Genomic DNA, 72089 nt, shown 5'->3' with positions numbered 1-72089 from the left:
CAACAAACTGAAACAGCCAACTCGGGAAATAAAGAGAACATCAATATAATGGAACGTAAAGTTGCTACCAGTATTACTTTCCTGAAAATGTATCGAGCAATTCATGGGGAGGCAAAGTAAGCTGCTTAGAAGAAAAATGGGGCTGCATAAAATGCAACTTAATAGCTAGATATCAGCTAGATATCAAAATGGGTGAAACCACACTCACAGGGAAAATAAACATGACGGTGTCCAAAAACGTTACACAGAAAGAAGATAAGCGTTTTCTGATAATCCACAAGGACCACATTTTCCCAGGTGAGAAGGCATATAAAAAGAGTCAACACTTTGCTGACAATAGGAGAACATCATCTCCAGGTGGACAATCAACAGGAGGTCTTCTCCTCAAAAGCCATCTTGGATGCATGTGTCAATAATAATAATAATAATAATAATAATAATAATAATAATAATAATAATAATAACAACAACAACAACAACAACAACAACAACAACAACAACAACAACAATACAAAGACCTACAAATGGAAATAGAAAGACTGTGGCAAAGGCAAGCAAGGGTAGTACCAATAGGAATAGGTGCCTTGGGTGCAATCCCAAAACAACTGGAGCACCACTTGAACACCATCATCGGCATTGACAAATTTGCCATTAGTCAATTGCAAAAGGCGGCCTTACTAGGAACTGCTTCCATCCTGCGACGATATCTGTAATACCATCAAACATCCACATCTGCCTATCCCAGGTCCTTGGTAAGGACTCGATAGGTGGACAAAAATGCCAAATCCAGTCTGAACATCTGGCTGACTGTGTGATGATGATGATGATGATGATGATGATAATGATTATTATTATTATTATTATTAATAATAATAATAATAATAATAATAATAATAATAATAATAATAATAATAATAATAATAATAATAATAAAGTTGGAAAGGGCCTTGGAGGTCATCTAGTCCAACCCCCTGCTAAGGCAGGAAACCCTATACCATTTCAGACAAATGGCTGTCCAGTCTCTTCTTAAAAACTTCCAGTGTTGGGGCATTCACCACTTCTGGAGGCAGGTTGTTCCACTGGTTAATTGTTCTAACTGTCAGGAAGTTTCTCCTGAGTTCTAGGTTGCTTCTCTCCTTGATTAGTTGCCCTCCGTTGCTTCTTGTCCTGCCTTCAGGTACTTTGGAGAATAGCTTGACTCTATGAAAATGTGAGCATATAATGTCAATAACATTTTAAGTATGAAATTCAGCTTGCAGCCATAATTATGAGCTGATAACATTCATCAAATAACCTGTACAGAATAGTCCTTGACTTATAACGATTCTTTTAGTGCCATTTGAAGTTACACAGCACTGAAAAAGGTGACTTAGGCCTCTTTTTCACAATTATGACTGTTGCAGCATCCCCCTGGTCACATGATCAAAATCCAGATGCTTAGCAACTGACTCCTATTTATGACGGTTGCAGTGTCCTTCGGTCACGTGTTCCCCGTTTGCGACCTTCCGACGAGCAAAGTCAATGGGGAAGCCAGATTCCCTTAACAACCATGCTGCTAACTTAACAACTACAGCGATTCATTTAACAGCTGTGGAAAGAAAGGTTGTAAAGCGGGGCAAAACTCACGTGACAGCTGTCTTTTCCAGCAATGGAAATTTTGGGCTCCACTGTGGCTGTAAGTCGAGGACAACCTGCATATTTAAAGAAAGTCATCTTTTATACAATTTTCTATCTAACTTGTAACCATAATAAGCCACCATGTTGCATCGAATTTGCTATAACATTTGGCTCATCCCACTTTTTTTTTTTTTTGCATTTGCCTTGTGGATCCCACAATTCAAATTGACCTGTCTACACTTTGTAGAAGGGATTCTGGTTTCAGCAAAGTTGTGGATCCTTTCCAGACAAGCACCCGCCCTGCCATTTTCTGCCTCACAGTCCTTAGGTTACACATAAGAGTTGTTTAAGATGGGCGGCCGTATTAATATTTTAAATATTTTATTTTATTTCATATTTTAAATGCACAAATAAGGATTCTACTAGTCAGTTAGCAGAAGACTTTCTATGCGTCTCTGTCTGCAAGAGAATCAGATATCTGCTGGACGCATATTTTATCCCAAAGACTCTTAATTTCCCAGATAATAGAAGAATCCCTTTGAAAGATATTTGACACCATTCATCCTGGTCTCCATTCCACTCACAGCTCCTGGCTGAGCCGTGGTTCTCAAACTGTTTCAGCATTTTGGAATGAAATTGTCACTTGGATGAGAATCTATCCAATTGTTTTTATTGCCCCTGTGGATATGTGATCTGAAAGGACAGGCAGCAGAAAATCAAATCCTCAAACCAAATGTGTAGACTTACTGCATTTTTGGAACTAATCTTCAAACTTGCCATTAACTAGGAGGTAAAGACAATGTTAATGTTTTAAATCAGAGTGTCCAAGCTTGGCAACTTTAAGACTTGTGGACTTCAACTCCCAGAATTCCCCAGCCAGTTATGCTGCTATGCCTACTGGAGAATTCTGGGAATTGAAGTCCACAAGTCTTAAAATTGCCAAGGTTGAACACCCCTGTATTAGATGATAATCCTTCCTTCCTTCCTTCCTTCCTTCCTTCCTTCCTTCCTTCCTTCCTTCCTTCCTTCCTTCCTTCCTTCCTTCCTTCCTTCCTTCCTTCCTTCCTTCCCAAGCTCAGACTGTTTTTTGAAACTAATAAAAGCACAATAAGAATTGTAAAAGCAATAACTGTCGAAAAATAACTAAACTTCTAAGATATTAAGAAAACACACATCTATCAAATTATAAAACTGTTATCTGTTTAGTAAGATCATAGTTCTGGGATAATATTTATCCAACTTGATGGCCTCGCAGTTGGCCTTGTTAACTCCACATTTTGGAATTGTACTTGAAATGTAACTCGAAAATTCACCTTGGGAAGTTTAGTACTTATGAGATCAGCATAATGTGAACTGTGTTCATTTAATGAATGTAAATAGTTCTTTTTGTTTGTTTTAATGATAGGATTTCAGTGGGGGCTCTTTGCTGTTCTGCCAATTGTTACAGCAGCACACAAACAAGCATTTCTGTTATTTCCCCTCCAACCCCACCTCCCTCAATCCTCTTCTGGTTCATTGCCACGTAGCTGGTGTCTTTTCAATCTAATTGTGCTGTTTTAGACAGCCATTATTGGAGCCGATAAACATCAATTCTTCATAAATAACAGCATAGCAGAGGCCATAATGTTGAAATCCAAAACTGGCTACCTACCAGCTTTAGAATAATCCCTAGATGTTCCCATCATTTCAAATATGGCAAAGTTTCCGAAATGAAAATCCCAAAAACATGAAAGAGGATAACGGGTGGAAAATGAACTACCAGCACAGTTGAGTTGCAATGGGCCTCTTCATTCTAAGCTTATCTCCGGAAGTTGTAGGTGCTCCTTCACTGGAAGTTTTTAAGAGATTCCATCTGCCCGGAATGGTATAGGGCAGTGGTGGCGAACCTTTTAGAGACCGAGTGCCCAAACTGCAACCCAAAACCCACTTATTTATCGCTGGGCGCCAGGTGGGTGTGGCCTACTGGGTGGGTGTGGCTGTGGTGGTCATGGAAGATTGGGTGGGTGTGGCCAAGGTGGGTGCGGTCACCTCAATGTTGCCCGTGGGGAGGGACACCTGGGGGGGCAGGTTTGGGGGAGATCCAGGAGGGTCTCTGGTAGGTGTGGCGGTAGGCAGGAGGCTCATCCTGTGAGATAAGGCGAGGCAGGATGGGGATGCCATTGCCATGGGGCAAGGCAAGGGCTGGGGTGGCTGCTGCCTGACACCATCGGCCCCCGCACACAGAAGCCAGCGAGCGGATGGGGGCCGACGGTGTCCATCAGTAGCCACAGCCTGCTGGCCCCTCGACCGGTGCACTCTGGGGCTCCGCAGCCCATCGCCAGCAGTTCAAAGAAGCCACCTCCGAGATGGATGGTTGGCCGACAGCTGAGGAGGCGATGCAGTGGGTCGTGCCTGGGAAAAGGAGAGCATGCGAGGCCAGGAGGGATGGGAGGGGAGGGAAACCAGCCATGCTGGGATGCATCCGGCCATGTGGGGCTTCTGCAAGTTAGCAGGCGGCTGGTTGAAGAGGGACAGTTGCCACTTCCGAGGCATGGTGCGGGTGCCCACAGACAGGGCTCTGAGTGCCGCCTCTGGCACCTGTGCCATAGGTTCGCCACCACTGGAATAGGGTGTCAACGCTGCTAATATTGGATGTTCTTGCTTTGACAACATATGGAGATGCAGCCTTTTCCTTTAAATTGCTTTACTCTTAGAATTAGATGATACTGGGGGGAGGAGGAGGAGGAATGTGATGGGAGTTAGTTAGACATAACAATATTATAATCAGTGCTTTTTTTGGAAAAAAAAAAGGTGCTGGAACTCACACACATCATACAACCTGCCTTGCCAGCCCTACAAGGTTCCATCCAAAAAAAGTGCCGAAACTCCGTTCTGGGCGTTCTATGACCAAAAAAAAAAAAAAAGCCCTGATTATAATAGTGTGTGTACTCAGGGCTTGAAATAAGAGATGATAAGAAATAGCAGGTTGGAGAACTGGAGAGAAAGCCTGCATTTCAAACTAATTGGGGAATGTGATTTATGACAGTTAATTAGAGGAGGGAATTGTGCTTGGTACTATGTGCAAAGGGGAGGGGAATTCAGATTTTGGCTTCGACTATGTTAGTGCCGATGCTATGCTACTCGAATAAAGATTCTTTAAGGCAGACAATGCCTCGAAGTTCTTTGAAGAGTTTCATCTGTCGGAACCATGACATAGGATCACCTTGCTTGAATAGGGAGTTAGACTAGAAGACCCCCCCCCCATCCCTTCTAAACCCTATTATCTATGTTCTATGCTTCTTTGCTCAAACCGGGTTAGATGCTAGTAAAAATGCTGGGCTTAGAGAGAGACAATCACTGCATTCATATTACGTGCTAAGCCATGGCTTGCTTAATTCTGAGGTTTTGGATTTATACATGTGAACGATAACATGGGCAGGCACAAGAAGGTTAACTAGGGAATTACTCCACCCATGGAGTTATTTGTCATTTGCAAACCATGATGGAAGTCAGTATTTATCGGTGAATACATTTATATTAAAGTTACAGTCTACAACAGCAATCTTCCAAGGCTTGGAGACCCGAGAACTGTAAATTGGTGTGTGGTTTTTTTCTGCTTTCGTTTTCTGTATATTTTTTTCTAATGGGAAGGAAGGCTCTTTCCCTTTTCTTTCCTTTGATCTCTTGGGTTCGGGTGCTTATCTGAACAGGATGACATGGATAGCATAAAAATATGAGCTTCACCATGTTGCTTGCTTTCATATGATGACAATGTTATCCATTCAGTCGAGTCCGACTCGTGGCGAATCTATGGGTCCGGTGTCTCTACATCTTCTGATCTTGCACTATTTCTTTGAGTTGTTCTATGCCAGTGGTGGCAAACCTATGGCACACATGCCAGAGGCAGCAGTCAGAGCCCTCTCTGTCGGCACGCGTGCCACCGCCATCAGCAGCAGGTCCAAGAGGCTGCCACTGCTGCCCAGAGCAGGAGCCCCATCCAGCACAAAGGAGGCGAAGCAGCCGATTAGCAAGCTTGAGTAGAGGTGGTAGAGCAGAGGTCACCAACCATTGTCGATTGGTGGACTGGAAGAAAAGGGAGGGGCTGCAAATGGGGCGGGGCTAGTGCCTGCGTGATACTAACTAGCGCTGTCCTGTTCTTGCATGTTGCAGCGCCTTGTATCTGCACCCCGTGGTGTGGCGGCGGCCATTTTTGCACCTTGCAGCAGGGTGGCCCATTTTCGCACCCCTGGTTTTTGCGTGCCAAAGTGGCACTCAGAGATGCTTCCCTGTCCCCCCCCCCGAGGGCACCACAATGCTGATGTGGCCCTGGCACTTTGTGATAAATAAGTGGGTTTTGGGTTGCGGTTTTGGCACTCGGTCTCTAAAAGGTTTGCCATCACTGTTCTATGCTCTGGCTGGTATCAGCTTTGATGGTTTCCATCCACCATGTTCTTTGGTGGCCTGGTTTCCTTTTACCGCTAACTCTGGTGTTGATTTTTCTCCTGTATTGCTTTTTTAAGGTCTAACTCAACAAATTTGCAGACGACACCAAGCTAGCCAACACTCCAGAAGATAGGCTTAAGATACAGGAGGATCTTGACAGACTTGAACACTGGGCGCTATCTAACAAAATGAAATTCAATGGTGAAAAAAGTAAGGTTCTACATTTAGGCAAAAAACCCCAAATGTACAGGTATAGTATAGGGGGTACCTTGCTCAATAGTAGTAACTGTGAGAGGGATCTCAGAGTCCTGGTGGACAATCACTTAAATATGAGCCAGCAGTGTGCTGCAGCTGCCAAAAAAGCCAACACAGTGCTAGGCTGCATTAACAGAGGGATAGAATCAAGATCACGTGAAGTACTAATACCGCTTTACAATGCCTTGGTAAGGCCACACCTGGAATACTGCATCCAGTTTTGCTCACCATGATGTAAAAAAGATGTTGAGACTCTAGAAGGAGTGCAGAGAAGAGCAACAAAGATGATCAGGGGACTGGAGGCTAAAACATATCAGGAACGGCTGCTGGAATTGGGTATGTCTAGTTTAATGAAGAGAAGGACGAGGGGGGATGTGATAGCAGTGTCCCAATATCTCAGGGGCTGCCACAAAGAAGAGGGAGTCAAGCTATTCTCCAAAGCACCTGAAGGCAGGACAAGAAGCAACGGATGGAAACTAATCAAGGAGAGAAGCAACCTAGAACTAAGGAGAAACTTCCTGACAGTTAGAATAATTAACCAGTAGAACAACCTGCCTCCAGAAGCGGTGAATGCTCCAACACTGGAAGTTTTTAAGAAGAGATTGGACAGCCATTTATCTGAAATGGTATAGGGTTTCCTGCCTGAGCAGGGGGTTGGACTAGATGACCTTCAAGGTCCCTTCCTCCTCCTCCTCCTCCTCCTCCTTCTTCTTCTTCTTCTTCTTCTTCTTCTTCTTCTTCTTCTTCTTCTTCTTCTTCTTCTTCTTCTTCTTCTTCTTCTTCTTCTTCTTCTTCTTCTTCTTCTTCATCATCATCATTATTATTATTATTAATATTATTATTAATATTATTATTATTATTTCTTTCATATATTCAGCAGCTATCTGGGCAGATTTAAAAAGAAAAAGAAACAAAAGCCCAAATCTACCACAAGATTTAAAATGATGAGGCCACCACAGAAAAGGCCCTATTGTTGCTGTTGTTGCTATTGTTGCTCAGCGATTGACCAAAGCACACTTCTTTGATTTACAAGGTTTATTTTTGTGTACAGAAAGGGTGGGGGGAAACCCTGATCTAAAGATAATTAAGTACCTGTCTAATAGATCATACAACACTGGGTGGTTTAAAAACACATTGATGGGGAACCAATTAGATAAAAGCTGTTAAAATATACATTTCTGCTGTGACATGTCACAGTTCGTACTAGCATTCAGTATTCTTTGTGACTTGCTCTTAAAATGAACATTGGCTTTAAAGCATTGTTGTTGTTAGCTGCGAAGTCGTGTCCAACCCATCGCGACCCTATGGACAACGTTCCTCCAGGCCTTCCTGTCCTCTACCATCTTCTGGAGTCCATTTAAGCTCACGCCTACTGCTTCAGTGACTCCATCCAGCCACCTCATTCTCTGTCGTCCCCTTCTTCTCTTGCCCTCAACCTTTCCCAGCATTAGGCTCTTCTCCAGTGAGTCCTTCCTTCTCATTAGGTGGCCAAAGTATTTGAGTTTCAACTTCAGGATCTGGCCTTCTAAAGAGCAGTCAGGGTTGATCTCCTCTAGGACTGACCCGTTTGATCGCCTTGCAGTCCAAGGGACTCGCAGGAGTCTTCTCCAGCACCATAATTCAAAGACCTTAATTCTTTGGCGCTCGCCTTTCTTATGGTCCAACTTTCACTGCCATACATTGCAACTGGGAAGACCATAGCCTTGACTATACGCACTTTTGTTGGCAGGGTGATGTCTCTGCTTTTTAGTGTGCTGTCTAGATGGCTTTCCTCCACAGGAGCAAGCGTCTTTTAATTTCTTGGCTACAGTCTTCATCTGCGGTGATCTTGGAGCCTAGGAAAATAAAATCTGTCACTACCTCCACTTCTTCCCCATCTATTTGCCAGGAATTGAGAGGGCCGGATGCCATGATCTTGGTTTTCTTAATGTTTAGTTTCAACCCAACTTTTGCACTCTCCTTCTTCACCCGCAACAAGAGGCTCTTTAGTTCTTCTTCACTTTCTGCCATTAGAGTGGTATCATCTGCATTTCTTAGGTTGTTGATATTTCTTCCAGCAATCTTAATTCCTTTTAAAGCATATCTCCCATTGAAAGCCCTCAGGAAGGAAAGAATAAATAAGTAATAGTAATAATAGTAATAATAAAAAGCCCAGGGCAATGAGATGCCTAGACAAAATCTGGTACAGCTCTCTAAAAGTCAAGAATAAAAAAAGATAAAAGAGGCAGGGGGCAAAGCTGACCAAGAAATCACATATCAGAAGCAATTAAGGTTTTGACTTCTCCCTTTCAAAATGAAAAGAAGAAAATTAAAAGGAAGTAAACCTGGAATAAATTGAACAAACGAAGCTCCAGCTGCTCGTGGAGCTCAGGACTGCCCCCGAACTCCGTTCATTCCGCCGGGACCTGAAGACTTGGCTCTTTGAGCTCTCTGACCCAGGCTGAGAATTTTAACTGGGGTTTTATTTTCAGGGATAATTTAATCTTTTAATTCTCTTTTAACTTTGATATTTTATATTGATGTGATTTTAAAATGCCCTGTAAACCGCCCTGAGTCCTTCGGGAAAGGGCGGTATATAAATCTAATAAAATCTAAAATCTAAAAAGCTTTTCTACTGTAAAGCGTTTCTAATTTAATCAGCTGGAAGCTACTGTCATTCTTGCTGTAATACGGGCTGCGTACTGGAAAAAATTGTGACATGCAGTGTTAATCTGTTTTTTAAAAAAAATTACTGATATTTTTTTTTATATGCAGCTAAATTCTCTTTGTAGGTCTTGAAAGCTTTCTAAGGGTGTCAACTGGTTGCCATGGTAAGTATCGCCCCACCCCCAAGTTTTATTACTGAGTTATATCAGAATTTCCTAACTTGGCTCCTCTCTCACCACAATTGTGGATATTGCCATCTAACGTTTTTAGAAGGAAATTGCTTATAAATCAGTCTTCCAAACCCAGGACCTTCTAGATGATCCGGGGCTCCAATTTCCAGCATTCTGATAATATGAACTCTGATGAATCCTTAGTTCTTCAAGATCGGGCCAAAGTCCAACAGGTGATGCATTCCAGGGTGCCAGCTGAATGTCGCAGTGTCGCTGCGGTCGCTCGTAAGGGTGAACGACTGCTGTGGTGCGGCAACATTCGTAATTTCGGGACTCGCTCGTAAGCACCGGGGGGGGGGAACATTAAGGGAACATTCGCAACACGGGGATTACCTATTTTTAGGATGAATTTAGGGACCTTCTTTAAGTCCTTTACAAGCTGGAGCCAGTTTGTTTCACCATATTCTCATTTGCCACAATACTGTGGCTTTCTGGCTTGTATATGAGTTTCAGATAAGGACAGTGAGATGTTCTAGGATTCTATTTTTCTAAGCACGTTTTGCAGCTTGACATGATTGACAAAACTGAAGCCTTTCTGTAGATCCATGAAGCACATCTTGATTTCTCTTTGGCATTCTTTGAGCTTTTTCGGTTATCAAGCCTTCTTGAACATCTGGCGTCTCTTTTTTCTATGCAGACCTCTAATCTGCATTGGACAATCCTAAGCATTAGTTTGCTGGTGTGTAAAATTAAGGATATTGTACAATGGCAATAGCACGTAGACTTATATACCACTTCACAGTGCTCTACAGCCCCCTCTAAGCAGTTTACAGACTCAGCATCTTGCCCCCAACAATCTGGGTCCTCATTTTACCAACCTCGAAAGAATGGAAGGCTGAATCAACCTTGAGCTTGTCAGGACTGAACTTCTGGCAGTGGGCAAAGTTAGCCTGCAATACTGCAATCTAACCACTATGCCTCCATAGCTCCTTCCTTCCTTCCTTCCTTCCTTCCTTCCTTCCTTCCTTCCTTCCTTCCTTCCTTCCTTCCTTCCTTCCTTCCTTCCTTCCTTCCTTCCTTCCTTCCTTCCTTCCTTCTTAGCAATAGCATTTAGACTTACATGCCACTTCACAGTGTTTTACAGCCCTCTCTAAGCGGTTTATAGACTCATCATATTTGCCCCCCCCAACAATCTGGGTCCTCATTTTACCGACCTCGCAAGGATTGAAGGATGGGAATTGAACTGCCAAATTGTTGGCAGTTGGCAGTCAGCAGAATTAGCCTGCAATACTGCATTCTAAGGGACGCGGTGGCTCAGTGGGTTAGGACGCTGAGCTTGTCGATCAGAAGGTCAGCAGTTTGGCGGGTCGTATCCCGAGTGCCGCGTAACAGAGTGAGCGCCTGTTACTCGTCCCAGCTTCTGCCAACCTAGCAGTTCGAAAGCACGTAAAAAATGCAAGTAGAAAAATAGGGACCACTACAGTGGGAAGGTAACAGCGTTCTGTGCACCTTTGGCTTCTAGTCATGCCGGCCACATGACCATGGAGGTGTCCTCAGAGAAGCGCTGGCTCTTCGGCTTTGAAATGGAGATGAGCACCAGCCCCTAGAGTTGGAAACGACTAGCACGCATGTGCAGGGGAACCTTTACCTTTACCTTTTACTGCATTCTAACCAGCAGGGCTCATTATTTAACCATACAATCCAAATAAGAAGAGACAGGCAGAGCTTTGATTGCACCATTGTAGCTGCCATTTTGATTTTTTTTCTACCACAACTTGTGGAAACTTCTGAGAGCTGGCAACTGTTTGATGCGGCCAGTTTTACTAATCGTCAATTGCTAAGCAGCTTCAAATCTTACTAGAATTCCCTTCCCCTAAGGACATACGTCTGGGGGGAGCCAGAAGAAGGATTTCCTCCCTCTGGATCATCATCCTTATGGAAATTAGGCTGGCACTCTGACACTCCTTTGGAAGGCCCTGAAGACATGGGTCTTCCAGCAGGCCTGGGGAACCCAGAGCGGAATGGAGCCCATTAAATGGCTGATATGAGTGTGTGATGTCGCCGAGGATGGAGTGGGGGGTGGTGGGGGTTTATTATTTTATTATTTTTATTTCTTTTATATTGTATTTTTCTATTTCCTGACTGACAGTGCATGCAGGATGCCCTACCTGGTTGATAGGGAGGGATGGGTGGATGTGCAGATAGTCCTTGACTTACAACCATTTGTCTAGTGTCCGTTCGAAGTTGCCATGGCACTGAAAGAGGGATTTATGACTGTTTTTCACACTTTTGACCATTGCAGCATCCCCACGGTCATGTGATCAAAATTCAGAACCTTGGCAACTGGCACGTATTTATGACGGTTGCCGTGTCCTGGGGTCGTGTGATCACCTTTTGCAAACTTCTGACCGTGGGGAAGCCAGATTCACTTAACAACCGTGCGACTAACTTAACAGTGGCAGTGACTCACTTAACACCAGGGGGCAAGAAAGGTCGTAAAGTGGGGCAAAAATTCACTTAATAAATCTCTCGCTTAGCAACAGAAATGTTGGACTCAGTTGTGGTCACACGACAAGGACTACCTGTATCAAGTTGGGGAAATGAAACATCTGCAAGAAAACAGCCAAGAAGCACCAAGGACTGCCTCAGAACTCAGAATTGCATTTGAAAAGACGCTGGAGTTCTGAAAATTCAGGAAAAAGGTTTCCCCCCCTCCCCCCTGGCCTCCATCTTTCTGTCTAGGTTAAAAGCAACCCCAGCTGTGAAAGTAATGAAAGTTGCTACCTGATGCTGGGAGCCCATGAAAGTCGAGATAACAATAGTGATTTGTGCTGATCAGAAAATCAGAAGGAGTCCAGGAGCAGCAATTCAGCTAAGAGGTTTTTAAAAGGTGTAACAAGCTTTGGCGAACGGTCGCTCTGCTCCTCAGATGCACCGTCTTCCAAAACAAAGCATACCTTTTCATTAAAAAAAACCCACCCATTTTTAGTAATAAAAGATGTTTCCAGACTACAGAGTGTCCTCGACTTACGACCACAATTGAGCCCAAAATCTTTGCTGCTGAGCCCCATTTTATTAACTTTCTTATCAGGGTTGTGAAGTGAATCCCTGCAGTTGTTCAAGTAGTAGCAGGGTTGCTAAGGAAATCTGGCTTCGCCTTTGACCGCTTATGACAGGGGTGTCAAACTCAATTTCATTGAGGGCCGCATCAGCATTGCGGTTGCCCTCAGGGGGCCGGGTGGGTATGGCCAGGGTGGGCGTGGCCTACTGGGTGGGCGTGGCTAGAATGCGTATGGCCTACTGGGTGGGCATGGCCAGCTCTACATCGTTCGCATCAAGGGTGCCTATGGGGGCCTGGGCAGGAGTGGGACAGATCTGAGGGTCTCTGGGCCAGGGCCAAGGCAATGGGGGCCGTTCCCTCACTGTTTCCAGGATGGCTTTGCGGGCCACATGAAACCACTTTGCGGGCCAGATCCGGCCCCCGGGCCTTGTGTTTGACATGTCTGGCTTATGAGAAGATGCCAAAAGGGGATTGTTACAGTAGTGGCCAAAATTGTGGAAGCTTTTTGGGAAAAAGTGTATTTTTGAGGTTTGATGGCTAATAACACCACTTTTTTGGGGGAGTAGTACCATAAAATTATATATCGATGGAAAGATAATTTAATCAAGAATGTAATGCAACACAGCTTGTTCAATTATCTGTACCGTATTCTATGAAAAGTTATCGCCAAATAACCAGAAAAAGGAAGCACAACTTGCTTAGGTTGATCTCAGGTAGCTTTCCTTCGCCTGATTGTAGCCAAGGAGCACGAGTGTTTAGAGAGCCAATCGGGTGTCATCTTGTTTTGGCAATGAGCCAATCAGATCACAGTAGGATTCATTTATTGATGTTGTGTATTGAAGCCGAGAGGAGGATATTTGTCAGTGTGTGTTATGTGATCGCTATCAAGTTGGTTGGGTTGTTTTGGGTTCTTTCATTGAATGAGCTTGTAAAACGTAATAAAATTAAAGTAATGTCGCAAAGAGTTGACTGGTCGCCCAGAAAGCGATGTAAAATAGTATTATTAAGTGAACGAGGTTACGGTTATAAAGAAATTAGAAGAAAAAATGGTGGAAACTTAACCAAAGGTGGCATTTCTACTGTGCACTTTTCCCAAAAAGGTTTCCACAATTTTGGCCACTACTGTATGACCCAGGTGGTCAAGGCAAGGGGGGGCCCTCTAGAGAGTCCTTTACTGGTCTCCATAAATGTTCCAGCAAATGGCCCTCCATCGACTGGTAAGGCTTCTGCTCAGTGGTGGGATTCAGATAGGTGAACAACCGGTTCTCTGTGTGGATGCCGCTTCCGGAAGTCCATTCTGGGCCTGGGCAACAAAAAATTAGCTACTGGTTCTGCCGAAGTGGTGCAAACTGGCTGAATCCCACCACTGCTCCAACCCCACGTTACCCTGAAGGCAGCCACCCTCAGCCCCCCCCCCAAACAACATCCCCTATAGTGCAAGAAAAAGCCCACAGAGTAGGAGCACACTCACAGGGCAAAGTCCAGGGTTCGATGTCCAGTCCACAAGGCAGAGCCCAGGCACAAGACAATGGCAGGACAAAGAAAAGGTTCAAGGCAAGAAGCAGTCCCAAAGGCACGGCGAAGCAAAGGTCCAAAAGCAGTCCACAAGACAAGGCCGAGACTCATCACAGCCGGGCACTCCACAAGCAATTCCATCAATGGACACAGTGACCTACAATCAGGCTACGAACCCCTCAGGAACCAACCCAACCCACAGCCAAGCAGTGACAGCACCGGCCCTCAACCAACCCCTCTCCCACCAGCAGTTCACTCCCCAGTGACCCTGACCGGATGTAACCTCCCTGTCACAAGACCCATCACAAGCCCCTCACTGATGACTCACACCTGACCCCATCACAAGACCCTCGCTTGACCCACTCACACCTGAAGCACTTATAAACAGAAGAACACGGACACTGAACATCCCCTAAGCTCTGCTGAAGATGTTAGCTAGCCTGGTAATGAAACGTTCGGAAACCAACCCACAAGCTCGGAGGACGAACCTTCACCCTGATTCCTACACCCGAGCTACAGATATTCAGCAGACATTGCAAACAAGGGCAAGGTCCAAGACAAAAGGCCAAGTGCAATCTTCCAAACAAGACCAATGACAACAGGTATGAGTCAAACATGGGGGAGGGTAAACCAAAGTAAGCAATTGCTCCTGGCATAGACTGACTCCCCTTCTCCTTAAGTTCCTCACCTCCAGGTGTTCCTTTGTGAGGAGGAGTGGGATGACCTTCTCCTGAGTAGCCTTGCAGCTCTTCTCTCAGCTTGCCTACACTCCACTCTCCGTGCCCTTGGATCAAGTGGAGGAGGCAGCTCTTCCTCATCAGAGGGGATCTGCTGCCTATCAGCACCATTGTCTGTCAGCAGCCAATCCTCCCCTGTTTGTGAAGGCAATTGTGGTTTGGTATGCTGGTCTGACAGCTGCGGATAGGAAAGCATTACAGAGGGTGGTGAGCACAGCACAAGACATTGTGGGCTGTCCCCTGACACCACTGGATGACCTTGCCAGGGCTCGTTGCCTTGGAAGAGTGAGGAAAATTCTCAGGGACGACTCACACCCTGGACAGTACCTCTTTACTCTCCTACCATCGGGTAGGAGATATAGGAGTATAGCCAGCCGCACCAACAGGCTGAAGAACAGCTTTTATCCATGGGCTGTTAGGCTTTTGAACTGGAAATAATTTTATAAACTTTATGCATGATTGACTTGCAAGGCTGGTATGTTGTGCAATTAGCTCACATGGTGTAGTAAGATGGAGGGTTTGTTGTCACTGTGTGTTGTGGGGTGGAGGCACGAAGGGAGGCTCAGCCAATCTCAATGTATACATGGTTGTACTTTGACAATAAAGATTCATTCATTCAACTTCTGGAGGCAAGTCGTTCCACTGATCGATTGTTCTCACTGTCAGGAAATTTCTCCTTTGTTCTAGTTTGCTTCTCGCCTTGATTAAGTTCCACCCATTGCTTCTTGTCCGGCCTTCTGGTGCTTTGGAGAATAGGTTGACACCCCCCCTCTTCTTTGTGGCAGCCCCTTAGTTACTGGAACCCTGCTATCATGTTTCCCCTCTCACACAAGTTGTGTTTCTCTTGTCCTTAGGAGAGAACACTGAATTGCCAACTTTCTCAGCACCAGGAGGATTTCACTCGGTCCTGGAAGGCACGGTATCGCCAGCCTTTAGTGCCACGGTGATCATTATTGTCACCGTGATCATTTCCGGAAGTGCCTACTTGTGTTTTTTGAAGTACATCTGCACCGGATGCTGTAAATCCTTCCAGGTGGTGCCATTAAGGAGGCTGGAACGGAGCAAGTCTGAAGAACAAGTATGACTTGGTGGACCTTCAACAGCTGAGGATCCAGTCAAGAAGAATTGATTCCCAGACAACTGAAGAAAAAAGAATAGCAAGTCTGATCCTGAACTTGGGAACTTCTTGATTGAAATTTGGTTCTACTTTTCAGTGGCAATTGGGAGAACCTCCAAAGGTGCAACACTTAAAAATGGTGGGGAGGCTTTCTCTGACACCCTGAGGGAAGGTCAGAGGGAAGGTCAGAGAAGGTCATTTGGCTTTTTCTGTCCACCAAGGAGTGAGAGATAGAATTCAAAGTAGGGTTGAGGAGTCAAAACTCAATGATGCTGGTGAAAGAAGAGAACCTTTTTCAAAGACAATCCAGTGGATTTAGAATGCTCTAGTCTAAATCTGACCTTCTCATGTCTTGTTTAGGTGGACCATTGTCTTTGGTGGCATCTCACCAGGGTTTTTTTGTCATCCTTAACATCAGTAAATAAACTTGCTTTCTGGGACCACAACTACTGTATATTTTGAATGGTCTAGATCAGGGATAGGCAACCTTGGCTCTTTTATGACTCGTGGACTTCAACTCCCAGAATTCCTGAGTCATGCTGACTCAGGAATTCTGGGAGTTGAAGTCCACGAGTCATAAAAGAGCCAAGGTTGCCTACCCCTGGTCTAGATTCTTCTCTGGTATGTTCAAATGTTATTAATGATGCAGAATTTTGCACTGACCTTTACTCTCATGTCTTATTTAGGTGGACAGTTATCTTTGGTGGCATCTTATCGTGGTTGTCATTCTTAACATCAGTAAATAAACTTGCTTTCTGAAACGAGAACTATGTTTTGAATGGTCTAGATCAGAGGTCCTCAACCTTTTGGCACTAGGAATCAGTTCCATGGAGAGAGGTTTTTCTGAGGACTGGAGGGTGCGTGGTTTTGTGTGCTGCCTGCATCCCGCGGATGGGGCTTTGCTTGTTTGTGCGGTCTGGTTGCTGGCATGCCATAGCCTGATACTGGTCCACAGACTAGGGGTTGGGGACCACTGGTCTAGATTCTTCTTTGGTGGGTTCAGATGATGTGGAATTTTGCTCTGAAAATCTGCAACAGAGATTATGCCCAAATTTATGTATACACAGATACCATACTTGGAAGGCTGACTCTTCACTCCTGTGATACCACATCCTTTGGAACAGAGCTTTAACTACTCCGAGGAAGAGCTTTGCTCTTGCTTTGGCTTGATGATTTCTGATCCAGATGAGTTCCCTTCCAGATTCTGCTGAGCTGTCCAACTTACCCAAAGGTGGTCCTCGACGTACGACCATAATTGAGCCCCAAATGTCCATGTCTAAGCCAGGCAGTTGTTAAGTGAGTTTGTGCCCCATTTTACAATCTTTTTTGCCGCAGTTGTTAAGTGGATCATGCCGAGCTTAAGCAAATCTGGCTTCCCTCGTTGACTTTGCTTGTCAGAAGTCAGCTGGGAAGGTTTTACAAAAGGGGATCACATGACCGCAGGATGGTGCAGCTGTCATAAGCACATGCCAGTTGCCAAGCGCCCGGATTTTGATCATGTGACCATGAGGATGCTGCAAAGGTAGTACATGTGAAAATAGCTCACAAAACACTTTTTAACACTGTAACTTTGAACGGCCACTAAATGAGTGGTTGTAAGTTGAGAACTATATGTATCTGAGGCTCTCAGTTAATATGTATCTGTCACAGGTTCTTTTATCTACTTCCAGATCTGGGGGCTCCCAAAACCCAAGTCCCCTTGGCTGTTAGGCAACCCCCACACAAGCACACAAGGTGGTAGTATTCACTGTTCCTTCTCACGCACTTCCCTGGGCCTAAATGTCTATGGAGATGCTCAATTATTCAGGTCAAGATTGTCCCAAAGGTACATTTCCCAAAAGGCAACTGGACTTTGCCTGTTTTTTTTCCTTTTTTTTTTTTATTGAAAAGTTTTAAAATACAGTTTTCCTTTAAAAAACCCCCCTTCCCCCTCCCTGTTCCCCCCCTACCTCCCCCCAACCTCCCTCCCTCCCCCCCTCCCTCCACCCCCCCCTCCACCCCCCCGACTTCCCAGAGCTAAATACAAGGTATATATATATAAAAAGGCAATCATAAACAACCATATACTAACAAGTATAAACTCTAAAATCCATCACTCTCTAGCTTATATAGGATAAGACACACCTTAACAATATTAAATATATATAAAAAACTAGAATAAAAAAACAAGAAAAAAAAAACGAAAGAAGACTTATTCGAATGCTACATAAAACTTCTTAACCCTATACTTGTTCTGGATAAACTCAATCCATTTTCTCCATTCCATAATATAGCGTTCTTGCGAATGATCTTTCAAATAGGCCGAAATCTTCGCCATCTCTGCTAGGTCGGAAACCTTTAAAGTCCACTCTTCTATGGTCGGCAGTTCCTCTTTCTTCCAATATTGGCCTATCAAGAGTCTTGCCGCCGTAATTAAGTTCAACATCAGCTTGGTGTCCACAACTGTAGCGTCTGTAATTATTCCCAACAAAAAAAGTTGCGGACAAAACTTTATCCTCTGTTTAAAAATCTTCTGCATATTCCACCAGACTTTTATCCAAAAAGCCTTAACCTTCTTGCATGTCCACCATATGTGAAAATATGTTGCATCTTCAAGTTTTTTTTCCTTTTAGTTAGAACTGAAGAAGCTTCTTGGATGAGAAGCAAAATGTTTTCAAAGGAAAAAGAGCCAGAAAGTCTAGTTTGGAAAAAAGCACCTTTAAGTTCCCCAGGTCTGTTTCTCCTCCTAGCACTAGATTACTACAATTGGTGGGTCCAATTGCTAAAGATCAGCACCAGGTAGTCCTCGACTTACAACGTTTTGTTTAGTGATCAAAGTTACAGCGGCACTGGAAAAAGTGGCTTACGGCTGTTTTTCACGCTTACGATCATTGCAGTGCCCCCCTGGGTCGTGTGATCAGAATTCGGACTCTTGGCAACTGACTCGCACTTATTGAGGGTTGCAGTGTCCCAGGGTCATGTGATCGACTTTTGCAATCTTCTGACGAGCAAAGTTAATGGGAAAAGCGGATTCATTTAACAACCGGGCTCACAACTTATCAACTGCAGTGATTCACGTACTAATGCTGGCAAGAAAGTTCATAAAATGGGGCAAAACCCATGTAAGAAATGTCTCACTTAACAACAGAAAATTTGGGCTTGATTGTGGTCGTAAATCAAGGACTACCTATTTGTCTTTTAACCCTAGACTTCTTGCAGTTGCTGTATTTGCACAGAGCAATAGGAACCATCTCCACTCTCACTCCCCAAACACTCAGCTGCTTTCATGGCCAAGGCAGGACTAGAACTCACAGTCTCCTGGTGATTGACTCAAAGTCCCCCAGCTGGCTTTCATAGCTAAGGCAGGACTAGAACTCACAGTCTCCTGGTTTCTAGCCTAGTGCCTTAACCAGGACGCCAGTGTTTAAAATGGGTGACCATGAAGATTTAGAAAGAATTTTGGCTGCCTATATTTGGAACAAATTATGATAGTCCTGTTGGGAGGAAAAAGCACTGCTGGGCACTTCATACATAATTTCACACTCCTTTTATGATTCAAAGCCTTTTATTCAAGCTGAAAACCCGAATACAAAAATCGGCTAGAATTCGCTGTTCCAGATTAATGGAATTGGAGAATAATAATAGTGATTCACTCCATATTCCAGGTGTACTGGCAGCTCTTTTTAAGTGCTACATAAAAAATCCTGAACTTTTTCATCTACAAATGAGTAATTTAAAAATGAGAATTTTTTGGAACAGGACAGATTTGTACCAAATAAAAAACCCAAATACCTTTCCTCTTTCAAATTAGTTCTCCTTGTCTTAAAGAAGCCTCTCTTTCTATCAACTATTTTCTGGCTGGCTTTTCTCCCAATCTTTAAATATTTTTTTCATCAAAGTTGTTGCCATCTAGAGCGGATATGCCAAACTCGCGACGTCACTTGACGTCGTGCAACAAATTGGGAGTGTTTTGCCATTGCCAGCAGTGCGGTGGGCGCGGCTTCTGCGTGATGCGTCCGGCCTGCGGGCCAGCAGTTCGACACCCCTGATCTAGCGTATGCCTCTTGCACAATTACACTAATGTTCTGTGCCACTGATCTTTCCCACATCTCTCTGAAGTCACAGAAACCTTTTGACAGCATTAGTATTGTGTTGCTCGACTCACTGGAGAAGAGCCTAATGCTGGGAAAGGTTGAGGGCAAGAGAAGAAGGGGACGACAGAGAATGAGGTGGCTGGATGGAATCCCTGAAGCAGTAGGCGTGAGCTTAAATGGACTCCAGAAGATGGTGGAGAAAGCCTGGAGGAACGTTGTCCATGGGGTCACGATGGGTCAGACACGACTTCGCAACTAACAACAACAACACCTACAGTACAGGTAGACTTCTACTTACAACCATTCGTTTAGTGAATGTCTGAAGTTACAACAGCTGTCAACTTTCCGACGTATGGGCTGTTCAAGTGACTCTGAGGCATTGTTTACCTTAAAAGTCCTTTATTTAGGCTAATACACCGGCAAATGCTTGCTCTAATCTGAAATCTCCACCCCCTTGCACAATATATTAAACACAATTCTCCATCTTCCTAATTTTGTCATTAATCATATTCTCCAATTAATTTAAAGAATCATTTCCCCTTCCGTTAACCGCCAAGTTCTTATCTTCTTTAATTTCTGATGGCCTTGAGCTACAATCCTCCTCTTCCCCCCTCCCAACCTTAATCCAATCTCTTAAAGCAATACAGAATTTTAACATATGAAATAGCTACTCCTTTGTCCCATATCAAGCAATAACATTCAATGTTAGCAGCGTTGAGAACAGCATTGAAAGAAGCGACTTAGGACCATTTTTCACACTTACGACCGTTGCGGCATCCCCCGTGGTCATGTGATCAAAATTTGGATCTTAGCAACTGGGAAGTGTTTATGAGGGTTGCAGTGTTTCCGGGGTCATGTGATCAATTTTTATGACCTCCTGACAAGCAAAGTCAATGGGGAAACCAAATTTACGTAACAACCATGTTCCTAGTTTAAGAACCCCAGTGATTTCACTTAACAACTGTAGCCAATGGGCAAAACACACTTAACCGCTGTCTTGCTTAGCAACAGGAATTTGGGGCTCAGTTGTCATCGTAAGTCAAGGATGTGTGTATCTCACACATATTCTGCTAGTTTGCAACTCAGATAGGTTTCCTTAGAAGTAAGTCTCATTGACTTTTATGAGGCTGATTGAGTTGGATAAAAATGTAGCGGTATCTTGAGGAGATTCGTTAGAATCAATGGATTAGATTGAGATCTTAGAGAGTAATTCAATCAATCAATGAAGTCTAAAAAAGATGTTGAGACTCTAGAAAGAGTTCAGGGAAGAGCAACAAAGATGATCAGGCGACTGGAGGCTAAAATATATAAGGAACGGTTGCTGGAATTGGGTATGTCTAGTTTAATGAAGAGAAGGACGAAGGGTGACACGATAGCAGTCTTCCAATATCTGAGGGGCTGCCCCAAAGAAGAGGGAGTTCTCCAAAGCATCTGAAGGCAGGTCAAGAAGCAACAGATGGAAACTAATCAAGGAGAGAACTAAGAACCTAGAACTAAGGAGAAACTTCCTGACAGTGAGAACAATTAATCAGTGGAACAACCTGCCTCCAGAAGTGGTGAATGCTCCAACACTGGAAGTTTTTAAGAAGAGACTGGACAGCCATTTGCCTGAAATGGTATAGGGTTTCCTGCCTGAGCAGGGGGTTGGACTAGATGACCTCCAAGGTCCCTTCCAACTTTTTATTATTATTATTATTATTATTATTATTATTATTATTATTATTATTATTATTATTATTATTATTATTATTATTATTATTATTATTATTATTATTATTATTACTGTTGTTGTTATTATTATTCAGAACAGAGCTGGGAAGGAAGGGACGTGTTCCAGTCCAACCTCAAGCAGGAAGTGCTATACAATTTGAGACAAGTGGTTGTTCATTCTCTTCTTAAAAACCTCCAGTGATGAAGGTTGATGAATAAATTCATTACCTTTCTATTTAGGATGTAAGTCCCATTGTCTCAGATGGCCTTGCCTATAGTATAAGCCAAATGATTCAGACCTGGTCATATTTGTATAAATATGTATAAATAGATTTTATATATGTATATATAACAAAATAATTCCAGCTGGCCAATTGAATATACTGTGATTAAGGTAATATAAGCAGGCATATACATCGAATGAAGGCTACTGCTAAGCTTGTAAGCCGCCCTGAGTCTTCGGAGAAGGGCGGGATATAAATGGAATTAAAATAAATAAATAAAATAAATATGTTAAAATCTATCAATCATTCCGAAAAGAGCTGAAAGGGACCTTGGAGGTCTTCTACTCCAGCCGCCTGCTCAAGTAGGAGACCCTATATCATTTCAGACAAGTGGCTGTCTAGCCTCTTCTTAAAAACCTCCAGTGATGGAGCGCCCACGATCTCTGAAGGCAAGCTGTTCCACTGGTTGATTGTCCTCACTGATAGGAAGTTTCTCCTTAATTCCAGGTTGCTTCTCTCCTTGATCAGTTTCCACCCATTGTTCCTTTGTCTTGCCTCCTGGTTCATTGGAAAGTAAATTGACCCCCTCCTCCTTGTGGCAGCCTCTCAAATACTGGAATACTGCTATCATGTCCCCCCTAGTCCCTCTTTTCTCTAGACTGGCCACTCTCAAATCCTGCAACCGTTTTTCATATGTTTTAGTCTCCAGGCCTTTAATCGTCTGAGTTGCTCTTCTTTGCACTTTTCCCAAAGTCTCTTTTTTGTAATGTAGTGACCAAAACTGGATGCAGTATTCCAGATGTGGCCTTACTAAGGCTTTATAAAGTGGTAGTAATACTGCATGTGATTTTGATTCTATGTCTCTGTTTATACAACTAAGGATTGGATTGGCTATTTTGGCTGCCACCACACACTGCTGGCTCAATTGATTGTCCACTAGGACTCCAAGGTCCCTCTGAAAATTACTGTTTTTGAGCCACATTTTGCCTAATCTGTACTTGTACCTTTTGCTTTTCTTGCCCAGGTGTAAAACCTTGCTTTTCTCCACATTAAATATCATTTTGTTGGATAGAGCCCGTTGTTCAAGTCTGTCAAGATCTTTTTGGATTCTGATTGAACAGTCCTCCATCAAGAGAGAGGGACGGATACAACAACACCTAACTTCTGTTTACAACATAGTCCTTTCAGCAGGCCCAAGAAGTTTCCACATCCATTTGACCCTGAGGATGCAGATAAACTCCCAAGTGGTTTCAACAACTCTCAGAGGGAGTGCTAACGACCAGAGGACTGCAAAGCATGTAAATCTTTCCATTCCCCTCCAGTCAGTTAGAACTGAAGAAGCTTCTTGGATGAGAAGAGAAATGTTTTCAAAGAAAAACCAAGAAAGGCCAGTTGCCTTTTGGAAAAAGCACCTTCGGACTGGGCTAGATTGAGGAAGCTCCTTCAAATCATCTGTTTCTCCAGGAAATCTGTGCAAGAAACACTGTGATATTTGGATCAGACCTGGCAACATTTCATTTCACCAACAATTGATTCCTTGAACAGACTCTTGCCTTCAAATCCGAGAGGAAGGAAAGCTGACAAGGTTATACTTATTAAGCTCCATTTAACTCAACAGGAACTCCGTGTGAATAAATGTATGAATTTCCATTCGTTAAAGCTGCACAAGCATTGGTATCCAGCAGGGTGGGTCTTACACATTTATTTTTGCAATCCACTGATAGCAATAAGGATTGGTGGTCTTTCTAAGTCCTTTTTCCTAAACACTGCAAAGAACACCTTGGAACTTTTCCCATTCTACGCACAAAAACGACAACATGGCAAGCTGGCACCATTCATGAAAGCAGCAGATTGCTATAAGTTATGCCCAGCAATTGCCACTTCTTACTGTCTGCTGCCCAAGGCAACTGTGGGTAAATAATTGGGCTGAGTTCCAGCCAATTGTGGCAGCAGTGTTGTAAATAAGCCTTGAGGCCTGCAAGAATCTAGGTTACTATTAGATGTCAACAAAAGGGGTAGTAGAACACTCTAAACCAAGCGTTGCTCAGCCTTGGCAATTTTAAGATGTGTGGACTTCAACTCCCAGAATTCTCCAGCCAGCACGCAATCCACACAGTTTAGAGTTTATTAAGGTTGAGAATCACTACTCTAATTCTTCCCTTTCGTCCCCTGGTTCTCTGGAATTTTGCAGTCCAGTCCCTAGTACAGCACAGAAACAAACAAGATTTAGCGAGCATGTTATACACATACACACATACCCCCAAAGAAATGGTGGAAATATGAGACATATTATGTGTACAGATCCAACTTAGAAGTAAGGAGAAATTTTCTGTGAAAACAATCAGCGGAACAGCTTGCATCCTGGAATTGGGGCTGCTCCATTATTGAAGGTTTTCAAGAAAAGATGGTATAGTGCTCGCTTTGGCAGCACATATACTAAAATTGGAACGATACAGAGAAGATTAGCATGGCCCCTGCGCAAGGATGACACGCAAATTCGTGAAGCGTTCCATATTTTTATATTGAAAAGGGCACAAGACAAGGGTGTCCATTATCACCTTTATTATTTGTTTTAACATTGGAGATATTATTGATTAAAATACGGAATTCGGAAAAAATTAAGGGTATTCAAATTAGAGATCAGGATTATAGACTGAGGGCGTTTGCAGACGATCTGGTTGTTACGGTGACCCAGCCAGAAAATTCTGTTGTGGACCTGATGGAGATAATAATGCAATATGGGAAGGTTTCTGGATTTAAGGTTAATGTACAAAAAACTAAAATATTAGCCAAAAATATGACAGCATCGCAAAAGGCCCTTTTAGAAGGCTTAACTGGATTCGAGATTGTTAAAAGGGTTAAATATTTGGGGGTGTATTTGTCACCCTCAAATGCAAAGTTATATAAAAATAATTATGAAAAGCTATGGGGAAAAATTCAAAAAGAATTGGAGAGTTGGGAAAAATTGCAATTGTCTTTACTGGGAAGAATTGCAGCAGTGAAAATGAATGTCTTGCCTAAATTTCTATTTTTATTTCAAATGATACCTATTCTTAAAAAAGATTCAAATTTGGAGGAATGGCAACGGGGTATCAATAAATTTGTATGGGCAGGGAAAAGGCCACGAGTTAAATTTAAGATTATGCAGGATACGCGTGAAAGAGGTGGTCTTAAAATGCCCAACTTTAAATTATATTATGAAGCTGCTGCGTTGTCAGTGATAAGTGATTGGATTAATTTGACACAAGGGAGATTATTAAATCTTGAGGGCCACGACTTGTTATTTGGCTGGCATGCATATTTATTGTATGATAAGAAGGTAGATAATGTGTTTAAAGTGCATATTTTAAGACAGGCATTGCTGAGAGTTTGGAAAAAGTATAGACATAAGTTAAACTACAAGATACCTTTGTGGGCAATTCCGAAACATGCAATAGAAAACATAAATGTTGGCTTCAAACATGATGTGACTACGTACAAGGAGATCTTAAGTTTGGAGAGGAACGTATGGTGTTTGAAGCCGTATAACCTTCTACGAGATGAGAAGATTGTTCAAACGTGGTTTCAATATACTCAATTACGGGCCAGGTGGAAAGAAGACCAGAAAATTGGTTTCTCAATGACTGATGAAAATTTGGTAAAGCAAATTAGAAATCAGGGTCCAGCACATATCAAACGGATATATCTTGCATTGATAGAAATTGACTCAGAAACAGAACTTGTTAAAGATTGTATGATAAAGTGGGCTCAGAATATTCAAGAAGTTATCACAATGGACACTTGGGAAAAGATTTGGGTGAGGAACGTAAAATTTACACAAGCTCAAAACTTAAGAGAGAATTTTTACAAAATGTTTTATAGGTGGCATTTAGATCCTAAAAAGCTGGCAAGTATGTATCCGAACTATCAACCTAAATGTTGGAGATGTGGTGGCGAAGATGCAACGTATTTTCATATATGGTGGACCTGTAAAAAGGTTAAGGCTTTTTGGATTAAAATCTGGTGGAATATGCAGAAGATATTGAAGCAAAGGATAAAGTTTTGTCCGCAATTGTTCTTATTGGGCATAATTACAGATACTACTGTTGTGGACACCAAGTTGATGTTGAACCTAATTACAGCAGCAAGACTTTTAGTAGGTCAATATTGGAAGAAGGAGGAACTCCCTACTATAGAAGAATGGACTCTAAAAGTTTCTGACCTGGCGGAAATGGCAAAGATTTCGGCTTATTTGAAAGATCATTCGCAACAACGTTATATTATGAAGTGGAAAAAGTGGATTGATTATATCCAGAACAAATATGGGACTAAAAAGTTTCACTTAGCATTTGAATAAGTTTTTTTCTTTTTTTTAATGTGATATTAGTATTGCTTGTAGTCATTTCATATGAGCTAGAGTGTGATAGACTTAATAGTTTATTGTTGTTAGCATATGGTTGTTTATGATTGTTTTTTGATTTTATACCTTGTATTTAGCTCTGGGAAGTCGGGGAGGGGGGAGGGGGGAAGGAGGGGAGGGTTAGGGAGGGTTAGGAAGGGGTGGGCGGAGGGAGGGGGGGGAAAGTAAAAAAAAGAAAAGATGGTATAAAATCTCCTGCCCTGAGTAGGGGGCTGGATTAGAAGACCCCTGAGGTCGCTTCCACCTCTATGATTCGATGGCCTACTATCTTCTACTCCTACAAACCTTTAACTTTAACATTAAAAGGGCCAAACTTTAAATCAGAAGATGAACTAAAGCTAATGGGAAAAAGAGAAGAATTGATATCTCTTCCGCCGGTCTGGGAAGCCATCAGCTGGGTTGACTGGGTGGGAAGGAGTGGTGTGTCCCACAATTCTCATGTGATGGATATAATTTGTTTTGCAAACCAGAACACTTACATTTGGGAATGTATCTAAGAGCCACTGTTTAGACTTCCGTAAATGTCCTTGTTAAAAAAGAACAAAGAAATCCATCTTTATTTCAATATTAGGCTGGAAAACCCCTTTTGAGACCCCCACGAAACAGAAAACGCATTTCTTTACTCCTGAGTAAATACGGTTGATACATAAGAACAAGATATGTAAATTCTGTAGCCTCATCTTTAAGCAAGTCTAAGCACTCTGCCCTCCTGTGAGTGAAATTATTGTAACCACAAGAGGGCGATCTGGAGATATAATAATAAATCCGTTACGAATCGTTTATGGAAAATCCACTTCTTTTGCAAATTTTTCTCCCCCGATCGTCTACTCTAGCATTACAGAATCAACTGCCTAGCCGTCTGTCGGTGTTTAAAAATTTCAGGAATCGATAACGGTGCAATCATCTCTAAGCTTATTTGGGAGAAAGTCAGCGGTGGGATTCAAATATGTGAGCAATCGGTTCTCTGGGTGGATGCCTCTTCTGGAAGTCCATTCTGGGCCTGGGCAACAAAAAAATTAGCTACCGGTTCTGCCGAAGTGGTGCAAACCATCTGAATCCCGCCACTGGAGAAAGTCCAATGAAGTTCAGTCGAGGTTTTCTTTCTTCAAACACGGAACATAGAATAATAGGGTTGGAAGGGACCTTAGAGGTGGTCTAGTCCACGGGTCGGCAACCCGCGGCTCCGGAGCCGCATGCGGCTCTTTGAGCCGTCTTCTGCGGCTCCCAGCCGCCTGGTGCGCGCGCACCTCTCCAAATGGAGAGTGGCACCGCCCGTTTGGAGAGGTGCGCGCGCACCTCCCCAAACCTTTGGAGAGGTGCGCGCGTACCTCCGCGCGAACGGGCCGCGGCGTCGCTCTTTGAGGAAGCTGCCGCGGCCCGTCTGCAAAGCTGCCGAAAGCGGCAGCTTTGCAGACGGGCCGTCGCCGTCGGGCAACCGGGAACCGGTTCCATCTCACTTTTTAAAAAAATGGCAACCGCGTGCGTCCGCGCATGCGCAAAACGTTTTTTGCGCATGCGCGTGCATGGACACACGCACGCGGCTCCCAGTTTTTTAAATTTGTGATGGAACCGGTTCCCGGTGGCTCTTTTCCTTTTTTAGGTTGCCGACCCCTGGTCTAGTCCAACCATCTGCTCAAGCAGGGGACCCCATGCCAGTCTGGACCAATGACGGTCCAGTCTCTTCTGGAAAACCTCCAGTGATGGAGCACCTGGAGGATAAGCATAGAATGAACAGGTCAATTGCTACCCTATTGTGTTAGTAGTTCATTTTACATCCATTGTCTTCTTTCATGTTTTTGTGATTCGCCAGGTAGGAAGACAGAACAACCCCACCCCCAGAGAAAGAAATATTTTGGGGGATATTAAAAAGGTAGAATATATTTCTCCAAAGGAATAACGGAAAATCTTAGGCAGAAACCACCACCACCCCAAGTCTCTCTACCCCAAGCAGAAATCAGATCTGTAGAAAGGAAGATTTGATAATCCTTTCGGAAAGACTGAAGCCAGGAAGCTTAGAGCTGATGGGATTAGAAAGACAAAGATCCCTAGAACCAACACCCCCTCATCCCCAAAAAATCCAACACAGGACATAGCCATCAGCCACAGCCCCAGGGAAGCAGGACATGACCTTTAGGACATAATAGGATTAACCCACCAACTTCAGAATACTAAAAGGGCAGACTCAAAAGCTCAGGTTAAATTCATGCCACAGGAACAATTCCAAACACAAAAGCCCAAGAAGGTATAAAAACCCACCGTTCCCAGCGACATGTGGTCAGCTGCTCCAGAGCCATATTTCTGTCTGATTCTGCTCTTCAATAAACTACAACCTTTTTAATAAAGCAGTTTCCATTTTGTTTATTCCCGGCTTGGACTGAACCCTGATGAAGATTTTTCTTTCAACAGCCATTTTGGGGAAGACTGAAATATCTAGGGATTATTCTAAAGCTAGAAGCTGATGGACTGCCAACTTTGAATGTCAGCATTATGGCCTTTGCTATGTTCTTCTTTATGAAGAACTGATGTTTATTTTCTCCAGATATTGGCTATCTGAAACAGTACAATAACAATGAAAAGATACCAGCTAGTTGGCAGTGAACCACAAGATTCATGGAGAGAGGAAGATAACAGCCAGACTTTCTTGTTTGCGTGTTTCTGCCACAATTGGCAGAACAGCAAAGAAACCCCACTGAAACTGTTATGTATATAGATGGGTGACCATGATAGCAGCGGCCACTGACACCACCAGGTGGCGCTGTACTGCAATAGGATTGGTTGGCCCACGGATGGCGGGAAATTCAGATAAAGGGATTGGCCTTGGGTATACCTGGCCAGGTATATAAGGGGTCAGTCAGCCCTATTGTTCAGTTCAGTCTTGCTACAAATAAAAAGAGCTGACATGCTACACTCATCTGCCTGGCATCTTCCATGCGGTCCATGCGGTCCAGAACCCACTTCACAATAGAAACCTTGCCTTTAGGAAAAGTAAAAGAACTATTCACATTCATTCAAAGAGCATTGTTAATATCACAGTAGTCCTTGATTTACAAGCATTCTGTCCAGCGACTACTCATAGCCTCAATGGCCCTGAAAAAAGTGACCTCTGACCTTACAGACCACCTTGGACTTCAGTTCATAGCAACACACATCATTTTTATTTATAATTGTTGGCCATGCTATTTTGGAGGGGGGGTTGATGTTGTTCTATCAAGTTATTTTCACTCCTACCAAGCACCAAGGTAGATTTTCTCCATGACAATCTATCACTAAACTAGTCCTTCTAATTCTGATATTATAACCTTTTTCTGTTGCGGCCCTTTAAGAGAATTGCCCCAGACATAAAGCAAATGCCATGGTCGCAATGCAAATGGCGCGGTCACTAAGCAAACCCATTGTTTGCTATGTGATGTAAATTGAGGTCAAGCCATACTCAGTTGCATTGACACCATTTCTAACCTGCCGAGTTCATCTCCATGCAACCGGGGCCATGACATCATGGATCAGTGGGACGGATCCATGCTTGAGCAGGGGGGTTGGACTAGAAGATCTCCAAGGTCCCTTCCAACTCTGTTGTTCTGTGTTCTAAATTCTATGACAGGGCTTCCCAATCCCTGGTCCGTGGATTGGCACCAGTCTGCAGCATGGCAGGAACTGGTCCGCGCAGTGAAGCCCCATCCACGGGATGCAGGCAGCATACAAAACCATGCCTCCTCCTGTTCGTGGAAAAACCTTCCTCCACGGAACTGGTCCCTGATGCCCAAAAGGTTTGGGGCCACTGTTCTGTGGAACATCTGCTTCAAATTTAGAAAGCTCTTGGGAAGGGGAGAAATGCTTGCTAGTAAGTAGTTGGATCAGGGTCTGACTCAGATTACCACCGGCTGACTCAGTCCTTCTTAAATGATACTGTAGTGATTCCAAGCAAGCTGGAAAGTAAAACCTCTCAAGTTCATGCAATCTGCGACAGTCCTTGGCATGCTGGCTTGCAAAACTGTTATTAACAGCTGGGTGAAAAGGAAGATATGTGCTTATAAAAACCAACAGTTTTAATAGATATTAGATTATAGCCTTTACAATAAGAAATCATATTGTAGAAATGAGCTTATTGCATTTAGAGTATGTGGTAGGAGAGGCAGGGGGATTAATGTTTTCAACCAGCGTTTCTCAACCTCAGTGACTAAGATGTGTGGACTTCCAACCATAATTTCCAAGAAATGAAATGCCGTCTGGGGAATTCTGGGAATTCTGGAAGATGTTGTAGGCCATACATCCTAAAGTTGCTGAGGTTGAGAATCACTGCTTTAAACTATCAATATATCAAAAATAGGGAGGGAGGAAGGGAGGAAGGAAGGAAGGAAGGAAGGAAGGAAGGAAGGAAGGAAGGAAGGAAGGAAGGAAGGAGGGAGGGAAAAAGTGAGAAAAGAAGAAGGAAGGAAAAACAAAGGGAAAGAAGAAAACCATAAAAAAGAATCGTCCTAATCATCAAAGAAAGCTGAATGAGAGAAAACTAATGACCATTTAAAGTCATTGTATATAAATACATTACAATAAAATGCATTCTTAAGCAGACATCTTTATCAGGAGCAATTAAATGCTGAAGTGCCCCCAGAATAGAAGAGTTTAAAAGGCTGGGTTAGAGAAGCTTAAGATCAGTGAGGAAAAATTTCAGGGGTCTTGTGGGTTTTCCCCCTTCTGCCTTTAAAAAAATAAAATAAAATCCTAATTCCTTTATCTAGCCAACTGAAGACCATTGCTAAGAAGCCTTGGGGCCAGATGGGAAATGTATCTAAACTAGGAAATAAAGAGATGAATATGTGTATAGTTCAAATTAAAATAATATTATTTAAAGAAAAAAGATGGACAATCTTTGGCAGCAAAGCCAGCTCTATCAGATGATATTACCTAATTTGGCTAATGAAACGTCCGCAAGAAAACAACCAAGCTCAGAGCGAGCACCAAGGACCACTCATTTGAATCCTGAGCTACAAAGATTCTCCTTTATTGGTACCTTTATTGGGTTAGGGTTACTACCAACTCCACTGTTATGAAGCTCTATTACTGTGTTTCTTCGGAAATATGACCAGGTTTTGTTTTGTTTTTGCCTCCAAAAGAGGCACCAGGTCTCATTTTCAGGGTAGACCTTACCTCACCTCCAGGACCAACAGCCCCACCCAGCCGGTGCACTTCTTCTGGGGCCAAAGTTCTGCAGCTGCATTCGGGCCTGCATTTTGCAGTCAGGCCTTTCCAGAAGGCCTAAGCAGCCAAGTACTGAGCTATGGATTCAATCCTTAGCTTGGCGCTCAGCTGCTGAGGTCTTGCAGAACTGAGCTACGGATTGAATCCATAGCTCAGTTCTCAGCTGCAGTGGCCTTTCAGAAAGCCCTCTGGCTGAGAAATGCAGGCCTGGTTGCAGAAGAGGCCTCAGAAGAAAGAAGTGGGCCAGCAAGGAGAGGCCTGGCTGTGAGGTAAGTGTGTGCGGGGCAGGTGGGGCAGCTACCCCCTCCCCCACACCCTAGCTGGATTTTTAGGTGTGTGCCTCGCCCTAAAACTAGGGCTTATTTTGGGGGTAGGGCTTCTATTATGCCCAACCCCCAAAATCAAGGTAGGGCTTATTGTTGGTGTAGGCCTTACTTTTGGGGAAACACTGCATTTAAGGCAGGAGACGGGAAGGACAGTGGCTGTTTTGCCTATTTTTTCTTATGGGTTCCTTTATGTCAGATAACAGATTTGTGGATTTGATCTCTCAATCTGATTGTTGAAGTAGAAACAGTCTTGAGGGTTTCATTCATCTTGCATTTACTCTGAAGGTAATCCTCAACCTACCACTATAAGTGAGCCCAAACTTTTCATTGCTAAGCAGGACAACGGTTAAGCGAGTTTTGCCCCATTCCACAACCTTTCTTGCCACAGTTATTAAGTGAATCACTGCATTTCTTAACTTAGTAACACTGTTGTGAATTTGTTCTGTACCAGCCTGCTACCGGCCCTGCAGAAAAGGCAGGGACAACCCCTTTTACAAGAAGGCAAGAGGCTGGAATTAAGCCTGCCAAATTTATTGATACAAAAACAAACAAGACACGAACCAAGAAACAGGAGCTTTTCAAGCGGTTGCCTTCAGCAAACCAGCCCTCCCACGCATTCCCCTTTTATACAGTTTAGGGCGTGGCTTCTCTCTGCCTCCTTCCGAGGTGCCCCATTGCCTTCCTCTGTTTACTCCTGATTGACTGCCTCCTGCGTCGGGCGTCCTTGAACAGGGCCAGCTGTGGGTCATCTTCATCCACGCTGTCAGGCTCACACAGCTGCGTCTCCGTCGTGACCAGGTGGGAGGGGCCTGGCTGAGGGCTCTCATCAGCAAGCTCTTCAACACCCCCCTCCTCCTCCTCTGAGTCGTCCGACCCAACTGCCGAACCCACAGGCTGACCCTGAATCACAACAGAATTGAATGTATACAGTAGTGTTCCTTGAATGTAAATGTAAAAAAACTGATTGATTAAAGGTGGCTTTCCAATGAAGCCTTCCTTATATCTGGAGTCACTGCTGCTAATGATTAGGGATGAGGGGGGGAAATGTGGGTTGTTCGCACCGAACGAAAACTTATTTAATGTGGAATGTTCAAGCAATGAACATGTAGCTCTTGTATGAAATTTGTCCTTTTCCAAATTCCAGTGCTGTTTGCCATTTGATGATAGTTCTATTTAGGGAACACGATGTAAAAAGGGACGTGTTCTTGAAAATTATGTGTTGTGTGCGAGGAAAGTGTTGGCAAAGTTATAAATATATTAGCATATATTTGGAAAAACGTACATCCGAATGCATATGAATAGAAAATTCAGGCTTGACTCTCCAGATTTGACAAACGTACAGTTATTGAGGAACTGAAGAACTGAACGTGACAGGTTCCCAACAATGAAAAAGGGGGTGAAACCAAAACTCATACATAAATTGCAAATAAGATTGCAAATAAAAATTTCTCTGTTTGGGAAATACAACCCAAAACTCACAGAAATCACTAGCATAACTTTCCAGCTCAACAAGTAAGTTTGACAAAAGTGACAAATAGCAAACCCAAAATGACGTTCCTCACCATCCCAATGACCCACGCGTGAAATGTCCAGACCACATTCACTCACACACACACACACACACACACACACACCCCACCACCACCACCACCACCACTAACAACAACATGATTTCACTCTCAGTTAGATCAGGATGGGAAGTAGAGTAACTTTACGACCTGTGGACTTCAATTCCCAGAATTCCTGAGCCAGCCATGTTCAGGAAGCCAGGAATTCTGGGAGTTGAAGTCCACAGGTTGCAAAATTGCCATAGTTGTCCACCGCTGAGTTAGATGAATATGTTGTTCCTAGCAATTCTCCTTTATGACACAAACCCTCAGATTTTCCTTAGGCCTCTGTGGAAATGTGAACATGTTCCTTGTGTGGATTATCTTGCTGTCAGTCCTTAAGTTTTCCACTCTTCAAATGCTTCCCTTCTCCAGTGTTTTTTATGCATAAACACGGCTCTCCAGCAAGGAACACTATACAAAAGGCAACGTCAAAGAGGTATTTCAAGTATGTCGTGTTTGCTGGCCAGAAAAATTCAAGCTGGACAATTTCCAAGCACCTCTGGAGCAATAAATAGAGGCATTATGAATTCATGTTATTATAATAAAGAGGATTGGAGGTGGGGAATTTCTGATCTTACAACTGACGGTCTGTCCTTCTCTTGGCAAAACGGGCTCTTCTTTGGAAGTACAACCAACTTTGCACGCTCAAAGTCCAACAAGGAAAAGTTCATGGAAAGGTGCAAGTCAGAAGAAAAAAAAATAGAACACTTCGGTTCTTTTTAGGGGAAAAGAGTGAAATTTGGGAAACCCAATGGCGCTGTATGAAATTAGACACAGCCTGGAGAAAGTGGACAAGGAGAAAGTTTTCATCCTTTCCCCAAGCATTAGAACCAGTGAAAGTGATTAAATATAAGTGTAGAGATTAGACACTTAGATTAGATTATGCCCCATTAGATCATCCCCATTAGATTAGATTATGCCCCATTAGATCATCAGTTCAGAGATATTTCCTTACCTAGGCAGAGAAGTAGAATGACCAAGGGGGAGCAAAAAAGCAGTGGTGGCAGAAGCAACTTCCTACTTTTTATTTATTTATTTATTAAATTTTTATACCGCCCTTCTCCCGAAGGACTCAGCTTTTTGTCAGCTTCTCCATCGAGTTTCTATATGGGAATCTTATAGAAAGCATTGGAAAACTCCCTTCCTTCCTTCCTTCCTTCCTTCCTTCCTTCCTTCCTTCCTTCCTTCCTTCCTTCCTTCCTTCCTTCCTTCCTCCCTCCCCTGTCCTCTACTGCCCTTCCCTCCCCTGCCCCCTACTCCCCTCCCTTCTCTTCCCAAGTGGCTGTTGCTGGATTGTGGAAGGAGCGAGGGATTGTGAGACTGGCTGGGAAATTGTCACAGAACCTTGAAGATCATGAACAGCAGTCAGTAGCAGTGAAGCAGCCACAACTTCCCCAAATTTCATTACCTCAGGAGTCATGGTTCCACATTTTGTACATATCTTGTTGTTAGACCATTCAAGGTACCTTGGTTCAAAAATGGTTGCCCTATGATGCATCATTTGGCCCAGTTAAAGGTCCCAACAAGAGTTTAGTAGTACGTAGACGAAAGGAAGCATTTCTTCACATAATGCATCCCTAAACTGTGTCATACATTCCCACAGGATCCGGTGATGGCCACTAACTTGGATGCCTTTGAAAGGGTATTGGATGAATGAAGATAAAGTTAGGGAGGTCTACCTAACTTGAAGGTCCAATGTTACCGCTAGGTTTAAAGCTTTCTGGATTGGCCTTAGGACAAGCCTTGCTTTGATCTTATCTTCTTAACAGCCTGCATTTTTCTCACAAGAAGAAAATGGGGCAGTAAATAAAAAAAAACACAACAAGAAACCCACAAGGCGTTAAACACGTGCTGTATTTGAACATCCTTACAAAATAAGTAGAATTACAATGCATGTTTCCATTTCTATCCAAGGTTTATAAATATTTACAGGTTCCTCTGTTGGCAAAGTTGTCTTTGACCTTCTGTGATATGTTTCAAACCAGGAAGGCTTCAGGGAACAGCTCAATACATTTCTAAATGCTTAGAAATAAAAGAAAATAGATTTAATGAAACGGAGAGGGGTATTAGAATTTTTCATTCTAATACAGTACAGGCAGTCCTTGACTTACAACAGCTTAGTGACCATTCAAAGTTACAAAGGCCCTGAAAAAAGTGACTTATGACCATTTTTCATACGACCATTGCAGCATCCCGTGGACAGATGATCAAAATTCAGCCACATGGCAACTGACTCATGTTTATGACAGTCCCGGGATCACGTGATCATCTTTTTGTGACCTTCTGACAAACAAAGTCAATGGGGAAGCCAGATTCACTTAACAAACTGTGTTACTAGCTTAACAATTGTTACTAACTTAACAACTGGGGGGGGATTCACTTAACAACTGTGCCGAGAAAGGTGACAAGACGGGGCAAAACTCACTTAACGAATGCCTCATTTAGCAACATAAATTTTGGGCTGAATTTTGGTCGTAAGTCAAGGGCTGCCTGCAACGAGTTTACATATGCTAGGGGACAAAAAAAAGAGTTTCTCAACCATCTCCTGCACGGGGTTACGTTATATGTGGAAATTCAGCCTGGAATTTGAACAGTGCAAATTCAGCACAAGAAAAAAGACAGCTCTGCAATATAAAAAGGACTTGGCATGCTGGCTTGTGCCTCGTTTGGGCTTTTTTTAAAAGAAGCATAATTCTGCAGTCTGTATAGATTAAATGGCACAAACTTGCATTCCTTTTTTTTTCTCCCTAGTTCACCTTGCTAATTCTACAGAAAAGCAAGCCATTTATCCATCGTTTTCCAACCTGAAACACATCCTCCAGGAATTCTTTCTGAGATGGTGCCCATGTTTCCCCAAAAATAAGACCGGGTCTTATATTATTTTTTGCTCCAAAAGACGCATTAGAGCTTATTTTCCAGTTAGGTCTTATTTTGGGGGAAATACGGTACTAAAATGCATCCATCTGGCTGATGACCTTAACTGGGACTTATTTTGGGATAGGGCTTATATTACGAGCATCCTGAAAAATCATGCTGGGGCTTATTTTCCCACTGGGTCTTATTTTTAGGGAAACACGGTACAACTGTAGCTAGGAGAAAAATTAACCAATGCCGTTGCATACCGACATGCATCAATGAGAGGCTGGTGAATATTTTTCACCTGCAAACTAAGATCTCTTTTGCTGTTGCTTTTGATTTTTACACGTACATATAGATTACAGATAGTCCTCAACTTACAACTATTAATGTAGCACCTGATCAAAATTACAATAGCACTTATGACTGGTCCTTGCTCTTCTGACCACTCCAGCATTCCCCACAGTCACACGATCCAAATTTAGGCACTTGTCAACTGCCGTGTATTTGCAATGGCGGTTGCAGTGTCTCAAGGTCACGATGGCCATTTATAACCTTCCCAGCCAGCTACGAACAAAGTCATGCATGGGAAGCCAGATTCATTTAATGACTGATTCACTTAAAAACTGCAGTGATTTGCTTAGCAACTGAAGCAGAAAAAGACCACAGAATCGGGCACAACTGCCTTGCTTAGCAACGGAGGTTCTGATCCCAGTCGTTGTTGTAAGCTGAGGACTACTTGTAGGGACCGAATTTTGATTTTTCTTTTCCTTTATTAATTCCCCCTCCAGATCTCATGTGCCCTCATTTGAGTCCAGTTTTGCAAGCTCTTTTTGAAAGGGCTGTACATACTTTTTAAGCTCTAAAAACAACTTTGAGAAAAGGACTGATCCTTGAAAAGGTCAGCCCGTCAGACACCAAGGAAGGAGTGGTGACTTTGTCAATGTCACAGGGATTTACCATTCAGGGCTTTGCACCAGACTGCCCTAATAAGGAGAAACGTAGCCTTGTCATTGACACAAGAGCCAATCAATCAACACTGCACACTGCCTTTTTCCAGCTAGGTGACTTTCAAGCTGTTTTGCAAATTCTTTGCAAATTCAAGGAAGATTTTTTTAAAAAAAAAACAGGACAGGATTTCCTTGAGATTAATTGGTAGTTGGGAGTGGAGGAGAACAATGAACCACAAAAACATCACGAAAATATGTGTTTCAATACTGTCCTGGACCTATTGCCAACACAACTCTTGGAGAAAGCTAACGCACATCCGCATTTCCTATTTTGATAGGCACTTAAAGAAAAAAACAGAGAAAGTAATGGCATTCTACTTTGAAATATGTATTTGGGGTTCATTCAATTTGGCCAAAGATTTGTACTTTGTTGACCATTTCTTTCAGAAGAATAGCAGCCTACGTTCCTCTTGTCAAGCAGTTTTGGCTACCAATTTCTACCTCTCATTGGTTCTTATTGGGAATTCAAGAAAGGAGGAGGAGGAGGGGGGGAAGAAGGAGAGGGAGAGCCACTACTGTGGGAAATCTCCAACCCCAGAGGAAGGGGGAATGGTGAAAAGTGTGTCATGACATCCCAAAGTAAATTAATGCCTTATATACTAATAACTGATGATACATCCAAAAGCGCAGAGCTTGCACTGTGATCTCACAATCCACCAATTTGCTATTTTGGCATCACTGGATTTAAGAGGGGATGCTTGCAGCTCCGTCCAGTTATCCTCCTGTCAGACCTAGACAATCCTGCACTATGTGAATGATGTAAGAGCCAGCCAATCAGCATCCCCGTTGGTGAACGAGAACCCGTCCTAAACGAGGGTGCAAAAGGGAGATGCAGAGTCTTTGCTTTAGCCCCAACCCTGTTACTTCAGCTATTGCTTATCCTAAGGCAAAAAATAATCAAAGGTCCAGGATTTGTGCCATGGCATGGACACTGTGTTTATTGCCAAACACTAACCAGGTTGCGCTCCTGGTCAGTTCCTGCACCTTGGCATTGCTAAAAAGAGAACTGTGCCCACAGAGCAGTTAGGCGTATGCTTTCCACCAACACCACCCTTCCCCTGCCCTTCCCCAGCAAGCCGCTAAGCCTCTGTGGGAAATAAATCGGGTCTATCCATCTCTACACTCTTGGTAGTTCCCCGTGATCCAGAAGCAAATCTGTGCGTATTTGAGGGGTGTGATACGAACAGCGACATTGTAATCCTGGGGGGATCCATTGGTGTCCACCCACTGGTGCCCAGAAAATATCCCTATGATTTTACGCTCCCATTTGTGATTCTGTCTCTTCCACATCCTCACGTACACGCCAGAACCGCTGGCCCCCGGCTGGGCATCACACTGCTGATACAAGAGATCGTAGGTTTCATCTTTGACATCACAGAACCGGTAAACCAAGTTTCCAGGCCGGTCATTATCGTAGCCCGAGAAGTGAATCCTTCCTTTGGGCAGCTGACGTGCTGCTGGGCTTACTCCGATCTTCATGAACTTTCGCTTATGGGGTTTCTTCAGCTCCAGCAGGGCGTAGTCATAATCCATGCCAATGTCGTTAGCGTTCCCTTTGATCCATCCTTTAGGAACATGTGTCCGTTTCACCCGAATCCACTGGAACTTCAATTTCTCGGGCTCAAGGGTGCTACTGTTGTTGGTCCTTCTGATGCCGTCTTTCGTCTTGGGTCTCAAGAACCCAACCCGTAGCTTCTTGGCTCCCTTGACGTAACTCTTCCCATCGTGGATGCAATGAGCAGCCGTCAAGACATGTTTTTCAGCCACTAACGTTCCGGTGCATCCCGTGGACAACTTCACGGAAGTAGAAAACGGGTAATTCAGCAAGAAGTCCTTGCCGAAAATGCTAAATCTGGTGTCATAGCCGTAGATTTGTCTCTTTGTCCGCGATCGGCTTGGTCCTGCCGGGCTGGCCCTGCTAACAATGTAGATGCCGACCTCGGTTTCTGTGCGGGACCCATTGGAGTACAATGTCTCGTAGGACAAATAATCTTTTGCTTCTTCGTACGTCGGGAGCGGGGAACGTTTGTGGCAAGACGGGCTGCACGGGGAGACCACTTCCAGTTGGGCTTCTGCGTCAAAGTGTGGTTTGTCCAAAGAAATCGTTAACTGTGGTAGAATGACGGGCACCTTGTAGGTTGGCCAAGTTGGCTTCCCATGAGGATGCGAGGGTGCAACTCCTTTTACAACCCATAGGAGTAGGAGAAAACCTGGCAAAGCCACCATGGTGAGCAAGGATCTGGAGAAAAAGAAGAAAAGTCTTACTGTTAATGAGGAAAGAATTAATCAACTGCTCTACTTCGGTCCTGAAGAAACAAAACTTTCGGGGGGAGGGAGAATTCTGTACTGACTTTCTCCCACTTCAGTTACAGGTAGTCCTTGACTGATGACCACAATTGAGGCCAACATTTCTGTTGCTAAGAATTGTTAACTGGGTTTTTCCCCGTTTTATGACCTTTCTTGCCCCCGTTGTTAAGTGAATCTGGCTTCCCCGTTGACTTTGCTTGTCAGAAGGGGATCGTGTGACCCCGGGACATTGCAATGGTCACAAATATGAGTCAGTTACCAGTCCTATGAATTTTGATCAGGTGACCAGGAGGATGCAATGGTCGTAAGTGTGAAAAACGGTCGTAAGTCACCTTTTCCAGTGCCGTTCTAATTTCAAAGAGTCACTAAATAAATACAGGTAGTCCTTGAGTTGCAATCACAACTGAGCCCAACATTTATGTTGCTAAGTGAAACATTTGCTAAGTGAATTTGTCCCATGTTATGGCTTTTCTTGCTACAGTTAAGTAAATCATTGCATTTGTTAAGTTAGCATCATGGTTGTTAACTGAATCTAGCTTCCTCATTGACTTTGCTTGTCAGAAGGTCACAAAAGGGGGTCAGGTGACCCCAGGACACTGCAATTGTCATAAATACAAGTCAGTTGACAAGCATTTGAATTTTGACCATGACTTGGTAACACTACAAGAGTCGTAAGTATGAAAAATGGTCATAAGTCACTTTTTCAGTGCTGTTGTAACTTCAAATGGCCACTAAGTGAATTGTTGTAAATTGAGGACTACCTAGATTACTAATCTGGAACTTTCATTTAATGAAGGTAGAGACTTTAAATTCAAGGACTTGAGAAAGAGGTGAGCAAACTCATAGTGGACAATCACTTAAATATGAGCCAGCAGCTTCCAAAGAAGCCAATGTAGTCTCAGGCTGCATCAACAGCGGGATAGTAAACAACGGATTTGCTTAATGATTACACTGTCTGCTTAACAAGCATGGGCTTCACTTTATGACCACAGAATTCACTTAATGACTGCTGCAAAAACAAAAGATCCTAAAATCAGGTATGTGAAGACCTGCTTAAAACAACCATCACAACTTACAACTGAAATTGTGGACTAAATTATCGTCATAAGCTGTAACATGTTCCTTCCTTCCAGAAGTACAGAAGCCTCCTATGTCAGCTGCTACTAAAAGAGTCGGAAACCATTCAAAACCATCCTGATCTGCAAATTTTTCCTACCTTGTGTAGATTACACTCTGCTCCAGCAGATCAAGCCACAGCGCATTCCAACTCTGCCCCCACACAGACAAACACACACTCACATTAATGCTCCTCCCCAGCCACAAAATATGCTTTAATTAAAGGAAGTTCAAAACTGTAAACAATTTGGGCAGAGCAGTATGTTTCTGCAGATAAATGTAAATGTTTTGTCAAATTCACACATCGTCTGAAAGTAACGCTCTGCAGCGTAATAATCCAAGAATATAGCTGTGAGTTGTTTTTCACAGAATTTGTGTTCCTGTTTTTCCACTACCTTCTCTATTGGTGTCATTACTATGACTTTACTTTGATATTATGATTATTATTACCTTGTCGTTTTGCATGTACATTGACAGCTTCTGCACCAGAGACAAATTCTTTGTGTGTCTAATTGCACTTAGCCAATAAAGTGTTCTATTCTATTCTATTCTAGTCTAGTCTAGTCCATGTTCCTATTCTATTCTATTCTATTCTATTCTATTCTATTCTATTCTATTCTATTCTATTCTATTCTATTCTATTCTATTCTATTCTATTCTATTCTATTCTATTCTATTCTATTCTATTCTATTCCATGTTCCTATTCTATTCTATTCTATTCTATTCTATTCTATTCTATTCTATTCTATTCTATTCTATTCTATTCTAGTCTAGTCTAGTCTAGTCTAGTCTAGTCTAGTCTAGTCTACTCTAGTCTAGTCTACTCTAGTCTACTCTAGTCTAGTCTACTCTAGTCCATTCCATTGCATGTTTCTATTCTATTCTATTCTATTCTATTCTATTCTATTCTATTCTATTCTATTCTATTCTATTCTATTCTATTCTATTCTATTCTAGGCTAGGCTAGGCTAGGCTAGGCTAGGCTAGGCTAGGCTAGGCTAGGCTATTTCATTTTTCTATTCTATTCTATTCTATTCTATTCTATTCTATTCTATTCTATTCTATTCTATTCTATTCTATTCTATTCTATTCTATTCTATTCTATTCTATTCTATTCTATTCTAGTCCAGTCCAGTCCAGTCCAGTCCATTCCTAAGAAAATGGATCAGTAAATTATTAACATTCAGAAGTATGAGATGGATTCTACAATGCTTCAGGCAATGTTTAAATTTTTTGCAAGCTCTCCCTCTCCCATTTAAATTGCTCCCAACCCCCTTGAGGAGTTTCCATGCACAATTTGAGAGTCTCTACATGCTTGGATTGCTTGTTTTCAAAAGGCTGCAAAAAACATCATGAAACTCAAACCAGCTACCCACATTTCTACTCATCATGGGGGGGGGGGAAATCAAAGCCACTTTGTCCAAAGTGTTGTGAATACACAAGAGGAAAGAAAACTGATTGGTAGCAAAGAACAAAAAAAAGCATGAAAACAGCATTATTGAGACAGGGTGGGGGTGGGGTGGGGGGAATGAAAATTTAATTTGAAATTTTGCCAGGCAGCTAAAGCACCACAGGCATCAGAATTCCCACTGCAAAGGGAGAGGAAATCTCGCCCACTCCTGGTCAGGCTTACTCAAAGAAACCATAATTAATAGATGTCTGTATGCATATTTAAGCCCATCTGGGGTTAAATCAATAATAGCTAAGAACAGCTTAGCTTCATTCTTGAAATGCCGCAAATGAACAAAATATAGAGCCAGACTTGAGAAAGGGTCCCTGCACCGGGAAAAGAAGAAGGGAAAAATGCAGTAAACTAATTGGAGTAAGGCATATAATAGAACATGGAATGTAGAATAATTTGAAGGGACCTTGGAGGTCTTCTAGTCCAACCCTCTGCTTAAGCAGGAAACTCTAAACCTCCAGTGATGGAGCACGCACAACCTCTGGAGGCAAACCAGGTGAGTTGTTCTCACTGTCTCCTTAGTTCTAGGTCGGGTGTCTCTTTAATTTTTATTTTTAATTCCATTTATATCCCGCCCTTCTCCGAATGACTCAGGGCGGCTTACAAGCTTAGCAGTAGCCTTCATTCTATGTATATGCCTGCTTATTAGGGCTTTCACACACACACACACCCCCAAGCGGCATTATTACAAAGTCAGCTTATTGCCCCCAACAATCTGGGTCCTCATTTTACCTACCTCGGAACGATGGAAGGCTGAGTCAACCTTGAGCCTGGTGGGATGCGAACCTGCACTAATTGCAGGCAGCTGGTGTTACTTAAGGAGGCATTAGCCCACTGCTCCACCAAGGCTCTTAATGATCTTCCACCCATCCGAGTAGTCCTTGACTTACAACCGTTTGTTTAGTGACCATTTGAAACTACAGCCACAATGAAAAAAAGAGACTTACGTCTGGTCTTATGAAGGTTGCAGCACCCCTGTGGTTCACGTGATCAAAATTGGGATGCTTGTCAACTGACTCATACTTACGACGGTTGCAGGGCCCTGGGGTTAGGCGAGTCCCTTTTGCAACCTTCTACTAAGCAAAGTCAACGGGGAAGCCAGATTCACGTCGCAGCCGTGTTACTAACTTAACGACGGCACTGATTCACCCAACAAGTGTGGTCGGAAAATGGGGCAAAACTCACTTAAGAATTGCCTCGCTGTCAACGCTGCTAACATCGGATGTTCTTGCTTTGACAATCTATGGAGATGCAGCCATTTTCTTTCTTACGTTTTACTTTTAGAGTTAGAATTAGATGATACTGGGCGGGGGAGGGGAAGAGGAATGTGCGTGGGAGTTAGTTAGACATAACAATATTGTAACAGTGTGAGAACCAAGGTTGTTGTTTTTTTTAAATAAGACGATAAGAAATGGCGGGTTGGAGAACTGGAGGGAAAGCCTGCATTTCAAACTAATTGGAGAATGTGATTTATGACTGTTAATCGGAGGAGGGAATTGTGCTTTGATACTATGTGCTCCGGGGAGGGGAATTCAGATTTTGGCTTTGCCTATGCATGTGCCGATGCTATGTTTCTCAAATAAAGATTCTTTAAGGTAAACAATGCCTCGAAGTTTTTTGAAGAGTTTCATCTGTCGGAACCATGACAGATGCTTAGCAACCAAAATTTTGGGCTCAATTGTGGTCGTAAGTCAAGAACTACCTGTACTTCTTGTCCTGCCCTCAGGTGCTCTGGGGAATAAGTCAAGCCCTTCTTCTCTGTGTCAGCCACTCAGATACTGGAAGACCACTATCATATCACCCCCTAGTCCTTCTCTTTGTTAGACTAGACCACGGGTAGGCAACCTTGGCTCTTTTATGACTCGTGGACTTCAACTCCCAGAATTCCTGAGCCAGCCGTGCTGAGGGGAAAGGGAGAGGTTTCCAAGCTGAGCCATGCTGGCTCAGGAATTCTGGGAGTTGAAGTCCATGAGTCATAAAGCGGCCTAGGCTCTTTTATGACTTGTGGACTTCAACTCCCAGAATTCCTGAGCCAGCCATGCTGAGGGGAAAGGGAGAGGTTTCCAAGCTGAGCCATGCTGGCTCAGGAATTCTGGGAGTTATAAAAGAGTCAAGGTTGCCTAACCCTGGACTAGACATATCTATACAATCCTGCAACTGATCTTATTTAATAAGATGGACTTTTCTCCACTCCGTTCTGCTTTACCCCAGGTATCTATCACAGGTTCCTCCGGAAATGCCTAGAGGACAGATAGGCAAACATCTGGCACCCGTTGTCCATTTTTCAAAAACATCCATCTCTGGCGGCTTTGCAGACGTCAGCAGAAAAGATGGAGCCAACGTTCCCGGCTTCTGAGAGGAAACTGGAGTTTGGAGATACCACTGCAGAGCAAATCGATGTCACATGTTTGACCCTGCACCAAGAATGAGTGTCGCTGACTGGCTTTTTAGTCTATCCTGGCCATCTCTCTTCATTTTGAAATGTACACAACTGCTTTACAGAACTTTTTATTTTGATCGTGGACCAATGAAAGTGCATTCAATAAAATGAAAACCACAGAGCTATCCCCTAGCCACAAGGACTATCCACAACCCTTTGTGGGGTGAAGCTTATAGACAGAATGGAGCAAATTGTTCCTACTTTTAAATAAACTTGATTGTTGAAGAGATAAATAAATAAAAGCTATCAGAGAGCCCCAGAATTTAAATAAAAAGGGAGTAATCAACTGGTGGCGAATGTCCCTGTAGAATTGGCAATGCAAAAGAACAGAAGCTGTAGTTTCTATGGTATTCGTATCATAGGGGCTGGGATTTTCCTATAGTTGCCTTACAGGATAGCTGTGGAGAGAACCTTAACTGTGGGGTCCTTGGTGCTCTCTGATTTTGGTGCTTTTCTTATAGACATTTGATTACCAAACTAGATAACCTCATTAGCGCATTGTGCAGCAGTGATGATGATGTAACCTAGTTTGGTAATGGCAAATCTACAAGAAAACCACCCCAAAAAGACACCACCAAGGATGACACAGTTCAACCCTGATGTCAACGCTGCTAACATCGGATGTTTTTGCATTGACAACAGATGGGAAAGTAGCCATTTTTCCCCTTTCGCTTTTAGAGTTAGATGATGCTGGGAGGGGGGAGAGATGTGAATGAGAGTCCAGCTAGACATAACAACACTAAAACTTAGCGTGAGAATCAAGGTTATTGAACTCAGAACTGATAAAGAATTGGTGAGCTGGAGAGGAAGCCCGCTCTCCAAGCTAATTGATTTATGACTGTTAATTGGAGGAGGGAATTGTGCTTTGATACTTTGTGCCCAGGGGTTGTTGTGATTCAGTGTCAGCCTGTGTTCCCAGCAGCTGAGTCTGATGAATCTAAGAAGGAAGAGGAGGGGTTTGGAGACCCTTCAGTGTCGGAGGGAGGCTCTGATGCACTGCAGGACTCTCAGCCTGGCCCCTCCAGTCTTGTTCCTCATGAGGCTCAGCTGTGTGAGGAGGAGGTGTCGGACTCAGAGGAGTCACAGCTGAATCTGTCCAGAGACTCTAGAAGCAGAAGGCAATCCAGCAGAGCAGAGCAGAGAAAATCAATGAGGCAACTCAGTGAGAGGAGAAAAAGGCAGTGAGAAGCCATGCCTTGGGACTGATAATAAAAGGGGAAGGTGTGGGCAGGGCTGGTTGCTGAAGGCAACCGTTTGGAGACACTCAAAGAGAATCCTGGTCTGTTCTTGCTAATCTGTTTGACTCTTTGTTTGTTAACTCTTGTTTGATATTTTGAATCATTTTTTTGAAGGAAATATTCTGTTGCCTTTTTGTTTGAACTGTAAATAAATTTGGGTTGGGTTTTTCCAGCCTATTGATTGTTTAAAGGAAGAAGGGGTTGTCCCTGACACATAAACAGGGCCGGTTGTAGGCTGGAACAGAACAGGGGAGGGGAATTCAGTTTTTGGCTTCGATTATGTAAGCACCGATATTATGCTACTCGAATAAAAGATCCTTTAAGGTAAGCAACGCCTCGAAGTTCTTTGGAAGAGTTTCATCTGTTGTAACTATGACACCTGAGCTATAAATATTCTCTTCTATTGGAGAATATTAAATTGAGCTTAGGATAGGGCTCCCCTAAATTTGGGGACTAATTCCATCCTGGCCTTCTCCCCAGAAGCTCAGAAGATGCTGAAGAATGATTGTCAGAATCAGTCTGCAAGGTAGGCTCAATTAAAGGAGATCAACAAACATGGAAAGCAGAGACATCACCCTGCCAACAAAAGTGTGTATAGTCAAGGCTGTGGTCTTCCCAGTTGCAGTGTATGGCTGTGAAAGTTGGACCATAAGAAAGGCTGAGCGCCAAAGAATTGAAGCCTTTGAACTATGGTGCTGGAGAAGACTCCTGCGAGTCCCTTGGACTGAAAGGCGATCAAACCGGTTAGTCCTAGAGGAGATCAACCCTGACTGCTCTTCAGAAGGCCAGATCCTCAAGTTGAAACTCAAATACTTTGGTCACCTAATGAGAAGGAAGGACTCACTGGAGAAGATCCTAATGCTGGGAAAGATTGAGGGCAAGAGAAGAAGGGGACGAGAGAGAATGAGGTGGCTGATTGGAGTCCCTGAAGCAGTAGGCGTGAGCTTAAATGGACTCCAGAAGATGGTAGAGGACAGGAAGGCCTGGAGGAACATTGTCCATGGGGTCACGATGGGTCGGACACGACTTCGCAGCTAACAACAACAACAACAACAGACACGGTCATTTGCTAATCTTAGCTTTTGAACCCTGTTCTCATTAAACAAAATGAAATGAGTCCAGTTTCTTCAGGTTGGGAAGTTAAGGTCCACTGCAGGAGCACCTAAAATTTTTTTTGATTCAAGGAAGACCCAGAAAACAGGCTAGGCAAAGAATTGCAAAGGACCAAACAGCACAAGCAGGAAGAGTGTACAGGCGGTCCTCACCTTACGACCATAATTAAGACCAAAATTTCTGTTGCTAAGCGAGACAGTTCTTAAGTGAATTTTGCCCCATTTTACGACCTTTCTTGCTGCAGTTATTGAGTGAATCACTGCAGTTAAGTTACTAACATAGCCATTAAGGGAATTTGACTTTCCCATTGACTTTGCTTGTCAGAAAGTTGCAAAAGGGGATCACGTGACCTCAGGAAAGTGCAACCGTCATAAATATGAGTCAGTTGCTAAGCATCTGAATTTTGATCACATGTCCATGGGGATGCTGCAATTCAGTTGTAAATCTGAAAAAAGGTCATAAGTCACTTTTTCCAGTGCCTTTGTAACTTCAAACAGTCACTAAATGAGCTACTGCAAGGCGGGGACTGCCTGTAATATTATATGCAATGCTGTAGCTTTGATTTTGATGTGATTTTTGGATACTGCTGTAAAATATGTGGCTTGCTGCAGAGCGATCTGCAGAATTGGAGGCACTGCTCCAAATGACGGTAGTGCCATATCTTTGTAATGGAAGCTCCGCCCACTTTCTCTGTGTATGACATGCCACATGTACAAAAGAGTGGAATTTGCATAATAAAGGCACCGTGTTGCGTTAATCATTGGCCTTCCTTTGACCCTGCCTGTGGTTTTCCCCAATATTTCCTGGAGTTATTATAAAAAGTTGTTATGATTATTTCTGCCCTAGGCATCTCCTTGATGGAGAATTGCAATTTACAGGATGAATAATGTCAAATGGATGTTGCCCAATTCAGCAAAAGTATCTTTTCATTCTTAGAGCTACCATAATTCTCAGCCAGCTAGTGTTGGGTAAGTGCTCAAAACAATGGGAGGTTTTTATTTTCCTTATTTTAAGACAGGGATGGGGGATTGAGTACATATTCTGATCAGAAGAAAATTAGCACTCTCTAAACTGCTTTTTATTATAATTTCTGATGTTTAGCTGTGAGTGCCAAGGTTTATGAGTAGACAAAACAAGAACGCCCACAGTCCAGGGAAGGAGCTATTAGCATATGTTAAAACCCACCAAGCAGTAGTTCTCAACTGTGGGTCAGAAACAACCTGGAGTGAGAAGATCATAAAATCAAAGTCCTGTGTTATAGGGTGTTATTTGGGTGTTATGATACAGCAAGCATTGAGAACCCACTGTGGTGGAATGTAGTCTGGATTCCTGGGAGGGAGGGAGTGCATTCCAGAGGAGCAAGAGGCAATGCAGCTTAGATACTTTGTGTGGGAGAAAGAGAGTGAAGATGGTTCCTCCCTAATAGTTCCCAGGGTATGTGTTAAATGGTGCAAGTAGTCTACATTAGTTTGGCAAGATCTCTGTCTATAGGTGAGGAACAGTAAAGGAAACTGCATAGAAGAATTTCAACATGTCTTTTTGATTTTCAGAGCCTGACACCCACACTCTAAAAACTGTTCTGTACCAGCCTGCTACCGGCCCTGCAGAAAAGGCAGGGACAACCCCTTTTACAAGAAGGCAAGAGGCTGGAATTAAGCCTGCCAAATTTATTAACATAAAAACACAGAGCAAAGAGAGCAAACACGAACCATGAAACAGGAGCTTTTCAAGCAGTTGCCTTCAGCAAACCAGCCCTCCCACGCATTCCCCTTTTATACAGTTCAGGGTGTGGCTTCTCTCTGCCTCCTTCCGAGGTGCCCCATTGCCTTCCTCTGTTTACTCCTGATTGACTGCCTCCTGCGTCGGGCGTCCTTGAACAGGGCCAGCTGTGGGTCATCTTCATCCATGCTGTCAGGCTCACACAGCTGGGTCTCCGTCATGACCAGGTGGGAGGGGCCTGGCTGAGGGCTCTGTGGAGCCTCAATATTATTCTCAGCAAGCTCTTCAACACCCCCCTCCTGCTCCTCTGAGTCGTCCGACCCAACTGCCGAACCCACAGGCTGACCCTGAATCACAACAAAAACAGGACCTCGCTCCAAGTCAGTGACCGCTTAAAGGAAGAATTCGAAAAGATGGGTGGATACAATTGAACTGAGTTTTGTGGAAGGTCTATATCTATCTATCCATCCATCCATCCATCATCTGTCCACCCATCCATGTTCTATTTGTCTGTCTGTTTGTCTGTCCGTCTGTCTGTCTGTACGTCCATCCATTATCTAGCCAGCTGGCTCAGGAATTCTAGGAGTTGAAGTCCACGAGTCATAAAAGAGCCAAGGTTGCCTACCCCTGAGCTAGCTAGTTGGCTAGCTAGCTATCATCTATCTATCTCCTCTCTCTCTTATCTATCTGTCTGTCTGTCTGTCTGTCTGTCTGTCTGTCTCTCTGTTTATATCTATTTATCATCATGACAGAGCGTAAACCTTTGCCAAGTGAGACAAACTTTTCTGCAGCTCGTTAAGGGTTCAGTCAAGGATCCCAAATTGCCCTTTGTAAAACCTGAGTGGGGGGGGCATTTTTAAAAACATAAGATAAGGTAAAGGTAAAGGTTCCCCCGCACATGCGTGCTAGTCATTTCCGACTCTAGGGGCCGGTGCTCATCTCCGTTTCAAAGCCGAAGAGCCAGCGCTTGTCCGAGGACATCTCCATGGTCATGTGGCCGGCATGACTAGATGCCAAAGGCGCACGGAACGCTGTTACCTTCCCACCGTAGTGGTCCCTATTTTTCTACTTGCATTTTTACGTGCTTTCGAACTGCTAGGTTGGCAGAAGCTGGGACGAGTAACAGGCGCTCACTCTGTTACGCGGCACTCGGGATTCGACCCGCCAAACTGCCGACCTTCTGATCGACAAGCTCAGCATCCTAACCCACTGAGCCACCGCGTCCCTTTTAAAAACATAAGCTGGATCAATTACAACTGATCCATGGGAATGAGGCTGAAAAGCTGCAGCCGACTCGTGGATCCCTTTTACCCAAAGCTCAACTGCTTTGAGGGTTACAAGAGGAGGCATGCCAGGGGGTTAAAAAAACCCAAAGTTGTCTGGAAGGGTCTCAAGTGGGCTACCTGCCAGCAAGTACAGTAGTTGCACAGCAGATGGAGGGGGCTCAACTGCACACACACAGACACACACAGAGAGACACACAAATCATAGGATCATGATGTTATGGGGTTAAGAAGCTGGCAGGGAAAGTTGAATGACTTAGTCTGACTTGCCTTCTTTCTCCCCTCTTTCCCTTTGAAAACAGAGTTTGGATATGCGCTGCAAAAGAATGTGAGGTAACAGAAGCTGGAAATATTTAAGGGCAAAGCAGCCAACCTTCACATCTTCTGAGACAGATGACAGTGGTGGCTGCTTGTCAACTGTAGTAGATCCCCTGTCAGAGGCTGAGAGAACCAAGCAAGACAATGATCCCCAGCATCCTCTGAAGGGAAATGTGCCCCAAACCTATCTCGGGGGCTGCCCCAAAGGAGAGGGAGTCAAGCTATTCTCCAAAGCTCCTGAAGGCAGGACAAGAAGCAACGGATGGGAACTGATCAAGGAGAGAAGCAACCTAGAACTAAGGAGAAACTTCCTGATAGTGAGAACAATTAATCAGTGGAACAACTTGCCTGTAGAAGTTGTGGGTGCTCCAATACGTAGGTTTTTAAGCAGAGATTGGACAGCCATTTGTCCGAAATGGTATAGAGCTTCCTGACTGAGCAGGAGGTTGGACTAGAAGACCTCCAAGGTCCCTTCCAAATGTTCTATTCTATTCTATTCTATTCTATTCTATTCTATTCTATTCTATTCTATTCTATTCTATTCTATTCTATTCTATTCTATTCTATTCTTATTCCGTTTTCTATTCTATTCTTATTCTTATTCTGTATTCTATTCTATTCCATTCCATTCCATTCTATTCTTACTCCGTATTCTATTCTATTCTATTCTATTCTATTCTATTCTATTCTATTCTATTCTATTCTATTCTATTCTATTCTTATTCCATATTCTATTCTATTCTATTCTATTCTATTCTATTCTATTCTATTCTATTCTATTCTATTCTATTCTTGCTTTCCTTTGCACTCAACTACGGTACACACTTTGCTACCTCATTAAAAGGGCAAATTTTATCTCTTGATGTTTGTTTTTCACCTATTATCTAACCTAGAAACAAGAAGAAATTTCCCGACAGTGAGCCCAATTAATCAATGGAATAGCTTGCCTACCTGCAGGTATGAGTGCTCCATCATTGGAGGTTTTCAAAAGTAGATTGGACAAACATTTGACCGGGGTACTATGAAATTCCTACCTTGAGTAGGGGGTTGGACTAGAAGACTTCTGAGGTCTCTTCCAGCCCTATACATTCTATTGCTTCAGCAGACCTCAATCAGCCAGCAAAAAACAAGAAAATGATATTTGTTTTTGGCCAAACCAAAAAGGCAAGAGGGGAGAATGGATTGATGAACGAATCCAGGTGTGTTCACAGTCACTCAGACAAGAAGTTAAACATTAATTCCTCTGCAAAGGAACAGTTTTATGTAACACTCTGAAAGTATCTAAATGAAAAACAGACCAAGCGAAATTAAACCTGTAAGCTGAGCCCTGCCCTTGAATTCTCAAACCACAAGGATATTTCCCCCCCGCCATGCGCAGCCATGCCAAAGAAATGTCCACATTTATAACCAAATAGCAAACTGATTTGATCACTAATCTAATGTATATGTTGGAAGCTTGGGCCATATTTTCATATGCAATAAATACGGTTGTGAATTTTGGAAAAGTAGATTTGGGGTAGTAGTAAATTATATAGCAAACTTCTTGAGTGCCCTGTAGGAAAAGAAAAATCACTAGGCAGAAATCTGGCACGTCAGAATATCAGGCAAATATCCAACCCTGGTAACCATGGCCCGATTTCCACACCACATTGTCATGATGGTTTAACCATGAGTTATGTAAGCCCTAAATGCCTGGGTTTGCATATTGTTCTAAGCCAGACAACAATTGTTGCATTCAGGGGCGTCTGCAACGAGCTATGATCTCATCAAAATGATGAGATTGCACTGTGACATCACGACGCAACCTTCCTTTATGTACAGGGAGTCCTTGACTTATGACCACAATGGAACCCAAAATTTCTGTTGCTAAACAAGACGGTTCTTGTTAGTTTTCCCCCCATTTTATAACCTTGCTTTCCAGAATTGTTAAGTGAATCAGTGCAGTTATTAAGTTGGTAGCACGGCTGTTAAATGAATCTGACTTGACTTTGCTTGTCAGAAGTTCGCAAAAGGGGATTGTATGACCCCAGGATACTGCAACCATCATAAATATGAATCAGTTGCCAAATGTCTGCATTTTGATCACGTGACCGTGGGGATGCTGCAACGGTTATAAGTGTGAAAAGCAGTCCTAAGTCAGTTTTTTTTTAATTGGGGTTGTAACTTCGAACAGTCACTGAAACAGCTGTTGTAAGTCGAGGACTGCTTATAAGTGCATGCAATGTTTGCAACAAGGCCATTTTGGTGAGCAGAGTTGGCAACAAAGCATCACAACTACGTTTCTTTCTTTCCCGCTCCTTTCTGCACTTCTGCAGACCCAAAGGTGGAGTTCGAAAAATCCACTACTAAGGCAAAAGCAAGCATATCATGTTATGGATAAGTGTGACATATGATCTTAGGTAATTAGTTTATATACTGTATATTTATATAAAGGGAATGATTTATAAGAAGGGGTTAGGAAAGTTTTCTCTGCAGCCTGTGCTCTAAGTTGCTAAACGTTGAAGAATTACACCAATTGTATTTTGATGCCTGCTGTTTGGCCTGCCTAAAAGAATGGGTGAACTTTCAGAATAAGAGGCTACTGGATTGAGAAGGCCAAGAATTAAGATTTAGCTGGCATGGTTACCTATGGTATGATAAAGTTAAAGCAAATGTTGATTTCAACAACCATTTTGTCAGAAGAATAGAATAGAATAGAATAGAATAGAATAGAATAGAATAGAATAGAATAGAATAGAATAGAATAGAATAGAATAGAATAGAATAGAATAGAATAGAATAGAATAGAATAGAATAGAATAGAATAGAATAGAATAGAATAGAATAGAATAGAATAGTGGAATGGAGTGGAGTGGAGTGGAGTGGAGTGGAGTGGAGTGGAGTGGAGTAGAGTAGAGTAGAGTAGAGTAGAGTAGAGTAGAGTAGAGTAGAGTAGAGTAGAGTAGAGTAGAGTAGAGTAGAGTAGAGTAGAGTAGAGTAAGAATAAAATAAGAATAGAACAGGACAGGACAGAACAGGACAGAACAGAACAGAATAGAGCTGGAAGGGACCTTGGAGGTCTTCTAGTCCAGTCCCCTGCTGAATCAAGAGAGCCTATACCATTTCAGACAAGCGACTGTCCAATCTTTTCTTAAAAACCTCCAGTGATGGAGCACCCACAACTTCTGGAGGCAAGCTGTTCCACTGTTAGGAAGTTTCTCCTTAATTCCAGGTTGCTTCTCTCTTTGATCAGTTAGTTTGGAATAAATATAAAACAAGGTTTTCTACGAAGCTGCTGCTTTGGGTCTTCCCACAGGAAGCCTTTTTTAAAAAAAGAAAGAAAGAAAGAAAAGAAAAGAAAAGAAAAGAAAAGAAAAGAAAAGAAAGAAAGAAAGAAAGAAAGAAAGAAAGAAAGAAAGAAAGAAAGAAAGAAAGAAAGAAAGAAAGAAAGAAAAAGAAAGAAAGAAAGAAAAAAAGTGATGAGGCTGAAATGATGGACTTATGGCAAAATAATATCTTTTAAGAGGGATGCGGTGGCTCAGTGGGTTAGGACGCTGAGCTTGTCGATCAGAAGGTCGGCAGCTTGGTGGGTCGAATCCCGAGTGCCGCGTAACTGAGTGAGCGCCTGTTACTTCGTCCCAGCTTCTGCCAACCTAGCAGTTCGAAAGCACGTAAAAATGCAAGTAGAAAAATAGGGACCACTACGGTGGGAAGGTAACAGCGTTCCGTGCTCCTTTGGTGTCTAGTCATGCCGGCCACATGACCACGGAGACGTCCTCGGACAAACGCTGGCTCTTCGGCTATGAAACGGAGATGAGCACCCGCCCCTAGAGTCAGAAACGACTAGCACGCATGTGCGGGGGAACCTTTACCTTTTTACCTAATGTCTTTTAACCTGGGTGACCCTAACCCTTAAATCTGAGGAGGAGCTAGAATCAGAAGGTCATGTCTGCCATTGGATAACATATCTACAATTGAAAGAAAGATTTAAATTAGACACGAACTAGACCATGCTGGCGGCGGGGGGGGGGGGAATATACCTGTTACAAGTTGCCGTGTTTAGGCAACACTTCTCTGGACACTGTACTAGTGAAAATTAGGATGAAAAGTTGCTTCCAACAACACTGTGTTGCATCGAGAGAGGAAGCCTAATTCCTTTGTGTTAGGTCTGTCCCTTCACACCTCTTCTCTGATCCCAGTGGAACACCTTGATATGTTTTAGCCCCACAGACCACACGGGTAGTCCTCAACTTATAAACTTTCATTGAGTGACCATTCAAAGTTACAAGGGCGTTGAAAAAAACGTGACGTATGACTGTTTTTCCATGCAGCATCCCCACGGTCAAGTGATCAAAATTCAAAAGCTTGGCAACTGATTCGTATTTGTGACGGTTGGAATGTCCGGGGGTGACACGATCCCGTTTTGCAACCTCCTGGCACGCAAAGTCAAGGGGGAAACCGCTTTACAGCCACGTTACTAACTTAACCATTGCCATGATTCACTTAACAGCTGTGGCAAGCGAGGTCGTAAAATGCATCAAAGCTCACTTCACAACTGTCTCGCTTAAAAATGTGGGGCTCCATTGTGGTCGTAAGTCAAGGACTATCCATATATTCAATTTTTTTGCAAGTCTTCGCTGCAGGGTGTGAAATTCTGCTGGCCAAGGGTTGCACTCCAAAATCTGGCAAGGCTGGGAGGTTAGGGTGCTTTCCCAGGATGACGTGGGTACCTTAAGCAGCTACAAGGCTTAAAATGTCCCTTTGATCGTAAAAGTCCTCAAAAACAAAAAGCAAATACAAAAATAAAAATGGGCTTAATTCTAGAGATTGCAGGGAAAAAAGCTATGTTAGTCTATACAGGGGTAGGCAACCTTGGCTCTTTTATGACTGGGCCAGCATGGCTCAGCTTGGAAACCTCTCCTTTTTCCCTCAGCATGGCTGGCTCAGGAATTCTGGGAGTTGAAGTCCACGAGTCATAAAGCGGCCTAGGCCTAGGCCAGGGGTAGGCAACCTTGGCTCTTTTATGACTGGTGGACTTCCAACTCCCAGAATTCCTGAGCCAGCATGCCTACCCCTGCGCCTAGTCCTTCTCTTTGTTAGACAGGTCTGCAACCCGCGGCTCCGGAGCCACATGCGGCTCCTTCAGCCGTCTCCTGCGGCTCCCAGTCCTCTGCCATGTGCAGTCCAAAAAAAAAAAAAGTGGGACTAAAAAATTTCAACCAATCAATCCAAATATGCAGGGTAGGTACATATCTTGCCTTGGCTCCACTCTTCAGTCAAACCCTGTTCTGCACATGTGCGCATGTACGCACATGCGCACACATTTTTTGCGGCTCCCAGTTTTTCCTTTTGTGAGGGAACCGGTTCCGAGTGGCTCTTTCACTGTTTCAGGTTGCTGACCCCAGGACTAGACACATCTATACAATCCTGCAACTGATCTTATGTAATAAGATGGACTTTTCTCCACCTAAATAAGACATGAGAGTAAAGGTCAGTGCAAAATTCTGCATCATTAATAACATTTGAACCTACCAGAGAAGAATCTAGATCAGGGGTAGGCAATCTTGGCTCTTTTATGACTCATGGACTTCAACTCCCAGAATTCCGGAGCCAGCATGGCTGAAAAGGTAACTGGTCCTCACACTTACAATCATGGTGGCGAACTCCCTGCGAACACCTGATCAACACTTGTGTGTTTCACAGCTGGCCTCCAACAAGCAGAGTCAACGGAGAAGCCAGCAGTAAAAACGGCCAGATTTCACAGACACATGATGTCTCGCTTAACGACCGCGTTGCTTGACAGCCTCGGTTGTGGCCGTTAAGCGAGGACTGCTTGCTACTCACTTCCTCAGATGCAGTGGAGACCGCCTCGTTCATCAGATCTATTGCCTCTATTGATGAAGTGAGCAGAAACTCACCAACATTGATGCCTACGAATAAAATCTGGTAATGTTTGAAAATATGATTCTTAGTCTCCTTCTGATTTGGGGGACCCGCTCTAGGGGGCTCTGGGGATGACTATGCAGAGGCTTGCACACCCCACCTTTTTGTGCACAACTCAGGTGAACGTTTCCCTGTGCGTTCCTGGCACTTGGCTCGCTGCCGTAAGCGTACGCCAAGTGGGGTGACAGGATAAAATCTTCCCTTTTTCCACCAGCACACAAGCAGTTGTTGTTCAGTCATTGAGGGGTGTCCGACTCGTCACAACCCCATGGATCATAGTGCACCAGGCCCCCCTGTCCTCCACTGTCTCCCCGAGTTTGCCCAAATTCACGTTCATTGCATCCAAGACACCATCTAAACATCCCATCCTCTGCTGTCCCCTTCTCCTTTTTGCCTTCAATCTTTCCCATCATCAGGGTCTTTTCCAAAGAATCATTTAAAAAAACAACAACAGGAGTGTTAAAAGTTAAGGGACCACTACTTCGATGGGAAGGAGGTGGGATCATCGCTACGTGGATTCTGTCTGCTCTGCTACCAATGAACTGGCTGCAGGTGATATTTTAGTGTCCTTCTCTGATGAAAGAATCTAAGCAGGATGAGACCCCGTGACCTTCAAGGACGCTCAGGGCTTTAGACTGAGAAGTTGGAAAAATCTCCTGGAAGAAAGGAATATTCCGTGTTGTTGTCACATAGAATCCTAGAGCTGGAAGGCATGTCAGAGGTCTTCTAGTCCAACCCCCTGCTCAAGCTAGAAGTCACATACCATCCCAGTCAAATGGTTGTCCAGTCTATTTTTGAAAATCTCCAATGATGGATCACCCAGAACCCCTGATTAATTGTTCTCACTGTCAGAAAATTTCTTCTTATTTCTAGGTTGTCTCTCTCTTTGACCAAGCTTCCACCCAATTCTTCTCCTGCCTTCTGGAGCCCTAGAGTATAACAGAATAAAAAGAGTTGAAAGGGATCTTGGAGGTCTTCTAGTCCAACCCCCTGTTCAAGTAGGAGACCCTATCCATTCCAGACAAATGGCATACAGTCTCTTCTTAAAAACCTCTAGTGTTGGAGAGCCCACAACTTCTGGAGGCAAGCTGTTCCACTGGTTAATTGTTCTCACTGTCAGGAAGTTTCTCCTAGGTTGCTCCTCTCCTTGATTAGTTTTCATTCATTGTTTCTTGTCCTGCCTTCAGGTGATTGGAGAATAAGCTGACTCCCTCTTCTTTGTGGCAACCCTTGAGATATTGGAAGACTGCTATCATATCACCCTTTTATTTTCATTAAACTAGATATACCCAATTCCTACAAACGTTCTTCATATGTTTTATCCTCCAGGCCCCTAATCAGTTTTGTTGGTCTTCTCTGCACTCTTTCTAGAGCAGTGATGGCAAACCTTTTAGAGACCGAGTGCCCAAACTGCAACCCAAAACCCACTTATGTATCGTCAGGTGCCAGGTGGGTGTTGCCCATTGGGTGGGTGTTGCCCATTGGTTGGGCGTGGCCCATTGGGTGGGCGTGGCCCATTGGGTGGGCATGGCTGCGGTGGTAACGGCAAACTGGGTGGGACTAAAAAGTTCAATCAATCAATTCCAACTTTGCGAGATTTTTTTTTCCCATAAGAAATTGAAATTGATTGATTGATTGAACCTTTTTTTTTTTGCACATGGTGGTGGAGGCCTAAAGCGAAAAGGTTTTATAAAACCCAGCTGAAGGTCTACGACTGGGGTGAGGGCACACGTGCCCACAGAGAGGGCTCTGCGTGCCACCTTTGGCACCCGTGCCACAGGTTCGCTACCACGGTTCTAGAGTCTCAACATCTTTTTTTTTATGTTGGTGGTAAGTCAATCCTCTTTTCTTTGTGACAATCTCTCAAGTACTGGAAGACAGTTATCATGTCTCTCTGATCTTTCTCTTTAATATTGATTTATGCTTTAAACTGTAAGCCGCCCTGAGTCTTCGGAGAAGGGCGGGATATAAATGGGATTAAAATAAAATAAATAAATAAATAAAAATAGACTAGATATACAGCTAATTCCCTCAAATATTCATCATACAATTTAATCTCCAGGCTCCTTAACATCCTTGTTGTTCACGGAGTCACAAGAACTTCACTTCAACCGGAAAGAGATTTTATTTACTCTTGAAGTACCTTTTCTCACGTGTGTTTTGAAAACTTGAGCAAAACACCAGCTGGCGAGAGAATAATTTCCTGGGCAAACATTCATGATGCTTCAGCCAAAAGGACTCATTTAATTAATTGCCTAGAGTGCTTGCCAGATTTGAAAAGCAGGGTGTAAATCAAATTAGGAAACAAACAGATAATAACTCAGATGGGTGGGTCAAACAGGACATGTCTCCTTAAGTGGAAATAATCTCAAAATCGGGGAAATATGAAGAGCAGTCTGCATGGAAACTGCATGAACATAATGTCTGTTTGGCTAAAGTCACATTGTATGCAAAAGGTGAGGCTGGCGGCAATTAGACCAAAGAGGCACTCCTTCCAAGAAATAAGAAAAAAAATTACGTATATCGTCATCTGTAAATCTTGCCCCTTTTTATTGTGTGTGTGTGTGTGTGTGTGTGTGTGTGTGTGTGTGTGTGTGTGTGTGTGTGTGTGTGTTTTAAGTCTTGGCTTAGTATAATTAAACTAAAATAAGTACAAAAAATGTTCACATAGAAAACATATGTTTCTGTTATCTCTAGGAAGGAAAAAATATGTTATTGTGCCTCATTAAAAACACATTTAAAACAAGCATTCCCACATAAGCCAAGAAGTTCTAGATATATTCTGATTTAAGAATCCAAAACCTCAGCCAAGATCAAAGAAACCACATAATTTAAAATAAGCTGTAGGAGCCTGAATTCGACAATTGTTTCAAATTGTCTTGTCTGGAAACTCACTGTTTAGTCATCCTGATCTTAAAGTAGTTCTTGACTTACTGCTATTCGTTTAATGACCGTTCAAAGTTACAGTGGCATAGAAAAAAGTGACTTATGACCTTTTTTCATACTGACGACTGTAGCAGCATTCCCCAAGGTCGCATGATCAGAATTTGGATGCTTGGCAACTGACTCATATTTATGATGGTTGCAGTGTCCTGGGTGGGGGGGGGGTGTTTCACATGATCCCCTTTTGTGACCTTCTGACAATGGGGAAGCCAGATTCACTTAACAACTGGGTTACTAACTTAATAATGGTAGTGTTTCTCTTAAAAGCTATTTATTTATTTTATTTATTTTTATTACATTTATATCCCGCCCTTCTCCGAAGACTCAGGGTGGCTTACAAGCTTAGCAGTAGCCTTCATTCTATGTATATGCCTGCTTATTAGGGCTTTCACACACACCCCAAGCGGCATTATTACAAAGTCAGCTTAATTGCCCCCAACAATCTGGGTCCTCATTTTACCTACCTCGGAAGGATGGAAGGCTGAGTCAACCTTGAGCCTGGTGGGACGCGAACCTGCACTAATTGCAGGCAGCTGGTGTTACTTAAGGAGGCATTAGCCCACTGCTCCACCAAGGCTCAAAAAAAGCTATGCCAAGAAAAGTCATGAAATGGGTCAAAACCCACTTAACTGACTTGCTTGGCAAGAGAAATTTTGGGGTTCAGTTGTGGCCGTCAGTCAAGGACTTGTGTAACATTTGCAATGTTGCAGGGTTGGGCTGGCCTGCCTCACAGGGCTGTTGGAGCACATCAAACCAAATTCCAGAGATACTACGGAATAGCAAGCCATCAGCTAAAAATATAAGGGATAAACAGTGCCTTATCTTGTGCCAATTTTGAAAAGCATGGAAGAGTTTCTGGTGCACGATTTAGCAATCATAAGATTTAGCAATCCTAATTTTAAGGCAACAGTTTAATTTCCAATGTTCCTACTAAGTCTTACTACATGAGTCACAAAGCAATGTGCTTTCTCACAAGGAGAAGGAGGGAAACCCAGAGCAAAATCCAGACTTTGCCTGCAAAAGTTTCCCGGTTGAATATGTGCCCTGCCCCAAACATAGCAAACTCAATAAAAGAACGCTAGAGAGACCCTTAGAAGCAGTTTCCTAAATTCCTTAGCACATTCAAGGAACAAGGAAAAAAGTCTCCTTGCTAAGAGCATATTCATACATATCAAGTTCCTGGAGTTTAGATAAGTGGAAAGGGAAGAATGTTATTCAAGATGAAATGTCTCAGCAGGTTTCTCCACTCTGGTACCGTCTAAACAGCGCAGCCTCCAGAATTGCCAGCTATGCTAATGAGGAAGAATAGAATAGAATAGAATAGAATAGAATAGAATAGAATAGAATAGAATAGAATAGAATAGAATAGAATAGAATAGAATAGAATAGAATAGAATAGAATAGAATAGAATAGAATAGAATAGAATAACAAATATGGAATAGAATAGAATAGCAAATATGGAATAGAATAGAATAGAATAGAATAGAATAGAATAGAATAGAATAGAATAGAATAGAATAGAATAGAATAGAATAGAATAGAATAGAATAGAATAGAATAGAATAGAATAGGAATGGAATAGAATAGAATAGGAATGGAATGGAATGGAATAGAATAGAATTGGAATAGAAATGGAATGGAATGGAATAGAATAGAATTGGAATAGAATGGAATGGAATAGAATAGAATAGAATAGAATAGAATAGAATAGAATAGAATAGAATAGAATAGAATAGAATAGAATAGAATAGAATAGAATAGAATAGAATAGAATAGAATTGGAATAGAAATGGAATGGAATGGAATTGGAATAGAAATGGAATAGAAATGGAATGGAATGGAATGGAATGGAATGGAATGGAATGGAATAGAATAGAATAGAATAGAATAGAATAGAATAGAATAGAATAGAATAGAATAGAATAGAATAGAATAGAATAGAATAGAATAGAATAGAATAGAATAGAATAGAATAGAATAGAATAGGATAGGATGGGATGGGATGGGATGGGATGGGATGGGATGGGATGGGATGGGATGGGATGGGATGGGATGGAATTCTGAATGGTTGGGCAAACTGTTGAAGTTCATTTAGAATAGAATAGGATAGAGCTGGAAGGGACCTTGGAGGTCATCTAATCCAGCCCCCTGCTCAAGCAGGAGAACCTGTACCATTTCAGGCAAGTGATTATCCAGTCTCTTCTTAAAAACCTCCAGTGATGGAGCGCCCACGATTTCTGGTAGCAAGCTGTTCCACTGGTTAATTGTCCTCCTCGTTAGGAATTTTCTCCTTAATTCCAGGTTGCTTCTCTCTTTGATCAGTTTCCAACCATTGTTTCTTGTCCTGCCCTCTGGTGCTTTGGAGAATAATTCGACCCCCCTCTTCTTTGTGGCAGCCCCTCAAATATTGGAAGGCTGCTATCATGCACCCCCCCACCACTAGTCTTTCTTTTCTTTAGACCAGCCAAACCCAAGTGCTTCAGCCCTTCTTCATAAGTCTTAGTCTCCAGGCCTTTGATCAGTCAGACGGGGGATGCTAAAGGCTGTGTTATGAGATCAACTGCTTTTATCTTGGGCGGTCACTTTTTTGAACAATTAAAGATCTACTTAAGCTCAGTGGACAGACGGGAAAGAAATGTAGCTTGCCTTCAACTTAGGAACATTCGTTTAGCGATTGTTCAAAGTTACAACATCACTTGAAAAAGTGACATACGATCATTGTTCATTCTTATGACCACTGCAGCATCCTCATGGTCACACAATCAACTAGCGACTGGCTCAAATTTATGACCGTTGCAGTGTCCCGGGCTCATCTGATCCCCTTTTGTGATCTTCTGACGAGCAAGAAGCCAGGTTCACTTAATAACCGTGTTGCCGACTTAACAACTGCAGTGATTCACTTGACAACTGTGGCAAGAAAAGTCGTAAAGTGAGGCAAAACTCACTTGACAACTGTCTCGCTTAGCAATGGGCTCGGGGCTCAATTGTGGTCTCAAGTCGAAGACTACCTGTAGCGCAACCAACCGAGAAAGACTCGGTTATAATTTTCTAAAACTGCAATCACAGACTAATAAAGGAGAATATCTGTAGGTCAGAGTTGACGTGAAGGGTCCCTGGGACTGCATGAGCTTGCTTGTTTTATTGTAGACGTTTTAGTACCCAAACTAGGTAACATCATCAGTGCTGGTGATGGGGACTGGAGGCTAAAATATATAAAGAACGGTTGCAAGAATTAGTTAAGTCTAGTAGTTTAATAGGGATGCGGTGGCTCAGTGGGTTAGGACGCTGAGCTTGTCGATCAGAAGGTCGGCAGTTTGGCGGGTCGAATCCCGAGTGCCGCGTAACAGAGTGAGCGCCTGTTACTCGTCCCAGCTTCTGCCAACCTAGCAGTTCGAAAGCATGTAAAAATGCAAGTAGAAAAATAGGGACCACTACGGTGGGAAGGGAACAGCATTCCATGCGCCTTTGGTGTCTAGTCATGCCGGCCACATGACCACGGAGACGTCCTCGGACAAGCGCTGGCTCTTTGGCTTTGAAACGGAGATGAGCACCGGCCCCTAGAGTTGGAAACGACTAGCATGCATGTGCGGGGGAACCTTTACCTTTACCTTTAGTAGTTTAATGAAGAGAAGGACGAGGGGGGGACATGATAGCCATGTTCCAATATCTCAGGGGCTGCCCCAAAGAAGAGGGAGTCAAGCTATTCTCCAAAGCGCCTGAAGGCAGGACAAGAAGCAACGGATGGAAACTAACCAAGGAGAGAAGCAACCTAGAACTAAGGAGAAACTTCCTGACAGTTAGAACAATTAATAAATGGAACAACCTGCCTCCAGAAGCGGTGAATGCTCCAACACTGGAAGTTTTTAAGAAGAGACTGGCCAGCCATTTGTCTGAAATGGTATAGGGTTTCCTGCCTGAGCAGGGGGTTGGACTAGATGACCTCCAAGGTCCCATCCAACTCTGTTATTCTGTTATACTCCAGTCTAGGGGCACCAGAAGGCAGAAGAAGTAATGGGTGGAAGCTTGGTCAGAGAGAGATACAAGAAGACCTTCAAGGACCCTTTCAACTCTGTTATTCTATTTCTATTTCTATTCCCTGATCGTTGGTCACTTTGTGGCTAGCCTAAGTAAGCTCCGAGTGTTCCCAGGACACACACACACACACACCCATGCAATCATAGAATTGGAAACTACAGTATCCAGGATTCAATGTTCATTTAGTGCAAAAATCCAAATTAAAGCATCTGTTGACCCCAGTGTCTGTCCAACTTCTACTTAAATACATCCAGTAAGCTGGAGATCCTAACCTGCACTCAGAATCGCCTTCCCTAGATTTTTAAGTACTCAGTCATCGTCTTGCACCCTAGGATGACAGAGTAGCAGGTCTTAACCAACCTATGTGAAAATCCTCTCTTCCTCCTACTGTCCTCCTCTTGACTCAAAGGCAATCAGAGGTGGTCCTCGACGTACAACAGTTCGTTTCGTGACCATTTGAAGTTACAACACTGAACACTGAAAAGAGAGGACCGTTTTTCACATTTGCAACTCTTGCAGCATCCCCGTGGTCACGTGATGAAAATTTGGACGCCTGGCAACTAGCCGACTCGTATTTATGACCGTCTCTGTGACTCGCTTAATGACTGCATTGCTTAGCAAAAGAAGCTGGGGTCCTAACTGTCATCGTTTAAGTCGAGAACTACCTGCATTACTTCCCAGGACTGGGAAATCAAACTTCTATTGAGGTAGTTTAAAATTGTATTAATCTTGTCTGCAGCACCATCACATTGCTGGCTCGCGTTGTGTTCAACGGTTCCAGGGATGTCCCTAGGGTGTGGTCAGAAAAATTAAGATGGTGACTATCTTGACTTGTTTGACCAGACCCTGCACATACCCCTCACACCAACAGCCTTATTGCACAGCCTATCACAAGCCAGTCTTTTTCTAGGATTTGATTTTCCTGCATTTGATTTTCCTTCCCTACACAAGGATCTATCTGTCTGTCTATCTATCATCTCTCTCATTTATCTCTCATCTATCTATCTATCCATTTTTTTAAAAAAATATGTTTAGCTTATAATATAAAACCCCAAAAAACCCAAAAACAAATAGTAGGGAACAAAGGATTTTTTTATCTTTGTCCATCCATCATCTGTCTGTCTGTCTGTCTGTCTGTGTCTGTCTGTCTGTCTGTCTGTCTGTCTGTCTGTCTCTCTCTCTCTCTCTCTCTCTCTCTCTATCTATCTATCTATCTATCTATCTATCTATCCATTTCTTTCAAAAAAAATATTTTAGCTTATAATATAAAATACAAAAAACCCCCAAAAACAAATAGTAGGGAACAAAGGAATTTTTTATCTTTGTCCATCCATCATCTGTCTGTCTGTCTGTCTGTCTGTCTGTCTGTCTGTCTAACTAACTAACTAACTAACTAACTAACTAACTAACTAACTAACTAACTAACTAACTAACTATCAATTTATACAGCCACCCAGCTCACCAAAAGGGACTCTGGGCGAAGCACAACCATGAGATAAAACAACTTTGCTCTTCTTCCTATTAATTTTCATCCTGTTAATTTCAGCCCACTAATGTAGTCCAACCTAGTGAAAACTTTTGAAACACCGTTTCTGTTTTCTGGAGCCTGAGCTGAGAGCCAAGCTGGACCCCATCTAGTTCTTCCGCTTCCCTCTCCACCTTTCACAGCTGCCGCCAAGTAGCCTTTCCAATTACCGAAAAGGAAAAAAAAAGCGAATTTCGTTTCAGCAAGGAGACTCACCGGCAACCTCACCGGTGGCGGCAGAAAGGAAGAACCGCCTTAAATCGTGTGTGTGTGTGTGTGTGTGTGTTATTTTGTCCCCGAATGCAGCCCTTGAAAATACCTCCTCTGGCAACTTCCAGCTGCTTTTTCATGCAATGAGGAATCTTCCCCCTGGGAAGACGCGGGACGCCCGGAGGGGCTTCGGTGCCCCCCGCAAAACCCGCCCGGGGGCCGCAGTTGTAGTCCAGGCTACCGGATGGGGAGAAGGGGGGGGGGGCTGGAGAGGGATGAACTCTGCCTCCCATTATCCCTGATCGCTGGCCGTATCGCCCGGGTGCCTCGTGAGATGGGGGTCTGCAGGGCATCGGCTGTGGTGGTGGGGGGGGGAGGTCGCCGCCGGCCCCCTTCCGCCCATCCCGCTCCCTCCTTCCCCACTTACCTCCGCCGCTGAGGACGCCGAGGGGTTTCCGAGCTTCTGAAAGCCAAGTTGGTGGTGGTGGGGGGGGGGGGGCGTCTGGATTTTAAAGTGATAACAACAATCAGGCAGGTGGGCCCCGCATCCCCATCCCGCGCAGCTTCTCTCCACTGCCGGTCCCTCCCCGCCACAAAAAGAGTTTTTTTTTAAAAAAAATTAAATTAAATTAAATTAAAAATCGGAGTTTTTCTTCTTCTTTTCTCGCCAGCGCAGGGAGACACCCCTCCTCTTCCCCACGCGCGAGATTGTCCGCGCGGGTGGCCCCTGCAGCTTTTTTTTTGCCCCGCGGGTGGGTCTCCCTTTCTTGGGTGGGAGGGAGGGAGAGGAGCTCCGGAGGAGGAGGAGGAGGAGGAGGAGGAGGAGGAGGAGGAGGAGGAGGAGGAGGTAAGAGGGGAGGCGAGGCGAAGGGGTCCGCGGAGGTGCGAGCTGGGAGCCCCGCCGCGCTCCTTCTGCCAACTCCGGGCTGAGCCCCGCTTGCCAAGGCGCGGAGGCGGAGGTGGCGGAGGAAAAGTTCGGGACAACTCGGCAGCCGGCAGTCTGGCGCAGGCGCCTTGTGACCCAACCCAGCCTTTTTGTCAAGATTTTCCCCGGCTGGGCAAATGCCCCTCCCCTGCATCCATAATAACCCCCCACACACACACACTCATACGCATTCTCTCCCCCTCTTCCTCCCTCCACCCCCCCCCCCCCCATCTTGGTGCACCGCCCGTCGCTCCCTGCGCATCCAGCGGCTGCTGATTCGGAGTCGCCGCTTTTCTCTGGTCCCCAAAACTCATCCAGGCGGGTCTGGGTGGAAGCGTGAAAGAAATGTATGAAAAGCTTCTCGTCCCTCACTCAGGAGCAACGGAAAGGACCCCCCCCCGTCCCTGACCACTTTCTCCGACTTTCTCTCCCCCCATCCCCGATCACTTTCTCAGATTTTCTCTCCCCCCCATCCTCCACCACTTTCTCCGACTTTCTCTCCCCCCATCCCCGACCACTTTCTCCGACTTTCTCTCCCCCCATCCTCGACCACTTTCTCCGACTTTCTCTCCCCCCATCCCCGACCACTTTCTCCGACTTTCTCTCCCCCCATCCTCGACCACTTTCTCCGACTTTCTCTCCCCCCATCCCCGACCACTTTCTCCGATTTTCTCTCCCCCCATCCCCGATCACTTTCTCAGATTTTCTCTCCCCCCATCCTCGACCACTTTCTCCGATTTTCTGTTCTCCCCATCCCCGACCACTTTCTCCGACTTTCTCTCCCCCCATCCCCCACCACTTTCTCCGATTTTCTCTCCCCCCATCCCCGATCACTTTCTCCGATTTTCTCTCCCCCCATCCCCGATCACTTTCTCCGATTTTCTCTTCTCCCCATCCCCGACCACTTTCTCCGATTTTCTCTTTCCCACCATCCCCGACCACTTTCTCCGACGTTTTCTTCTCTCCCCCTCCGCCCCCCCCCCCCCGCTGTTTCACTTTCCTGAGCCTGGTTCACCTCTCGCCCCTCCACTGACAGCCGGAGGTGCCTTAAAAGAGCGCGCGACATTTGTGGACGCTTCCCTGCTCTATCTCGACCCCAGAAAGGCCAACGGGGTGGGGGTGGGGGTGTCGCGGGCGAAAGAGGGGGAGAAGGATGGAAGAAAAGGGAAGCTGAGGCTGCCTCTGGCCGTCCGTTTTAAGAAGCCGGGCGCGTTGAAAGGGGACATTCCACCAGGAGCGGGGGGGGGAGCGAGGAGGCAAAGGAATGAATGGCGCTTGGAATGCCATTGGGGTCCCCTTCCTTCCCCAAGGACGCGTAGGAGGGCGCCGGGGTCGCCAGCCTCGCTGCGGGTTTGCTGGGAAATAAGTCCCATGGAAACGGGGGTAAACAGGCGCCGGGGGTGGGGTGGGGTGGGGGCTTCACTAATGGAAAGTCACGCACCCTTGATCAACTGGGTCAATGGAACAACCGCCCGATTGGGGGAAAAAAAAGAGACAGGCAGGCCGACAACGCACAGCTACATTTGCGGTTGCAATCTTGGGGATGGAGACCGCGATGGCTTGGGGGGGGGGACCCTTGCTTCACCCCTCCAGGATCTCTAAGGAGGGGAGAAAAGTTCGTTGTCGGAAATCCAGGGAGCAGGCAGCCGCTGCGGTCATTGCTTGTTGCTGCTGCAGCGAAGTCTGGACGAGTTGGTTCCAGAAGTGACTCTATATTGATAGTGGACGCACCCTTTGAAGATCCCGCACAGTTACCCAGAAGAGTTAGGCTAGACCAGGGGTAAGCAACCTCGGCTCTTTTATGACTCATGGACTTCAACTCCCAGAATTCTGGGAGTTGAAGTCCATGAGTCATAAAAGAGCCGAGGTTGCCTACCCCTGCGCTAGACCTATTCACACGACCCACCCCCAGAGCAGCTTCACAGGTCCCAGGCAAAGCTGTTCTGAGCCAGGCTTCAATTTCTACACTGGAGAAGCTGTTCCTCGTTTGGAAAAACCCAAAGCAGGATATGAATGGGTGGGCTGAGGCCAATTGATCACTGAAGGAAGAGCCAACACGAACTAAATCAGGTTGGGCAGGTTAGTGGGCAATGCCTCCTCTGCTTCCAATGATCAAGCTATTTCTGGCATAAGAGGAATGCAAGAAGGAGTCCTGTAGTTCTAGAAAAACTCCTCGCAAGCCTTGGAGTCTGGTTAGGGAAGGTCATAACACGAGGACTACCTATGGGCCATTTTCTTGCAAATCAAAAGTAATATGAAGTCACTAAGTGCGGGTTTATCAATGCACATTGTCTACCTTTATTTATTCCTGAAGTTGTGAAAAATACAGCATTCATACCCGCATTTCTTTGCTCTTACTGTTAAGTTCAGGATTAGGATAGGATATAGAGAATACAAACTAGACTAGAATATGAATAGGATAGGATAGGATAGGATAGGATAGACTGGAATATGGAATATGGAATCTAGACTAGACTAAACTACAATAAATAGACTATGTAGACTATAGACTAGAGTGATAGACTAGACTATGGAATATGGAATATGGAGACTAGACTAGATTAGACTATACTAGATAGACTAAGCTTGACTTGATAGACTAGAATAAAATAGAGTACAGTAGAATAGAATAGAATAGAATAGAATAGAATAGAATAGAATAGAATAGAATAGAATAGAATAGAATAGAATAGAATAGAATAGAATAGAATAGAATAGAATAGAATAGAATAGAACTTAGATTTATTTACTGCGGAATGGAATGGAACGGAACGGAACGGAACGGAACGGAACAGAACAGAACAGAACAGAACAGAACAGAACAGAACAGAACAGAATAGATATTCTAAACCTGAATTTGATAGTTACAGAAAAGAAGTGCGGGTATAAATGCTATACTTTAAAGAAGGCTGAACAGGGATCTGTATTTGAGGAAGAGCAGGTGACTCAGAAGACACATGGACATGCACAGTTTACCTGCCAGACCCACTTTAAATCAAACACCTCTACCTGGGATTGCTAAGGGACAAAAGCATGAGTCTGTAAAGAGAGGCAGTGCCAGGGCGAAAGATAAAGACAGTATGTTAAGTTCCAATTAAACCGATTTATTGCTTATGCCTATACACAAGAATCTAGTCAACTAAAATAGTCAATGCTATTTTGGCACTAGATAAGGATTAAGGGAATCCAAGCAGGATTCGACTTAGTCGGTTTGTGGCTACATAGAGATTCTAGGCGGATTAGACTCTGCCCCAAGAAGCAAGAAAGTCCAGTCTCTGCCTGAAAAGGCACCTTTGGGACAAAAAGGTGTTACTAACTGAACAACTGCAGTGATTCATGTAATAACTGTGGCAATCAAGGTTGTAAAAAGGGGACAAAATTCACTTCAACCGTCTCGCTTAGCAACAGAAACTTTGGGCCCACTTGTGGTTGTAAGATGAGGGCTACCTGTAATTTATTCCAGCTTTGGCTATACCGTAGATTTAACCGTTTATAGCAGGGGTCTTCAAACTTGGCCCTTTTATGACTTGTGGACTTCAACTCCCAGAATTCCTCAGCCAGCTTTGCTGGCTGAGGAATTCTGGGAGTTGAAGTCCACAAGTCATAAAAGGGCCAAGTTTGAAGACCCCTGGTTTATAGCGTGGCTTCCAAAGATCTAGGGACAACCTGGAACCCGAGTTAAGGCTTCCAATGAATGTTTTCACAAGGAAGTTTGAAAGCCAAACCCAGCCGAAGGATTGGCACAAGTTCCTGTCTTTGCCACCTGGAGCGGAATGTGGGCAATGACGAAGGCTTCAAAAATTCCATGGTTAGCGAACGTCTATTGTGGCAGACGAACATGCCAGAGTTTGCCATGTTCCGGCGGTACCAGCTGCAGCACGATGAATCACCGAGATAGCAGAGAAAACCAAACTTGCCAAATGCAGGTTCAGCATCGGACTCAGCTCAGCAAAATTTCAAAATAAGTAAAGATATCGTAAATGCTCCAACACCAGAGGTTTTTAAGAAGAGACTGGGCAGCCACTGGTCTGAAATGGTGGATAGGGTCTCCTGCGTGAGCAGGGGGCTGGACTAGAAGACCTCCAAGGTCCCTTCCAACTCTGTTGTTTCGTGTTCTGTGTCTTCTACGATGAAATGCAAAATTGAGCATGAAAAATAAAAACCAAAATATCTTGTCATTTACGTTATAGCAGAGGAGGATGTGATGTCAGCAACGAACCTGGTCATTTCTGTGGATCCACAGTCAAGCGAGGACAGAAGGGAATCGGAGAAGAAGCTGACTTTGACGTGGTTTATTTGCGAAATGATTTCAAGGTAAAGATTTATATTCCTCCTCTAGGATTCGGTGGTGGAGGAGCAGGAGAAGTAGATGGGTTGAGAATTGTGTCAGCTAAGTCTATCCCTGTTGGATAGACTTGCCTCCAGAAGCAGTGAATGCTCCCACACTGGAAGTTTTTAAGAAGAGTTTGGACAACCATTGGTCTGAAATGGCATAGGGTCTCCTGCCCGAGCAGGGGGTTGGACTACATGACCTCCAAGGTCCCTTCCAACTCTGCTATTCTGTTATGTAGAATCCTGCAGATGGAAGACACCTAACCCAGGCCTTCAATCAAAGCAGGAATGGAGGGGAAACTTCCCACACACACACCACAAGCCTTGCACGGTTTGTTTGCTTGCTGATTTTTTTTTACAGATAGTCCTCAACTAATAAACACAACTGGGACCAGGAATTTCCATTGCTAAGCAAGGCGGTTGTGAAGTGAGCCAGGCCCAGTTTTATGACCATTTTGCAAACCGTTGTTAAGCAAATCACCATAGTTAAGTAAATTATGCAGTTGCGAAGAGAATCTGGCTTCCCCCGTTGACCATGCTTGTTGGAAGTCTGTTGGGAAGGTTGCAAATGGCAATTATATAACCCTAGGACAGGGGGAGGCAACCTTGGCTCTTTTATGACTCGTGGACTTCAACTCCCAGAATTCCTGAGCCAGCCATGCTGAGGGGAAAGGGAGAGGTTTCCAAGCTGAGCCATGATGGCTCAAGAATTCTGGGAGTTGAAGTCCATGAGTCATGAAAGGGCCATAGTTCCCCCATGCTGGCTCAGGAATTCTGGGAGTTGAAGTCCACGAGTCATAAAAGAGCCAAGTTGCCTACCCCTGGACTAGTGGCTAGAAATCAGGAGACTGTGAGTTCAAATCCCGCTTTACCCACAAAAGCCAGCTGAGTGACCTTGGGCCAGCTTATGCACCGGAGACAAATTTCTTGTGTGTCCAACCACACTTGGCCAGTGAAGAATTCTATCTTCTATCCTTCCCTATCTGGCTAACCCACCTCACAGGGTTATTGTTGTAGGGAAAATAGGAGGAAGAAAGAGGTCTGCTCACTGCCTTGAGTTATTTGTAAAAATAATAAAGGCAAACAAAATCAATCCATCAATCATTACAACAAGAGGATTTCTATACATGCCACGCTAAACTTTATTGCAGATATCTTCAGATCTTACTCTGACCGTGTGCTGAGTATATTTTCCTACTACTTGAGTCTGGAAATGAACAAAAACTGAAAAAATAAGCCCCAAACTAGACTTAAAGTATTTTTGTTAAATACTTTAAACACACACTCCACACAACTATAACAAATGCAAAACATGGACTTGCCCACATTGCTACATCCACTGCAGCCTTTGACATCCTAAAAAAAATGAGTTCAACTATCAGCTGCCCAACAAAAAGTTATCCAACTTCTAATAGATGCCAACCATGTTTGCATAATTTAGTTACTTAATCATTCATTAACTCTGAATTGGTCCCACTTGCTCATTTAAGTATGTGTATCTGCAGATCTGTAGATTCATTAAAGCAGAATTTGTTTGAACAGAATAATCATTAAAAGTTACCGTCCCATAAAATGGAGTTAAAATACGATGCACACACATTTTACACATGTCCACATTAAAGTGAAAAGTCGACTCAATAAATTGCATACTTCTGCAAGGATTTACCAGGGATCCATCCATGATAATAATAATAATAATAATAATAATAATAATAATAATAATAATAATAATAATAATAATAATAATAATAATAATAAGAAGAAGAAGAAGAAGAAGAAGAAGAAGAAGAAGAAGAAGAAGAAGAAGAAGAAGAAGAAGAAGAAGAAGAAGAAGTTGGAAGGGACCTTGGAGGTCATCTAGTCCAACCCCCTGCTCAGGCAGGAAATGGCTGTCCAGTCTCTTCTTAAAAACTTCCAGTGTTGGAGCATTCACCAATTCTGGAGGCAGGTTGTTCCACTGGTTAATTGTTCTAACTGTCAGGAAGTTTCTCCTTAGTTCTAGGTTGCTTCTCTCCTTGACTAGTTTCCATCCATTGCTTCTTGTCCTGCTTTCAGGTGCTTTGGAGAATAGCTTGACTCCCTCTTCTTTGGGGAAGCCCCTGAGATATCGTAAGGCTGCTATCATGTCCCCCCTCACCCTTCTCTTCATTAAACTACACATACTCAATTCCTGCAACCGTTCCCTATATGTTTTAGCCTCCAGTCCCCCAGTCATCTTTGTTGCTCTTCTCTGTACTCTGTAATCTACTTTTAAACAT

At 43.7% G+C, this 72089-nt stretch overlaps 1 protein-coding gene across 1 annotated transcript; it reads right to left on the bottom strand.

Moving 5' to 3' along the window:
* Window positions 1-34917: 34917 nt before the first annotated feature.
* PRSS23 (serine protease 23) lies at window positions 34918-65227 on the bottom strand. The gene is made up of 2 exons (XM_081327590.1): window positions 65002-65227; window positions 34918-39180 (listed from the first exon to the last, which is right to left on the bottom strand). The coding sequence occupies exon 2, from the start codon at window positions 39165-39167 to the stop codon at window positions 38049-38051; it is 1119 nt and encodes a 372-aa protein (XP_081183716.1). The 5' UTR covers window positions 39168-39180; window positions 65002-65227; the 3' UTR covers window positions 34918-38048.
* Window positions 65228-72089: the final 6862 nt, after the last annotated feature.

The sequence above is a fragment of the Vipera berus genome (genome assembly GCF_964194415.1).
Source record: "Vipera berus genome assembly, chromosome: 4".
Lineage (NCBI taxonomy): Eukaryota > Metazoa > Chordata > Lepidosauria > Squamata > Viperidae > Vipera > Vipera berus.
This window is presented reverse-complemented; position numbering and strand designations above follow the sequence as displayed.

Excerpts from the sequence above, each read along its gene's own strand:
- PRSS23 (XM_081327590.1), bottom strand. The coding sequence starts at position 39,167 with ATGGTGGCTTTGCCAGGTTTTCTCCTACTCCTATGGGTTGTAAAAGGA.